Here is a 72089-nt window from a genome sequence, read left to right on the forward strand (position 1 = left end):
CTTTGGGGTTCACCCTCCCGTTCGGAACCCTCAACCTCCGGAGTGGATTAAAAATGACTTCAAAACAGTTATTCTGGGAACGACGACTTCTCTTTATTTTAGTGCTACGTCCTCCGATACACAATATATTCCAAGCACACACCTCCGCTCCGTGCTCATGTGGTCCCGAGGGACACTTTTTTTGCAATGGAGGCGCACAAAGCAAGAGACAGAAGAATCAAGGTTAAAATATAATTTATTTGCAAAATCCTAAAACCGTTTAAAATGAAGAAGTTAAAAAGATGGGCACCACAGACACCCGTTCACTGGGCTGAGGACTTTTTTTTCACTAGGCGAGGTGGAGGCTCCCAAATAAAATGTCAACTTATAATATAAATTCACCCCACTCACGTGATAAAAACACTCACACGGTGAACCTTTCACCCAAAGACACGCCACTCCAAACCGGGGAAGGCCTCCACCTTACACACAGGACTGACGCCTGGGTCCTCAGTGCTGGTGACAAAACAAAACAGGGTCAATAAAAAGTTGGAGACAATAATTGAATAGTTCGTCTAAAAACAAACTAATAACAACAGGTCCCAGCAGTTCGGTGACCCAGAACAAACCCTAAAAATACAAGATTAAAATAAAACACCAGTTGGCTACTCAGGCGGGGGTTAGCCGTTCACTCGGATGCTGCACAGTGCAGTGAGTGCCGCTCGTCTTGGCTTTGGGGTAGATGAGGGGAGTCCAGGCCCCAAAGTGTCCGATCGCCTCCCTGGCAAATTTCCGTCGGCGAGCACTCCAGACAAACCCTCCTTGAAGTCCAAACTGGATCCTTTTCCACGCAGGATCAATAAAAGGTTCTGATAAAATCAGTATAAAAGCTACTTATACAAACAGCGTATAAAAAAAACAGCAGCTGTTCCACTCTTGGGAGCGTTAGAAAGTCCCTGGTAAAACAGAGAAAAAAGGCCAAGTGCTGCACATCCTGCCAGTGACCGCCTAAGGCTTTTTAATAGTGCCCCAAGAGGCCACCGCTCGCAATTACTCTCCGAGCCACACCTGAGCCAATTGATCCTACCACACTCACACCCCCCCATCTCCACCTGCACACACTCCTCCCCTTCTCTCTCGTGGCATGCGCCCCGCTCAGCACACACAAACTCCGCAACAGTGAGAAGCAAGTTAGCTTTTCCCAGGGCTTTGTTCTCTTGTCCGTTGGCCATGACGAACTTGAGGTTGCTATTAGCACCTAACGTTTCACCTGCCTTTTTGATGTTGTTACACAGGCAGATGCTCATTAAAGAGTATGTGCAGCCTGTATCCAGCACAGCATCACCCCTGTGTTCTTGTATGTCCACTGGCACCACCAGGAGAGTTAGGGTACCCTGCACTGAAGCCATGTCTGCACCCTGTCCATGACGTGGCCCTTGGGGTGGCTTCCGAGATGTCCTTTTCGATGATCGGTCTGCTGGGTTAGCCCACTCAACACGGCTCCATTCCGAGCTCTTTGGGAAAATATACTCCGTAGGAAAATAATCCGAGCTGGGAAAGATAATCCGTATGAGTGATTGCTTGCTCCTCCGTGCTTCTGCGTCTGTGTCAGCTGTGCAGTCCTCCTTCTGCGCTCCCGCGTCTTCTTACAAAAAAAAAGGCGTGTCGCCCTGTCACCTGGCTGTCACCTGTCAGCGGGTACCGTTCAACCAATGGGGTGACGACTAATAAAACACATGATCTCAAAGTTTCATTGAAATAAAACTGTTGAATAAACATCATTTTTCAATCTTCATGTCATGTGCTGAAACTCTATAGTGTCAACCATTACAGATGTTTGTGTCTAAATACAGTGAAGGTCTGGGAGGATTTTATATTAAAACACACATAGCAGGAACATACTGTAGAGATTTACATAGTTCCATGACTGTTTTCAAACACAGTTTCAAACATCCAAATACAAAGAGATTCTTAGTTCGTAAAAACAGCTGATTTACATGACACTTTTTTTTCTTTTTAAATGTCTTGACTTTTTGACCTCAGATATTAGAACCTTTTTTAAATTTTTTTGCAGACCTTGGCCGGTTAAGAAATGGTTTTTAGTTTGGTCCTTTCATTAAAAAGTTATTTTCTTGTAAAAACCTCATTATGAAATTTCATAAAGCAATCAAATGGATTGTCCATAAAAACAACACAAGCAGATTTAATAAAGACAATTCCATGGGATTAGGTTTAAGGAAAATTAAGTGTTTATCTTAATAAAGGGTTTATTTTTCAGAGCTCAGTCTTCTTTTTCTCCTTGTTGAAGACTTTTCCATCAGTCTGCTGTTTCCACTTCACCTTCACTCCATTCACTCCATTCTCCTCCAGTTTCTTCTGAAGCTGAGCATAAATGTATTTTTCGGAAACTTTATTTGTTTCTACCAGTTGAAACTGTTGAAATTCCAGACTCACCTCTTCCAGCAACTTTGCTTTTACAGCAGCATCGTTCAGATCTTCAGAGTTTTCCGTCTTCAGTCTCAGCTTCACCACACGCTTGTGTATGATTACTGAATGAAAACAGAAGGTAAAGAATCATAATTAGAATAAAAATGTACATGAAGATGAGAGATGTTCACATTAGTGTAAAGGGAACATCAGTTAGAATAATATAATGCTGAACTCACCTTTAGAACCATGGCAGATAAATGGGTATTTGCGTTCACAAGGATAAAAACGCCACTCATTTCTGTATAGCCATGTATTGCCACATGTGGCACTGATTACACCAGGCTGAAGTAATAAATTTAATGGTGTTTGGACGATAGAGAAGTTGCTCCCATCAGACCAGGAAATGTTTGAATCTCTATAAACACCGATCCATAGGTTCTGATTTATAGGCACCACACCATAAATCGTCTGCCAGTCTGTGTCGTTCCTCACTGTGGCCAGGTCTGTGAAGTTCTGTCTGCAGTGTTTCTGAGCGCTGGACCAGTTCACACTTTCTTTCACAAAAATAAATTCAGGATTCTGCTGGGTTCCTGTGGATTAGAAAGATAATAGTAGGGATGTAACAGTTTATTTTAAGAACAATTTGATATATATCATCATTTGTGGTCACGATCCAATTCATGGTCTGTATTGGTTCATTTTGAATGATCCGATTCACTTACCTAAATAGATCCAGGACATTTTTAGCCAAAGATTCAACCAGTGTGACTCAGATAGAAATACCTGGTTACTGAAAAGTGCAGGTGAAGTTTTTTTTATATTTATTGGGTTTCTTCAAGATAATCAAGTGTAAATTAAATATATGCACAAACAAACAAGTAAACACGAATGAACGTCAAATCCATTCATATTTTAGTTTCCTAAAGTTCAGTTCACTGTTGTTTTTCCAAAGAATCCAAAGGGAAGATTATTAGAACTTTCTAGCACACTGTTTGGTCACATGTCTTCGCTGAATTCAAAGTGTTTCAACACATTGGACTGGAATGATGGACTGATCAGTTTTTGCTGACATCACATACGTGTTGTCCGCTGTGATGCACTTGGTCATTTTTACGTTCTAGTAAAATAAACCTCCCATATGTTTTTGTGAAAGTCTTACCATTGTTGCACACAAAATGTAATAATGAACTGCAGCTTGAGTCGGACCAATACTGATACTGGTAATTCTGGTTATTCCAGTATGCAGCCAAACAAATCTGATCACCACGAGAATGTGATGAATCTTGTGTAGTCCAGTAGTAGTAGTTGTTGCTGTTGCCTGTGAAGCTTCCATTGAATCCATCAGACCATCTCCAGCTGATTTCATTGTACAGACCGATCCAAAACTCATAACTGTAACCAAAAGATGAAATGGTGTTCATCAGTTGGTCCATTTCTTTAGAGTTTTCAATGGTGGCCAGATCTGTGTATTTCTGTCTGCAGTAGGTCTGAGCTTCAGTCCAGTTCAAAGGTTGATTAACAATGTGGTACTGACGGATGAGGAGGCAGGAGGAGAGGATGAAGACTTCTGTGAGAAAAAAAAACACATTTGTTTAAATTAAATTATTGTTATTAATTAAATTAACAACAATAGAATTTTCTTCCTACTTCATTAGAAATCAGACAGAAGGTGATGTTTTTAGTAAAGCGTGACACGGTTATCTCCTCACTAACAGTAAAAATCACACTGGATCATATTATTTTGGACTTGAGTCCTGGTGAGACAAACTCTCAAAATAAAAACTCTCAAATGAATGAAGTTTGTAGAACTGTCTTCATAATATTTTTAAAATCTGGAACATCCAGTCTCAAAGGGACCAAAGAAACAGATTGATACTTGTTTCCTGTCTTCTCTGACACTAAACCATCACAGCAGATGATTGAAATATTAAAGTTTCTTTCTGCTGGAAGATTTCTCCTGTTGGATGCAGTTTTTTTCCCAGATTCACCCCAATTCTCAGTGTAGAGATTAAAGTACATTTAAGCATTTCTCCACCTAAGCAATTATTGAAGTGCAGTTATAAAATAACAATCTTAATTGATCAGCTTTACATTTTTCTGACTTACCTGAGGAAACATAGACGAGCAGCAGGATCTTCTCCATCATGATGCTTCTGTTGACTGTAGAGGGAAACTCTGGGATGGAAACACCACGGCTGATGTTTGAGTCTGAACACAGTGAAGGTCTGGGAGGATTTTTATATAAAAACACACATAGCAGGAACATACTGTAGATATTTGCATAGTTCCATGAATGTTTTCAAACAAAGTTTCAAATATCCGAATACAAAGAGACTCTTAGTTTGCAAATACAGCTGATTTACATGACACGTTTTTTTCTGTTTAAATTTCCTGACTCTTTGACTGCAGATGTTAGAATCTATTTTTTTGCCGCTTTACCTTTATTGGTTAAGAAATGGTTTATAGGCAAGGCAAGGCAAGTTTATTTGTATGGCACAATTCGTACACAAAGTAATTCAAGGTGCTTCACAAAACAGAAAAATGCATTAAAATCAAAATACATCATAGAAATAATCAATGTAAAATTTATTTTAAAAGAGAAGAAAAAATTAGAAAATTGATTTAAAAATAAAGGAAGGAAAAGAAAGAAAAGTGCAGATAGGACCTTTCAGTCATATACACGGCTAAACAGAAATGTTTTAAGTCTAGATTTGAACATGAACACAGAAGAGGCCTACCTTACGACTTCAGGGAGGCTGTTCCAGATTTTAGCTGCAGAATATTGAAACGCTGATTCCCCTTGTTTAGTTCTGACTCTGGGCATAAACAGGAGGCCGGCCCCTGAGGTCCTCAGAGTACGAGACGGTTCATATGGCACTAACATGTCAGAGATGTACTTTGGTGCGTGGCCATGGAGAGACTTGTACACAAGCAGAGCTGCTTTGAAGTCTATTCTTTGAGGTACAGGGAGCCAGTGCAGAGACCTGAGCACAGGACTAATGTGATCATACTTCCTGGTTTTGGTCAGGACTCGAGCAGCAGCATTCTGGATGTACTGAAGCTATTTTACAGCTCGTTTGGACAGGCCGGTGAGCAGGCCGTTACAGTAGTCTAACCTGCTGGAGACAAATGCAAGAATAAGTATATCCAGGTCTGGCTTTGACATTATGTTTTTGATTTTGGCAATGTTTTTCAGATGGTAAAATGCCGCTGATGTTACCGACTTGATATGGCTGTTAAAGTTCAGGTCAGAGTCCATGATTACCCCTAGATTTCTGACTTGATTTGAGGGTCTAAGAGACAGAGAATGAAGGTAGCTGCTGACTCTCTCTATTTTTTTCTGTAGACCAAAAATAATAACTTAGGTCTTGTTTGAGTTTAGCTGGAGAAAGTTGTTCTGCATCCACGCGCCGATCTGTTGGAGGCAGTGGTTGAGTGAATCCACTGGCCCATATTCACCTGTTGTCAGTGACACATAGATCTGAGTATCATCTGCATAGTTGTGATAAGATATGTTATTACTGCGTATTAACTGCCCTAGTGGCAGCATGTAGAGGTTGAAGAGAAGGGGTCCCAGGATCGATCCCAAGGTCACACCACAGTTCAAGGCCATGTAGTCTGAGACACAACTCCCAATTTCAACAAAATATTTTCTGCCACCAGTCTTTTAGAAAAGACTTGAGCCAACTTAGGGCAGATCCAGAGATGCCGACCCAGTCTTGGAGTCTGTGCAAAAGGATCCCATGATCAACAGTATCAAAGGCAGCGCTCAGGTCTAGCAGGATTAAGACAGAGACTTTGCCATCACCGGTGTTCAGGCGGATGTCGTTGGTTACCTTGATAAGAGCAGTTTCTGTACTATGATGGGGTCTAAAGCCTGACTAGAAAACATCAAGTGAATTGTTTAATAAGAGAAAGTCAGTGAGCTGTTAGGACTTTTCCTAAAAATGGAAGATTAGAGATAGGTCTGTAATTATTCCGTACAGTGGGATCAAGACCGCTCTTCTTCAGGAGGGGTTTAATGACTGCAGTTTTTAAGGTCTCTGGAAATATTCCAGATTGAAGAGACATGTTAACTATTTGAGTAATTGATGGCAACACACTGTTCAGGACAGACTTTAGAAGTCTAGTGGGTAACACATCAAGGCAGCATGTAGACGAGCTCAGACGGGTGATGGTCTCTTGGACAGTTTGGTCAGTGACAGGTACAAAGTGAGTCAGCTTAGAGTGAGCAGGTGGCCGTTGGATAGTTATGTGTTGTGGAGTTGATGGCTTTTTTAATGCCCTGAACTTTGTCATTAAAAAACACAGTACAGTAAACCCCCCGTATTCGCGGGGGTTACGCCCCCCCGTGAATAACGAAAATCCGCGAATAATTGACGCTGTTTTAAAACTCCCAGAGCCAGAGCCTCTGCAGAGTCAGAACCTTTTTCTGCCGTTTGGGTTCATTTCCAGAAGCTGGAGAGGATGCAGGACTTTTATTGGCTTTTATTAACCTTGCCAGAATGGTTACAGCTCGAACAAAAATAGCGCAGCCTGCTCATACACTCAGCCGGAGGAGAACGTTCAGCCAACGCGCACCCAGGTAGGCCCCGCCCCCTCTAATCCACCAGTCACCAGCCTACCACTGATTGACATACGCTGTGGTCCAGCAACTGGCAGAAAGAGGAGGGCGCCGGCCGCCCGCAGCTCTGTCCAACTCGGGGTCGTTATACTTTACGGTAAATACAGAGTAAATCGTTTATCAAAATTCGCGGAATGAGGGCTGTTCTGCGTCTCACGCTTGTGACGTCACAACATCTGCGGCCACCCGCGAATGGGTGGGGCGCGAATATTACACCGCGAATGGGCGGGGGATTACTGTAAACTTATTACATATAGGTGTGCAAACCAGTTCTATTGGTAGCTGGGTTGGAAGGTTAATTAATCTGTTTACGGTTGTGAACAGGACACGAGAGTTGCTGCTGCAACTTCCAATGATTTCAGAGAAGTACCTTTCCCTTGTTCTGCATAAGATCTGGTTGTAAGCGTACAACTCCCCCTTATACATTCCATGATGAACCTGGAGTTTTGACTTGCGCCACTTTCGCTCAGCTCTGCGGCACTGTTGTTTCTGTGCCCTGACTAGATCATCGTTCCTCCAGGGAGCTTTCTGTCTATGTTTTATCAATTTAAACTTCATAGGGGCAATGGCATCCAGAACATTGAAGATGCTTGAAGTAACAGAATTAAGCATTTCATCAACATTGGCACCAGAGGCGTTTTCAAGGTTTATCATTTCTACAAACTGTGCCCTAGTGCTCTCATTTATTTGTCTCCTCTGGACAACTGCAGGGCCAGGCGGTGGTTTAGGAGCAACAGACAGGTCAAAGAATACACAGAAATGATCAGAGAGGGTGACATCAACCACACTGACATTGTAAATAGTAACCCCCCTTGTGATGAGCAGGTCCAGAGTGTGCCCTCTGCTGTGGGTGGGGCAACTCACATGCTGAATTAGACCAAAGGTTTCAAGGACAGCATTGAGCTCTTTTGCATTTCTGTCATTGACATTATCAACATGAACATTAAAATCACCTGTAATGACTAGACCATCAAAGTCTGTGCACACAACTGAGAGCATTTCAGTGAAATCATCAATAAAACTTTGGCTGTGCTGAGGAGGTTTGTACATAACTATGCAGAGTAAGGGAGGAGTTTGTTTTAACTCAATCTTAAAGGACACATACTCAAATGATGAAAACACACCAAATGATAGTCTGCGGGTTGCAATATTATCTCTAAACAGTGCAGAAACGCCTCCACCCTTTTCTCGTATTTCCGATTCATGTTTGTAGTTGGGGGGAGTTGATTCGACTAGAACTATGTTTCCTGTGTTTTTGTCAAGCCATGTTTCAGTTAAAAACATAAAATCAAGATTAAAAGAAGAGATAAGATTATTGATTAAAAATGATTTGTTGCATAAAGATCTGACATTGAGTGCAGCAAGTTTGAGATTAGTTTCCTTGGGACTGGTCAAAACCTTCTTGCAAGGGATGTGAACTAGATTTCTTTGATTGGACAGTCTAACTGCCCTTTTTTGCATTCTACGTGGTGCAACTACAGGTATAGCACCAGAAGGAAGCTGTTCATCACAGGGCCCCAGTTTGACATAACCTTTCCTAGGACACTGGGGGCCCGTTTCATCCTAGCTCCGGGGAATAGCACGTCTAGAGGCGCGCAGGAGAGGTTGGGTTGAGGGTAGTTTGGGTGATGGACCGGGAGGAGTGGGAGCTGGACGGGATTTGGGTGAACGACGGAGGGGGCGTGTTGGAGGGGGTTTGGATGAAGGCCGTGTTGGAGGGACTTTGGGTGAAGGATGAGGAGGGGGCGCTGGAGGGGTAGGAGAGCTCCTGTGTGGTGAGAGGCTCACAGGTGTTAGGGGGGCCATCTTAATTCCTGACTTGATGAGGCTATCAAAATGGCTAGGTAGGGCCATGGGTGAAAGTGGGGGGGACGAAAAGGAAAGTGAGTCTTCACTGGGAGTAGACGTAGCAGGGGGCGCCCACAGCTGGTCAGATGGTGGAATTTCTGGGGCCAAATCTGGTGGTTGTTGTTGTGGTTCTGCAGCTGGATCCTTAGCTGGCGGTAGTTGTTGTGGTGCTGGTGCAGGTGAGTCCTTAGATGGAGGTGGTTGCTGTAATGCTGGTGGAGCTGAGTCCTTAGGTGGAGGTGGTTGTGGTGCTGGTGCTGCCGGATCCAAGTCATTGACCGGTGTTGGTGGAGGTAGTTGTTGTTGCCGTTGTGCTGTGGTTCCTGGGACACTGGCTCGGTCCTTCCTTACTGCCTTTTCAGGGCCTTGGCCTCTATGCCCCAGAGCGTGGAGGAGGTTCTTCACTAACTCTCTTGCTCCACCTCTGTTTAGGTGTGGGCCTCTTCCCATGAAAAGGTCCTTTCGCTTCCAGAATGTATTGAAGTTCTCAATGTAATGCAATCCTCTGGAAGCACACTCTCTGGAGAGCCAATTGTTCAGCTGAAACAGACGGCTGAACTTGAGTGACACCCCATCGATGTTAGGAAGAGGTCCGCTGATGAATGCTTCAACCTCTACTTTGTCAATCTCTTCAAATAACTTGATGAAGTCTTTTTTCAAACGTTCAGATTGTTCTTTCTTTATATCAACAGCACCTACATGGATGATTATTCGTTTAACTCCTTGGTACAAGACTTTAGATAAGAGTCCTGTAATCACTGGAACAGTAGAACTTGGGCAACATAAAGTTTGCATTCTTCTGTGGCTGACTCCACTGATAGCGCCATCTCCAAGCAGCAGCGTATCTCTGACCTTGACGTTTGGCACAGATTTTCTTTCTGCCTGTGCTTTGTTTCCAACATTATGACTCCTTCTCTGTGGTCCAATTTCACTGTGTTCTTCAATATCACATTGTGTTAGGGGTAAAAATCTGTTTGTGAGCTTTATTTCGGATGTTCTGTCATCTTTACGCTTTGGCTTAACACAGAGTTCCTCCGCACAAAGTTTTGGAAAGGACACAACATCACTCAGGTCTATGTCACTGTTATTCTTCTCGTTTGTGGTAAGAGCAGGCTTCTTACCACCCGATGTTACTGGAAGGGTCTTGTGAAGTCCATTTTCAGTTTCCAAAGTAAATATCCGTGTTTGTAGCTCTTTTATTTCTTGTTGGTAGATCCGACAGCGTTCACAGTGGGAGTTTGTTTTTCTTCCTCTTCCGGACATGTCGCTGGCTTGTCAAAAATATTGATTTGTATAGGTAGAAATCACAAAAAAGGATGACCAGTCTGATATTCCAGGATGTGTGGAAGAAGTAAAATGATTAAAAATGATTAATTAAATGATTAAAAAGCAAATAAAGCAGGAAGCAGCAGGAGCAGGGAAAAAAGCGTCTTTATTATTATTTATCTTACCGCTTGGCCAGGTCACCCTTGCAAAAAAGATCCTCATCTCTCTGGGTTTTATAGCTGGTTAAATACTACACAACAAAAGATGGTCATAGAACAACAAAGTGCAAACATTCACCCTTTATTGCAGAGTAAAATTCAGTGAAAACATGGACAGATTAAAATATCAAAATTTAAGCAAATGCGGGGGATCTCTACTGATTTGAAATTGATTTAAACTGGAATGAATTTTCATAACATCCTTACAGACAATGAAGTCCCTTGAACAATACAGCAGTATTGATTTGAACTTTGTCTTCCTCCCCTCAGTCTCTCTTCTTCTGTATGGAATTATGTCGCCTGAATTAAGTTCTAAACAAACAGGAAAATGAAGATATAGGTCCACTCTCAAACGGTCTGAATTCCACAATGGATTGATGTCGTCCTGCAGTTCCAACATTTGTGGACCCAAAAGAGGACTGTCCAATACCGGGACATTGATCCCAGGATGAGGTTCAGCCATGGATCCACTCTCCTCCCATTCATTCTCTGGAACCAGCATACCCTGACAAAAAAAAAAAAAGATACTGTTTATGAACAGTGCTGTTTTTTTTAAAAGTTTTAGATTATTTAGGCACAATGACTGACTAATAATGACTTATATTGTTGCTGGCAGGCAGACCTCATATCTCCATAACTGTTTTTATTTTGCAAATAAGTGATCCTTAACAAAGTAGTGACATTAGTACATCTGATACAGGGCTCTAGACTAACTTTTTTCACTAGGAGCACTGTGGCCCCCAACTGAAAATTTAGGGACACAACCAGAAAATTTAGCGGCGCATACCGTTAATCAACATGCTAACCAAATCTACTCATCTCCACTGTATTACTAATAAATACTTTAATAATAGATGCAGAAATTACAATGTGCTGTTTCAAATTCAGTGCCACATTTTATTCTGCACATTTGAAGATGCAACAACAGGTAAACTGACAGCACCATCGCTGTCATGACAGTACAAATAGTAAAGAAAACAGATGGAAATTTGTCTTGGTGACACCAAATAAGTGCAGCCAAGATGGACAATAAGCGTGTTTGAGATCATCCAGGTGGATGAAACGCTGCGCAGATCACCTGGTGTGTGACATACATTTTTGTTTTTGCTCCAACATCAACTGTCAATCATCACAAAAATATCACGACAAAGGGGTGGGAGCAAGGGCCCAGCCTGAGCGAACGCAGCTGGAAACCTAGTACTGCACTGACTGAAAGCTGCCATACCGACTACAAAACAATGCATTATGGGACCTGATGGTTTTTGTAATTGAGTGATTAATTAAAATAATTAAAAATACCAATTGATTAAAAAAAGGCAACATACATTACAAAACATTAAAATCAATATAAAAGATATAATAACAGATCGTACTGAAGGTGACAGGCATATCAAAACTAAATTGAATGTTCTCTTTCAGTCTGCAGCTTCGTCTTCACACCCCCCGGCCTGGTTTCGCTAACGATTCAGGCGCGGCGCTGGTTCACCTCCAGCACGTCTATCGTTGGATATTCCCCACTTATTTCCAGTGTGTCTAAGGCTAATCTTGTTGTTGCTCGCACGTGTTTAATGTTAAAGCTCCTTTAGCTGTCACGCATGTAGGTGTGGGACATTTATTCTCCTCAGCTGACCCGACTCCCACGGGAGCGGTGTGCTGCCGTAACAGCCGTGCATGAGAAACGTTTGGTCGGGGGTGATGTGCCGCGCGCTTAACCGTAACCTCCGGGTCTGTGCGGCCCAGAGGAAAGTTCAGCACGGACTGCATGTATTTAGAAAATTACGAGCGAACAGATACGTTCTAAAAAGGAAAGTAAGGAACTCCTTAATGTGGTTCGGGGAGATGGCTGTCAGGTTTCAAGCTTTCAAGCCCTGTCATTGTTACGCCCCCAAGAGTAATTTACCCCACTGTGATTGGTTGGTCAGCTTTGCGCACAACAATGAAAAAGTGTCATTCATACAGACTGGCCGGCTGCATTGACATTAAACTTTCATTTGAAGGTGGTGGCTGCAAAATATCATCTTGGGGCCGCAATTAGCCCGCGGGCCGCGAGTTTGAGACTCTGGCACTGGTATACTAGTCGCAGGTCGGAAGAACGAATCAATGGTTCGCTACGTTAGCTCAGACGCACGCAAATATCAGGTTGTGATGATATTTGTCTCCGTTTCCTTCCCACAGATGTTTACGCAAGCTCGATTATCTCTACGCCCCTCCCCCTCTACGCATTTAGCCACTTACAGTGGCTTTCCCTATTCTTCTCACACGCATTGGCCGCCTCACAGACAGGCATCACGCGAGTGTGTGCTCACGTTTGAAGAGTATGTGTGTGAGTGTCTGCCTGCCTGCGTGCGCGCGCGCTCGCGTCTCATTGATTATTTCATTGATCATTGACGTGCCCCTTCCACGCTTAATGTATAAAAAATACGGAGGGTGGGGGAGGCAAATTTACTGGTAGCACATGAGCGACTGGATGTAAAATTCAGTCGCACACTCAAATTTTGGTCGCAAAATGCGAAAAATCCACTAAAGACATCCAAACTGGCCTGAATGCGTGGTAGGAAAATGTAATGGCAGCAGAATACGTGATGTTACTGATATCGAGATAGTCCTGGTCTTCAGGAGAGTGCAGGATGTTTTAATATTAACCAGTAACACTCATGAAGACATCACGCCAGAGGGGCTCAATCCTGTATTTGGAAAAAAGCAAAAAGAAATATTATATTATCAGATTTATTTTTAATACATCGTTCTGTCATGGCTACAGAACACTTTCGAACCCAGATGCTGGAACCAAGAAGAAACACAGCGGGAGACGAGCGTGGCAGGTAAGAGATTTAATCAGAGGATCAGTAGGCAGAGCGTGAGCAGGACTTGAGGGAGGTCCCAGACATGAGGCAGATGTTGGTGGCGTCACTGGTGGTTTCCTTTGTAGGAAGATGCTGGCGTCGGAAGTGGAGATCCGAAGAACCAAGGTAACGGCAGAGGCTCGAGGTGGGACCGCAGAAGAGGTCAGAATGGGGAATCCGGGCTGAGGCTGGTTCGGGCGACCACTCGTGGTAATGGATTCCTGAAGGTGAGACGAGAGAGAGAGTTTAGTCGCAGGCTTGATGTAGCAAGGCAAATTGGAGCTTGACATGAAGACCAACTATGCACCATCAGGGGCAACGGACTGGCGAAGACTGATGATCCTGAGTCTCCTTATGAAGGCAGATGAGGTGATGAGGTAAGTGGTCGCAGCTGAGAAGAATCAGCAGCCAAGCGGAGAGGAGAGGGGGAGGAGTCTGACAGAGGTATGTATATATTAAAGTTTCTAAAACTAGGTTCAACTCACCGTTGATTGTGTGTACACTTTTCCCGCAATGAAGCTGTTTGTGTCAGTTCTACGTACTGTGAGCATTAACTCGGCTATGCCCACATGTTCTCCTCCGTGATCTCCTCACCCTGACAATAACATGAAAGTCATGTCTCAAACACATAATTACAAATGCATCGCCAATACGGTACACGCAGTAATAACATATCTTATCACAACTATGCAGATGATACTCAGATCTATGTGTCAATGACAGCAGGTGAATATGGGCCGGTGGATTCACTCAGCCACTGCCTCCAACAGATCAGTGCGTGGATGCAGAACAACTTTCTCCAGCTAAACTCAAACAAGACCGAAGTTATTATTTTTAGCCCACAGAAACAAAGAGAAAGAGTCAGCAGCTACCTTCATTCTCTGTCTCTTAGACCCTCAAATCAAGTCAGAAATCTAGGGGTAATCATGGACTCTGACCTAGGGCTGTGACGATAACCGCATCACCGCACGTTTTTTTTTTTTTTTAAGTTTTGCATATGGCGCGTGAATGGAGCTATAATAAACACATTAAACACATTCATCTTTCCTGATAATTTACTTTCTCTGCTAGTCCTGTGTTCAGACTTTCCTTATTTCTTTCAGACTGTTTTCTCCTTCTCTCCCACTGCGCCTGTCACTCTCTCTCCTCGGAGCGCTCTCAGTGCCTCCGCGCGGCACGTGCCACGCGGCTCCCTTTACACACAGGAGCGCGCTTTCAGAAGCACACTGTTACGCCCCCTTTGTGTCTAGGGGTGCTAGGGGGGGCATAACATAAAAAGTAAAGGTTTTGGCTACTGAATTTAAGTGTAACAAAAAACACCAAACGAATGTCTCCATAAAATAACACAAATTTATTTACAAATAAACAATCCAACAATAACTAAAAGTGAAGCTAAAAGGCTTCAGGGTGAACCCAGGCCAAAACAACAAACAAAACCCCAACTAACTGCAACATGTAATCTTACCTGCAACAAAAGAAAAGGGAAATCAAAGACAGAACGCTAACCTCCCTAACCTAACAAAACCAGGTGAAAACATGTACTAAACAAAATGGCGGTTCACCCCTACAGCTTCACTTAAACAAAATCATAAACCAAAGGACTAAACAGAGTGGGCACAGACAAAACTACAAACTACAAAGAACTACAAAGTGCAACACAAACTAAAACAAGTGGAGAAGACATAAACAAAATGGAGAACAAAACAAAAATGGAGAAGAGGGCCAAGCAGCAGTGGAGGCTTTTGCTGCAAGGCACCCTTCTCACCGGCTGGAGGTCCAAGTGGTGCTTTTAAAGCTGCCTCCACCAGCTTGTCCAAATGGAGGCCACACCCTTGCCAGCACACCTGAAAATAATCACAGACATACAAACAAAGATCCACAAAAAAAACACAGAAGTCCCACTCTGATATAAAAATAACACAAAACACAGAGCAAACAGAACCAAACAAAACCAAATACGGCCACAGCCGTAACACACACAAACTCATTCTACAACAGAAGTTTTCAACGCGCGAGGAAATATGACAAATTTACTGCGTTCTAATTGTTAATTTACATTGTATTCATTTCCGTTTCAAGCTGCTTGCGTTCTTAAGGGCGCCCCGCCCGCCGGAGGATTTTGTGTGTGTAGGGAGGGGGGGGGGGGTTATTAGGGTTCACCTTCACTCTAAACATGAACGCGCACTGTTAGATTTCCATGAATATCACTTCATGTTTTGTTTGGGAACTATTTTTTGCAGCGTAACGTTACGTGTCTGTATAAACAAAGGCGGAGCCTCCTGCCCCGTGTTCTTCATGGCTACCGGAAAAATGACAATGTGTCTGCGGTCTGTTTATTACTGGGCAATATTTAATATTCTGAGAAGATGTGTGTACCAAAGAGCACAGGTGAAGGCTCGCGTGCAGCTAGAGAACGGTCCGCTGCAGAGGGATGAACACGCACCCCCAACACACATGTGCGCACCTTCCTCCTACATGCAGCGCTGACCCACACAGTCACAGTCAATCCACAACACCTATATGGGCTTTATATATAGTTGGTTCATTAGTTCAGTGGCGCCACCAGGGGGTGGCCAGGGGTGGCCACGGCCACCCCTCTCCGACACCTGGCCACCCCAGTGGCCACCCCAGTAGCCACTATAAGCTGTGGTAGCATCAGCTGTGCGTTTCATCCCAAATGCACAGCCAGCAAGCGGGCAAGTCGCTCTGATCACCTAAACCGGCCCTCACCCCCTCCCCTCCCTGCTGCCTTTGAGTGCGCAGACAAGAGGAGCCGCTGGATGCAGAATGAATAAGACGCATGGTTCACTTCCGCGTTCGAACCCTCAGATCCTCTTGGCAGTGGCGCCTCCAGAAATTTTTCATGGGGGTGGCCAGTGGGGGGCCACATTTAATCTTGGGGTGGCACACAAAAACCATGAGCTATATTTTTAAAAATCATTCTACCAAACGTAGTAAAACAACCTTTAGAAAACCAACAGAAAGATAAATGCCTACTGATATTTTGTAGAACATGAACTTATAGTAGATACTACTAGTATAATAACTAATAGATACTAGTAGATACCATTAGTACATACTACTACTGATATATATTTATTTATTTTTTTGTTTATATTTAATGCTTAGGTGTGTCTGCTTCGGGTGTTCGGCTCTTGACTGAGAGATATCTATAATAAACAAAAAATTAAATCTGTTGTTCTGAAATAATAATAAAAATATCCTTCTAATTATTAATTATATCTGTTGACATTTCTATTCAGACTAATAATCATGAAACATTTTTATTATTAGGGTAACATAACTCTAACTTCACCAGTTGGTCCAGGAACAGGTGGAGCCCCTGCTTATGCTGAGTTCTGCCTTGCTTCTCTGACCAATGATGCTGACTGTCCCTCCTCTGATGCTGTCTCATCTTTGTCTTCCTCATTCTCTTCTGTCATTTATGCTGCTCTGTCTCATCTTCCTCCTTCTCACTACTCCTCTGTTGCTCCCCTACCATCTCTTTCACTCCTTCTGCTGCACTTTTATTCTTAAAATAAGAATATATGTTGAATTTCTCTTCATTCTCTGAAAATGGACAGACACAAGCATCAACTAATGTCTATAGGTAACTCTGTGGAAACAAAAACACATCAAAATGTTGCGGTAACACAACAACCAGTGCTTAAATAGTGCCATGAAAATGAGTGGCTTGTGACAGGGACATCCTTTTTTTACTTATTAATAAAAAGTAATGACACATCCACCACCGCTGATGATGTGGCGTATTTGCACCAAGTATTTGCACACTGGGTTTACATGTTTTGCAGACCGCATGTTTTTTACACCTTTGCAGCTGTATTTATTTAATATTTAATATATATTTCTTTATTTAATAAGAATCTAATTTTTGATAATAATTTTTCACAATAATTTTAGTGATATTTTTAATTATTTAATATAAATGTCATTTGTGATGTCCTTTATTGATGTTATATTATATAGATTATTTCTGAATGTCGTGTTGCTGCCACAGATAAATGAAATTTCCCCATTGTGGGATTAATAAAGTCATCTATCTATCTATCTATCTATCTATCTATCTATCTATCTATCTATCTATCTATCTATCTATCTATCTATCTATCTATCTATCTATCTATCTATCTATCTATCTCTCTATCTATCTATCTATCTATCTATCTATCTATCTATCTATCTATCTCTAAAGTACAGTAAACAGATTGTTAAAGACCCACGGAAAATATTTAACAGGAAAAGAAACGTAGCATTTTGGGATGTGTGATTGTGTGTGCGTGCGTGCGTTCACGCGCGCACGCGTGTGTGTGCGTGCTGAAACCGGTGCTCGCGCAATGCAGGAAGAGAGGGGGGAGAGCGCGTGAGGGTGTGGAGCGCGTACACGCACGGTCAGTCGCCGTTTTTGACTTAAAGAAAAAGTAATAAAGAAAGTTCATCTTTAGTGACTGAGACTGGTTCTTTTGTCTGACCGGCCAAGAGGCAGTGGCGCCACCAGGGGGTGGCCAGGGGTGGCCACGGCCACCCCTCTCCGACACCTGGCCACCCCAGTGGCCACCCCAGTAGCCACTATAAGCTGTGGTAGCATCAGCTGTGCGTTTCATCCCAAATGCACAGCCAGCAAGCGGGCAAGTCGCTCTGATCACCTAAACCGGCCCTCACCCCCTCCCCTCCCTGCTGCCTTTGAGTGCGCAGACATCTACAGAGGAGCCGCTGGATGCAGAATGAATAAGACGCGTGGTTCACTTCCGCGTTCGAACCCTCAGATCCTCTTGGCCGGTCAGACAAAAGAACCAGTCTCAGTCACTAAAGATGAACTTTCTTTATTACTTTTTCTTTAAGTCAAAAACGGCGACTGACCGTGCGTGTACGCGCTCCACACCCTCACGCGCTCTCCCCCCTCTCTTCCTGCATTGCGCGAGCACCGGTTTCAGCACGCACACACACGCGTGCGCGCGTGAACGCACGCACGCACACACAATCACACATCCCAAAATGCTACGTTTCTTTTCCTGTTAAATATTTTCCGTGGGTCTTTAACAATCTGTTTACTGTACTTTAGAGATAGATAGATAGATAGATAGATAGATAGATTATGGAGTTAATTCAGTCTCAATAATCAGAAATGCACACAACCGGTTTTACAAATGCACACGCTCCGATTCACAAATGTCATTTAATGCAAACGTGAAAAATAAATTCGGAAATACACACCCTGTGTTTCACAAACACACAGATTGTGTTTCACACATGCACACTAAATGTTTTACAAATGCACAATAAGTGTTTCTCACAAATGTGCACACTGTTTTTCACAAAAACATTTTAGAAATTCACAATAAATGTATCAGAAATACACAGTAAGTGCTTCACAAACATGATTTTTAGTTACACATGTGATGTGAACTCACAGATCATTCGAACTGCAGACTGTGCATTCAAAATCCCGTTCTCGTTTGTGAATCTCCCCGTGTGTGTGAGAGATTTTTCTACGGTGAATATTGAGACTCATCTGACGGAGCGGGTCGACTAATGTCACCATTGGCTAGTGAATCTGTCAATCAAACTCATCGGCAAAGCAGGCGGGTTCGCTTTTAGCCAATCGTATGGCCCCTTACACTTTCTCTACGCTTTCTGCAGGTGGCAAAAGCCCCGCCCATATTTGATTCTGTACCAGTCGGTCGTTAGCGTGTTAGCCTTAGCATGGCTTGTCGGTTTATTGCCTTCGGTTGTCAAAAATTACTGGCTTGCGCAACTTTTCAGTGGACCTGGAAGCAAGGCAACAGTGGTTGAATGCAGTTGACATTGAATCCATCGAACTCTGTACTGGTCATGAGATTTAAAATGAATGTTTCACTCGGGATTGTTTGTACGTTATTCTCTTAGCTTTCATGCTAGCGTTATTTCAACACTCAGACACGGTTTTGATCATATGAAGGTGGAGGAGAAAAATCTTCCACAGTAGGTTCTGTGGAGAAACTGGCATCACTTTGCTCCGTACCACGCAGTGGGACTACATTACCTCAAGTTCATCTCACTGTCAATCACAGATACCCAACACACATCCCCTGCTCAGCCCGAAGTCACTTTGCTTGACCTTAATTTAATTTTTTTAATAACTCAAATGTCATTGATTTTATATTGTAACCATATACATATACACCTCTTGGCCAGGTCACCCTTGCAAAAAAGATCCTCATCTCTCTGTGTTTTATAGCTGGTTAAATACTACACAACAAAAGATGGTCATAGAACAACAAAGTGCAAACATTCACCCTTTATTGCAGAGTAAAATTCAGTGAAAACATGGACAGATTAAAACATCAAAATTTAAGCAAATGTGGGATCTCTACTGATTTGAATTTTATTTAAACTGGAACTAATTTTCATAACATCCTTACATACAATGAAGTCCCTTGAACAATACAGCAGTATTGATTTGAACTCTGTCTTGCTCCCCTCAGTCTCTCTTCTTCTGTATGTAATTATGTCGCCTAAATTAAGTTCTAAACAAACGGGACAGTAAAGATGTAATTCCACTCCCAAACGGTCTGAATTCCACAATGGGTTGATGTCTTGCAGTTCCAACATTTGTGGACCCAAAAGAGGACTGTCCAATACCAGGACATTGATCCCAGGATGAGGTTCAGCCATGGATCCACTCTCCTCCCATTCAATCTCTGGAACCAGCATACCCTGACAAAAAAAAAAAAAAGATACTGTTTATGAACAGCACTGTTTTTTTTGTGTTTTAGATTATGTAGGAACAGTGACCGACTAATAATAACTTATATTGTTGCTTGCAGGCAGACCTCATATCTCCATAACTGTTTATAATTTGCAAATAAGTGAACCATAACAAAGTAGTGACATTAGTACATCTGATGGCTCATAAGGCCATGCATTGTGATGCATTTTGAACTTGCAGATGTGCTATTCTTCCTACAAACAAACAATTTAGGGAAATTGTTTGCACCACACAACAATAATCCTTTTCATTCATTTTCGATGAAAATTCACTGTAGTCATTATGATTTCATGATACTCTTCTTGATACTTTCCACTTTAGTCAAACTGCACACAAATCAGTTGTCCAGTACAGTGAGATTAAATAAAGCATTTACCCGGGGATCAGAAACAGGGTTCTGGGTCAAGCCCAACTGCCACAGCTGATTTGGTGTCATGCTTTGCTCCGTCCTGATTGGATGGCTGTCCCACGCGTCACTAAAGACATCCAAACTGGCCTGAATGCGTGGTAGAAAAATGTAATGGCAGCAGAATACGTGATGTGACTGCTATTGAGCAAGTCTTGGTCCTCAGGAGAGTGCAGGATGTTGTAATACAAACCAGTAACACTCATGAAGACATCACACCAGAGGAGCTCAATCCTGTATTTGGAAAAAAGCAAAAAGAAATATTATATTGTCAGATTTATTTTTAATACATCATTCACTTTTATGTATCAGGGCTCCAGACTAACTTTTTTCACTAGGAGCACAGTGGCCCCTAACTGAAAGTTTTAGCGGCACGACCAGAAAATTTAGGGGCGCATACCGTAAATCAACATTCTAACCAAATCTACTAATTTCCACTGTATTACAAATAAATACTTTAATGATAGATGCAGAAATTATAATGTGCTGTTTCTAATTCAGTGTCATATTTTATTCTGCACTTTTGAAGATGCAACATGAAGGTAAACTGACAGCAGGATCGCTGTCATGACAGTACAACTAAGTAAAAATAGTAAAAAAAATACCATACATTTAGAATAAAAAAAGTTTTTAGTAACAAGTGATTACCGTAGTAACCTTTTGTAATTTCACAGTTTCAAACAATACTTAAATGTATGTAAATATTAGAGGATGGAAATTCATGTTGGTGACACCAAATAGGTTCAGCCAAGATGCACAATAAGCGTGTTTGAGATCACCCAGATGGACGCAACGCTGCACAGATCACCTGGTGTGTGACGTATATTTTTGTTTTTGCTCCAACATCACCTGTCAATCAAAACAAAAATATCACGAGAAAAGGGGTGAGAGCAAGACACCAATCAGAGCGAACGCAGCTGGAAATTTAGTATTGAACTGACTAAAAGCTGCCCTACAGACTACAAAACAATGCATTATGGGACATGCGTCCTGATGGGTTTTTTGTAGTTCACTGATCACGGATGTTTACGCGCGCTCGATTATCTCTAGGCCCCGCCCCTCCACATATTTTAGCCACTTGCAGTGACTTTCCCTATTCTTCTCACACGCATTGGCCGCCTCAGGCATCACTCAATGAAACGCGAGTGTGTGCTCGCGTGTGCTCCAGTCTCATGAGTATTCGCGCGAGTGTGTGTGTCTGCCTGCGTGCGTGTGCGCTCGCGTCTCATTGATGATTTCATCTCTCATTTCATCGATCATTGACGTGCTCTTTTCATGTTTAATGTATAAAAAATACGGAGGGTGGAGGAGGCAAATTTACTGGTAGCACATGTGCGACTGGGTGTAAAATTCAGTCGCACACTCTCAAATTTTGGTCGCAAAATGCGACCAAATGGACGCAGTCTGGAGCTCTGTGTATATATTAAAGCTTCTAAAACTAGGTTCAACTCACCGTTGATTGTGTGTACACTTTTCCCACAATGAAGCCGTTTGTGTCAGTTGTACGTACTGTGAGCATTAACTCGGCTATGCCCACATTTTCTCCTCCGTGATCTCGTCTCACCCTGACAATAACATGAAAATCATGTCTCAAACACATAATTACAAATGCATCGCCAATACGGTACACATCAGTTTAAAATGTAATGTTCTTATGTATGATGCCAATAAGTAGAATTTCTAGGTTAAAAAAATTGCAGGAGTGGGTTACATGTATCACTGGGGAAAAAAATGAGGTGAGAGAGACTGTTAAGGGGGGGTAAAATGTTATTCATGAGGGGAAAGAGTTTTAGAGTTGCCTTTGTTTATGGAGAGGAGTCTAAAAAAAGTTATTTTATTTTTGTACAAATAACCAAGTACTTATACTGCCTGATATGTGAATAAAATATTTCTTTATGAATAACATGAATACCTCAGAGGAAAGCCATAAACGTTCACAGCGTCACTGAAGAAGGCCAAGTGGGTGTCTGCACAGTTGTTGTCTGCTATCTTCAGGTACAGGATACATGGAATACAAGTACAAATACTTTCAACTGACAGATGTTTACAGGGGCAAAAATGCTAAATTCCCAATTGACAGGTAAAACAGTAATACAATAGGATGATAAAATATGAAATAGAATAGAATAGAAGGGTATTTAATAATCCCTGAGGAATTTTTTTTAAAATGGCCATCTTAAAAAAACACATAAACACACATGCATTACAAATAGAAATATCACAAAATAAAAAGATTGATAAAAAAAGGTAAATAATTGGAAAATCAGTGGGTAAAATTAAAAGAAATTACTTGTAAGATGCCCTGCCAGAGAGTTGTATTGCCTGATGTCAGGAGGAACAAAAGATTGTCACGCTGTCACGCTTCAGTAATTCCTAGAGAATAAATAAAAACACAACAAACATGGATTAGATAATTTAGCTGTCTGATCTTAAATTACATAATTTTCAAATATATGAAAGGGGAATTTTTTAAAACACTCTTGCTATGATTACTTGAGCTTGTAGTAAAGAACACCTTTAAAAAAATCAGAGACAAGACACTGATCACAGGAAGCCTGTGTGTAATACTTACAGTAACTTCTACTCTAATCACTGTTGACAGCTGATTTCTCCCATCCACCCTTTCTGTGACTACTTATCGACTACAAAACAGCCTAAAAACATAATGTTTGGGATTCTTGTCATTACGTCATTGGAAGTAAAGATACGGGGATTTTAGTGGCTGTCACTCTGACTCAATCTCACAGGGCTTTTCAGCACAATACGGGTTCTAACGTTAGAAACCTAATGAGGCTTCTTTCATTCAACAGTGGATTCACGTCTGTTATATTTAAAAAATGCCGTTTTCATGAATGTCATATGAATTAACTTTGTTGCACAGTCCACCCCGTCTTAAAGTCTGGGTTGTGAAAATGCTGTGTCTAACTTTAACCCGGATCGCGTTTACATAAAGGCAGCACACGGAACAACTAGCTAGTTAGCATAGCATAGCATCAGTGTTTAAACAAATCCCCGTCTCCAAATCAATACTTTTTATTAAACTTTCTTTGCTGCTGTAAATCCGGCATGCTTTTCCCCTTAGTTCTATCTGAATCATGTTAAGAACCTACAGATCATTGGCTATAGACGCTAGCTTGAACCGACACCGGCTTGAACTTCACTCACACTCACAGGCAGACACAACTTGCACAGGCTAAGCAAAACAAAGCTAAGCTAATTTGCGGTGGGGGTACTCTGCAAACGACTCGGCTGCAGTGTTCATAAAGCATTCACACATGTCACTTGGCAAAGGAGAACGCTTCAACTTAGTATTCAATAACATTACAGGACGTACAACGAGGGAATGATCAAATAAATGCATTACTTACGGGCTGAGACTGATCCCGTTCAGAAGACCTCTCCGCCATGTTTGCCGCCCGCGTCCTTTCAACTGCTGTGTTGAACAGCTCCCTCCCTCGTCACTTTGAAAGTGAGGAGTGTAAGGGGCCATTCGATTGGCTAAAAGCAAACCCGCCTGCTTTGCCGATGAGTTTGATTGACAGATTCACTAGCCAATGGTGAGATTAGTCGACCCGCTCCGTCAGATGAGTCTCAATATTCACCGTAGAAAAATCTCTCACACACACGGGGAGATTCACAAACGAGAACGGGATTTTGAATGCACAGTCTGCAATTCGAATGATCTGTGAGTTCACATCACATGTGTACCTAAAAATCATGTTTGTGAAGCACCTACTGTGCATTTCTGATACATTTATTGTGAATTTCTAAAATGTTTTTGTGAAAAACAGTGTGCACATTTGTGAGAAACACTTATTGTGCATTTGTAAAACATTTAGTGTGCATGTGTGAAACACAATCTGTGTGTTTGTGAAACACAGGGTGTGTATTTCCGAATTTATTTTTCACGTTTGCATAAAATGACATTTGTGAATCAGAGCGTGTGTATTTGTGAAATATGTTGTGTGCATTTCTGATTATTGAGACTGAATTGACTCCATACATAGATAGATAGATAGATAGATAGATAGATAGATAGATAGATAGATAGATAGATAGATAGATAGATAGATAGATAGATAGATAGATAGATAGATAGATAGATAGATAGATAGATAGATAGATAGATAGATAGATGACTTTATTAATCCCACAATGGGGAAATTTCATTTATCTGTGGCAGCAACACGACATTCAGAAATAATCTATATAATATAACATCAATAAAGGACATCACAAATGACATTTATATTAAATAATTAAAAATATCACTAAAATTATTGTGAAAAATTATTATCAAAAATTAGATTCTTATTAAATAAAGAAATATATATTAAATATTAAATAAATACAGCTGCAAAGGTGTAAAAAACATGCGGTCTGCAAAACATGTAAACCCAGTGTGCAAATACTTGGTGCAAATACGCCACATCATCAGCGGTGGTGGATGTGTCATTACTTTTTATTAATAAGTAAAAAAAGGATGTCCCTGTCACAAGCCACTCATTTTCATGGCACTATTTAAGCACTGGTTGTTGTGTTACCGCAACATTTTGATGTGTTTTTGTTTCCACAGAGTTACCTATAGACATTAGTTGATGCTTGTGTCTGTCCATTTTCAGAGAATGAAGAGAAATTCAACATATATTCTTATTTTAAGAATAAAAGTGCAGCAGAAGGAGTGAAAGAGATGGTAGGGGAGCAACAGAGGAGTAGTGAGAAGGAGGAAGATGAGACAGAGCAGCATAAATGACAGAAGAGAATGAGGAAGACAAAGATGAGACAGCATCAGAGGAGGGACAGTCAGCATCATTGGTCAGAGAAGCAAGGCAGAACTCAGCATAAGCAGGGGCTCCACCTGTTCCTGGACCAACTGGTGAAGTTAGAGTTATGTTACCCTAATAATAAAAATGTTTCATGATTATTAGTCTGAATAGAAATGTCAACAGATATAATTAATAATTAGAAGGATATTTTTATTATTATTTCAGAACAACAGATTTAATTTTTTGTTTATTATAGATATCTCTCAGTCAAGAGCCGAACACCCCAAGCAGACACACCTAAGCATTAAATATAAACAAAAAAATAAATAAATATATATCAGTAGTAGTATGTACTAATGGTATCTACTAGTATCTATTAGTTATTATACTAGTAGTATCTACTATAAGTTCATGTTCTACAAAATATCAGTAGGCATTTATCTTTCTGTTGGTTTTCTAAAGGTTGTTTTACTACGTTTGGTAGAATGATTTTTAAAAATATAGCTCATGGTTTTTGTGTGCCACCCCAAGATTAAATGTGGCCCCCCACTGGCCACCCCCATGAAAAATTTCTGGAGGCGCCACTGCATTAGTTAGGTAGTAGTTACTGTTATTTATAATAAAGAATACTACGTTGTAATTGTATTTATTTCTGATGCGGCCGCCGGGGGATTTTTTTTTGGCGGGGGGGGGGGGGGGGGGGGGGGGGGGCTGCGGTTAACCGCGACACCGCACCCCCTGGTGTGACACCGTCACAGCTCTACTCTGACCTAAACTTTAACAAGCCATATCAAGTCAGTAACATCAGCGGCATTTTACCATCTGAAAAACATTGCCAAAATCAAAAACATAGTGTCAAAGCCAGACCTGGAGATACTTATTCATGCATTTGTCTCCAGAAGGTTAGAATACTGTAACGTAAAATAAATTGCAGGAATGGGTTACATGTATCATTGGGGAAAAAATTGAGGCAAGAGAGACTGTTAAGGGGATGTAAAATGTTATTCATGAGGGGAAAGAGTTTTATAGTTGCCTTTGTTTTCAGAGCGTTCACGTTCACAGCGTCACTGAAGAAGGCCAAGTGGGTGTCTGCACAGCTGTTGTCTGCTATCTTCAGGTACAAGATCTATGGAATACAAGTACAAATACTTTCAACTGACAGATATTGACAGGGGCAAAAATGCTAAATTCCCAATTCACAGGTAAAACAGTAATACAATAGGATGATAAAATATGAAATAGAATAGAAAGGTATTTAATGATCCCTGAGGAAATCTTTTAAAATGGCCATCTTAAAAACACACACATGCATTACAAATAGAAATATCACAAATTAAAAAGATTGATAAAAAAGGTAAATAATTGAAAAATCAGTGGGTAAAATTAATTAAAATAAAATACTTCTAAGACGCCCTGCCAGAGAGTTGTATTGCCTGATGGCACGAGAAACAAAAGATTGCTTCATTCTTTCTGTGGAGCAGCGCTGGGACAGCAGTCTGTTGCTGAATGTGCAGGCCTTCCACATCAACAGGTTGTCTCTCCTCCACATCAACAGGTTGCCTCTACTCCACATCAACAGGTTGTCTCTGTTCCACATCAACAGGTTTCCTCTCCTCCACATCAACAGGTTTCCTCTCCTCCACATCAACAGGTTTCCTCTCCTCCACATCAACAGGTTGTCTCTCCTCCACATCAACAGGTTGTCTCTCCTCCACATCAACAGGTTGTCTCTCCTCCACATCAACAGGTTGTCTCTCCTCCACATCAACAGGTTGTCTCTCCTCCACATCAACAGGTTGTCTCTCCTCCACATCAACAGGTTGTCTCTCCTCCACATCAACAGGTTGTCTCTCCTCCACATCAACAGGTTTCCTCTCCTCCACATCAACAGGTTTCCTCTCCTCCACATCAACAGGTTTCCTCTCCTCCACATCAACAGGTTGTCTCTCCTCCACATCAACAGGTTGTCTCTCCTCCACATCAACAGGTTGTCTCTCCTCCACATCAACAGGTTGTCTCTCCTCCACATCAACAGGTTTCCTCTCCTCCACATCAACAGGTTTCCTCTCCTCCACATCAACAGGTTTCCTCTCCTCCACATCAACAGGTTGTCTCTCCTCCACATCAACAGGTTGTCTCTCCTCCACATCAACAGGTTGTCTCTCCTCCACATCAACAGGTTGTCTCTCCTCCACATCAACAGGTTGTCTCTCCTCCACATCAACAGGTTTCCTCTCCTCCACATCAACAGGTTGTCTCTCCTCCACATCAACAGGTTGTCTCTCCTCCACATCAACAGGTTTCCTATCCTCCACATCAACTGGTTGCCTCTCCTCCACATCAACTGGTTGCCTCTCCTCCACATCAACAGGTTGTCTCTCCTCCACATCAACAGGTTGTCTCTCCTCCACATCAACAGGTTGCCTCTCCTCCACATCAACAGGTTGCCTCTCCTCCACATCAACAGGTTTCCTCTGACACAATCTCACAGGGCTTTTCAGCACAATACGGGTTCTAACGTTAGAAACTTAATGACGATTCTTTCATTCAACAGTGAATTCACGTCTGTTATATTTAAAAATGCAGTTTTCATGAATGTCATATGAATTAACTTTGTTGCACATATCCACCCCGTCTTAAAGTCTGGGTTGTGAAAATACTGTGTCTAACTTTAACCCAGATCCATTTACAAAGGCAGCACACGGAACAGCTAACTAGCTGGATGGCATTGCATCAGTGTTTAACAACATCGCCGTCTCCAAATCAATACTTTTTATTAAACTTTATTTGCTGCTGTTAATCTGGCATGTTTTTCCCCTTAGTTCCATCTGAATCATGTTAAGAACCTACAGATTGGCTATAGACGCTAGCTTGAATCGACACCGGCGATCTAATTTTTATTTTGCGGATCTTTTATTTTCATAGATTGAAGCATCAGATTGAAATTCACCAAAGATGAACACATGTATTGTCTGTATAAAAGGTTAACCAATGAGTTCACTAGACACAGTCAGAGCTCCTTTAAGTAAGAGATTTTCTTGCTACTATAAAAGGCTTGTGTCAAATATTTGAGTATGTTTTTTTTATGTTTGACATTCAAATGTTCAGTAAAGGACTTTCGGGAAACAGATGTTAGAAAAACAGTCTAGATTTGCATTTCTCTGGTGGTTCCTCTGAGTAACTTAAAATAACATGCACATGGGTTTTTATAGGTGGATGATTTGCATAACCTTTTTGACAAGAAAACTTAACAAAAATTTGCACAAACAGTATTTACTAGAATGATAAACGGACCGACAATAAGGAGATGAACATGATCTGAAACCACAAAGGTCCAACCATGAAGCTGCTTTAGAATCACTTCCTTTGTCTCCACTCTTCTCCCTCATGAGTGCTTGTCAGGGCAGTGTTATGCAGCTACTACTTACATTTTGGTCATTTTTCGGTTTTCCTGCATGCGTGATACATATCGTTTATAAGTGTTTCTTGCATTTGTCATTCGTTGATGTCAGATGTCCGTCAAGGGCTTTGGCCTACGGGTCTTTACGTAAATTCAGTTTTGAAGTGTTTAAACTTGTTGGTCGGTTGAGAACTACACAGCTTATAAGTATTTTACATAGTATATACGCAATTATTACACAAATCTTATGCAATTATGTGTAATCTTTGCTAGATGCATATGCAAATTTGTGACTTTCCATGGCCATTCCACTTATGTCTAATGGACTTTTCATGCATGTACCACCAATGTATAACTATTACATCACATATATGGCACACATATCATGTTAACATCATTGTTGGAGCCATTTGGCTGAATTTCGGTTATCTATTAGATTTAATGCATGCATGTGCCTGTCATTCTTTGACCATGCAGCTGTTCCGGCTTCCTATTGGTTAGGTGCATTTTGGGAGCCGCCGTGTCTTTTATGGACATTGGCTTTTGGATTTGAACTTGGGAAGCACGGCAGCACATTAATCTTAGACCGCGCTTAAACTGTGTTTAGAACATGTTATTTTTACAGTAAGGAAGTATTCATGTTTTTTGAGTATTTTCGTGGTTTGTACTTAATATTGCTATCGTTCAGGAAAATAAATGCCATAAAAAAGGAAGAACAACGACCCTTTTTTCTGAAGCACGCGTAAAGACTGTTCCTGCTCCCCAAGATATCCGAATGTAACTGCAACGGCAGTTACAATCATCTAATTGACACATAAATCACTAATGAATTGCATATAAACAGCGAAATAATCACACACGGTTCATGCACGATTCGTGTATTTTGGGGTTTTCACGTTGATTTATGTGGGTTTTTTTGTGGTTTATTCGTACTTCTATTGTGGTTATAATGTGGTTCATACGTAATACATCTGGGAAAATTTCGCATCATGACCACTACTTTTCTCACTTTTTCCCCGTATATTCGCATATGACCAATTTTCATCCATGCAATATGTCTGAAATATACGTTGTGGTTGTTTGACACAGCCTAGGAGTGATATCCCCCCGGAAATGTCTTACTTGACGGCTTGATTGTTTTCCAGATGCTTCAAGAAGGTAATCGCATTTAGCTGTAGCTGCTGGTGGGATCCTTTTTAAGAAATGTGGGGTTTTATTCAAGCTGTAGTTTTGATACCCCTTTAGTTGGATCTACTGTCCTCAAAAGTTCCAGAAGATGTTCTCACAAAAAACAGAAAAACTACATTGATTCTTCAAAAAAGACAGTATGGGCTTATGAGAAACGGGTGTCATTTAGTCTCTGCCATTCATATTCCATAGGCTTTAAAGCTACAAATTGTAAACTAAAAAACAAAGGGATTGATTTGTTTAGTTTATGTAAAAACTTTGGTGTTTAACCTTTTGTTTTGACAATGAGCAGAAATTCTGAGGACTTTGAACTGCAATGAAAGAGCAACAGGAAAGCGTTGGAGGTGCACCGCACCCTATAAGGAGCAATAGTGAGCCAGGTGAGGGGGAGGTTCTTTGGAAGTGAAGCCACAATGTCAAGGCCCATACTGCTCAAAGTCAAAACCTCATTGTGAGATTACAACAAAGGATGGGGAACTGCCCCACATGAGGGTAGAGTTCAGTATCTGCCCCGCAGATAAGCCGTTACCAGAAGTGAAGCTACACTGCACTGAACGGAAACAAACACCAATGTGCAACTTCGGATGCACAATCAGCAAAAACAGGGTGGAGGATCCCGGATTTTAGAATGAAGACTAAGATCTGCTTGCGACCACAGATTTCTGTAGATCTGAAGAGCTCTGCGTTTCTGTACAGGAGAAACGGCATGGAGGAGATTGGTTGTCAAGGTCTCCAGCCAATCAGGACACAGAACAGGGTGTTTAAAAGCAGCAGCAGAATCGCTTTAACCCTTGTTCTATCCTAGGCACTTTAACGTTGGGAGTTGGGTCAACTAGACCCACTAGACAGTGCTATGAACCTTTTTTCTTCACTGATTTGTGATCTTCACTGGTGTCCATGGATTACATGAAATCTTTCCACCTTTATCCACCTTTGTCATGGTAGGGAGAAACATGGGTCTCTGATATTGTGGATCCGGCCCACTGGCTGTAGTTTGCCCACCCCTGGCCTAGATAAACATGAAATATGATTTTTTAAAGACATTTAGGTTGTTGGATTTTAGGTTAAAAACTTCATAATCATAATTTAAAAAAATCACTGGGAATGTTTTTATGTAAAAAAAATTGTCATAGAGGGTCTAAGAGGAACTAAGCATGAAGAGCAAACTCCAGCTGAGCTTTAAACCACATTGGCTGGAGTGTGCCCAACCAAACACCATTTTACAGTGGTCTAATGAGGTTTCTTTATCTTTACTACAAAAAACTATTAAACTATTAAAAAAATCCCTTTTATTGTAGATGCCAAGGTTATTTTTAATAAATCTGAAATTAAGAATTAAGATCAAACTTTGATGAACCCGCCCGTCCTGCTTTGGGTTTCAAATTTGTCATTGAGAATTTTACATGCCAGTTAAGAAATGTCCAAATCTGTGTATGTGTATGTGTGTGTGTGTTTGTGTGTGGGTGTGTCCATGGATACAAGCAAAGAAAGCCCACACAGCTCTCTGACTCACATTCAGTTTGGTTAGCACTTCTCTGCTCAACAGCAGACGTCTGTGAAAGTGGAAACAGTGGAAAAGCTGGCTTTAATCGCATTTATTTATGGACACATTGCATTGAAAGAAACTGGAATGGACTAACTCTGTCGGAAGATGTTTTGGATATATAAAGTGTAGAAAGGACCCCTCACAGTTTGTGCATTTGTGTTTGTGGGTAGTATTTTTTTGCTTCCCTCATAATCATTTCTATTTGCTCTGTTTTTTGTGGAGCTTTAAACATTTCCACCTTAGGTTTTGGGAAACACAGCAATGCCTCCCTCTGTGGAAGCAAACAACTTTGAGGAAATGGAATTGCAAAAACATGGCGCTGATTTGCATATTTCCAGAATTATCTTTAAAAACATATTATCACCTGCACTTTCTGAAACCTCCATATAGCCTTTGCAAGATCATGAATGAAATACCCTGTTAATTGAACTGATCTACTTGTTGCTAGTTTTTCTGTTAATGTCAATAAGTTGTTTATTTTTCTTGTTATAAAATGTTCCTCTCAGCAACAGTTTCCAAAAGTCAGTGTAAAGGTGCAACTCACACGTCAGAAGCATCGAGTTTCAATGTTAAGAGAAAGTACAGATGCGATCTGAGGTCCTGCAGCACTATTTGAGCACCGGGCGTAGCAGTCCGCAGCAGCGCAATTTCAGTGTTGTGGTCCAATTTGGGCATCAGAAGTGACAAAAAATACAAAAAATCTCAACTTTGGCGGAATCTGGGACTCAGATTTGGGTACGAGGCATTCTCCGTGTCTTGATCAGCAGCTAAAATACAAATCCAGTATGGCTGATCAATGCGAGGGCTCTTGTCTAGTCTTGTCCTAAACTTCCATCCATGCTCTCAACCCACTGTGGCTGCAAGGTTACAGCAGACTGTCCCGGCTACTGTTGGGCAAACGCGGGGAGTCAGATCAAGGTGTCAATCACAGTTTTGGACAGACGTCAAGCAGCAAATTTGATTCACCTCAAAAGAGAGGTGAATGACGTGTATTTGACACGCAAGTCATATCGGCTTAATCCTTACAGGCATCTTTACACTTCAATAAGATTTCAATTCTGATTTAAGAAAGCAAAACATTTTTAATAAATTAAACTCCATGATACTTTTTTCAAACTTCAAAGATCAAAGATGGTTACCCCTTACAGGGTGTCCCCTGTCGACCACGGTCGTATTACTACTCACTCGTCTTCTGTCACCTCCACAGCCGTTCTGGCAGCACCATCAGAGGAGCCCATGCAACTGGAGTGTGGTCGGTTATCTCCCACTGAGCGCAGATGGCGGATGTGTGCCTTTACTGTGGTCGGCTGGGTCATTTCTGTAAGGATTGCCCAAAAGCCTACACTCGTCTTTAAGAGTGGGCACACTGACAAGCGGGGGTCAAGCGCCCACTAGTGTTACATCCACTTCCTGTATTTTGGAGGGTCACGTTTTTTCTGGGGGAAAGGGGTTTTCTGTTCAGGCATTATTAGATTCTTGGTCCGAACAGAACCTTATGGATGCTGAGCTGGCCAAACAGATCGGTCTCGGGACCAGGTCCCTTTCCCGTCCTTTAAAAGTCATTTCCCTTAATGTTGAGTCAGTCGCTACTGTTAACCAGATTACAGAACCCGTTCACCTCAGTCTGGAAATCATCACGAGCACACAGAGTTCTATCTTCTCGAGTCCTCCCATAATCCTGTGGTTTTAGGTTTTCCTTGACTTCTCTTCCATGACCCCCATATAGATTGGCCTACCAACCGTTTTGTGAGTTGGAGTGATAACTTTCTGTCTGCGTTCAGCTCGGTATCCAGGGGTTGACTCCGCCGATCCGGTAGGGTAGCTGCCCTCACCTGACCTCTCCAGTGTTCCGTCTGAATACCACGATCTATGAGACGTGTTTTCTAAGTCCTGAGCTCTTTCCTTACCCCCACACAGGCCTTACGACTGGGCTGTTGAACTGCTTCCTGGATCTGCTCTTCCCCGGAGTCATCTCTATAGTCTGTCTAAACCTGAGAGAGGGGCCATGGAGCGGTACATCACTGATTCTCTCCGGGCGGGTCTCATAAGACCCTTCTCATCGCCTGTTGGAGCAGGCTTCTTTTTCGTGGGCAAGAAGGACGGGACACTGCGTCCTTGTATTGACTTTCGAGGGTTGAACGCCATAACGGTTAAAGACCGGTATCCCCTGGCTCTTATGAACTCTCCATTCGAGTCTCTGCAGGTGGCGCGGGTCTTCACCAAGTTGGACCTGCGTAATGCTTACCATTTGGTGCGTATAAAGGAAGGCGATGAGTGGAAGACCGCCTTCACCACTCCCCTGGGACATTATGAATATCTAGTAATGCCTTTTGGACTTTCTAATGCCCCGGCGGTGTTCCAGAGACTTATCAATGACGTACTCCGGGATTACATAAACCCTTCTGTGTTTGTTTACCTTGATGACATTCTTGTTTTTTCCAGGAGCCTCAGTGAACATAGGCGGCATGTTCGTCTGGTCCTTCAACGGCTCCTGGAGAACAAGTTGTTTGTCAAGGCTGAAAAATGTGAGTTCCACTCCCCCAGCGTGTCATTTTTGGGCTTCGTGATTGCTGAGGGGGAGGTTCGTCCTGAACCCGCCAAGATCAGCGCTGTGGTCAATTGGCCTACTCCAGAGTCCCGAAAGCAGTTACAGAGGTTCTTGGGATTTGCCAATTACTTACGTCGTTTCATCCGTCATTATAGTTCGGTTGCGGCTCCGCTTACAGGTTTGACCTCTACCTCATCCCTGTTTTGTTGGACTGAAGCCGCCAAAGCCGCTTTCTGTAAACTTAAACACCTGTTCACTACGGCACCGGTGCTCATTCAGCCGGATCCCTCCATCCAGTTTATTGTGGAGGTCGACGCCTCGGACGTCGGGGTTGGTGCGGTCTTGTCCCAGCTACAAAGTAAGGACAACAAACTGCATCCCTGTGCCTTTTTTTCCCGCAGGCTTACTCCTGCGGAGATGGGGTACGACGTCGGGGATAAGGAACTTTTGGCCATCAAACTGGCGCTGGAGGAGTGGAGACACTGGTTAGAGGGAGCGGGTCAGCCTTTTGTGGTCTGGACGGATCATTAGAACTTATCTTATATCCGGACTGCTAAACGGCTGAACCCAAGACAGCCACGGTGGTCACTTTTCTTTGCTCGTTTTGATTTTGTGGTGCCCTACCGACCTGGCTCCAAGAACGTGAAACCTGATGCCCTTTCCCGACAGTTGGAGCCCTTCGTGGAGGACCAGATCCCTCAGACGATAATACCCGCCGCCTGTGTTCTGGGTGCTCTCACCTGGCGGTTGGAGAAGGATATTAAGGACGCCCAGAACCGCGAGCCAGACCCTGGAGGGGCCCTACTAACAGACTTTATGTCCCTAGGGCCATGAGGAGCCAGGCCCTCCAGTGGGCCCACGCTACTCGGCTCACCTGTCATCCCGGAGTGCACAGGACTATCACCTTCCTGCGTCGCAGTTTCTGGTGGCCCGGTTTGGCTAAGGATGCCAGGGAATGTGTTTCGGCCTGTATGACCTGCGCCCAAAATAAGGTCAGTACTCAACCACCACCTGGGTTGTTACACCCTTTACCTGTCCCGAGTCGTCCTTGGTCACATGTAGCGTTGGACTTCGTTACGGGACTGCCTCCGTCCACTGGCAAGACGCTGGTTATGACTGTGGTGGACCGTTTCTCTGAGGCGGCTCACTTCGTGCCTCTGATGAAATTGCCATCGGCCTCTGAAACAGCTAGGCTCATTATCGTGCATGTTTTCATACTACATGGAATACCAGTGGACGGTTTTGGTGGGTGTTTTCTCACTTCCGGTTTTGGGCTTTTATTTTTTTACTTCCGTTCAGTGCTCTATTGTCTCACTAGATAACTTCGACTACCACGTCCTGCACGTCCTAGTCACTAGGTAACTACACCGGTCATCACCGGCATCCATCTGCTCACCTGTTTGCCATTTACATTTGTGTATTTAAACCCTTGTCTGTTTGTTACTTGTCACCGGATCGTCCTGTAAGTTTGCTTCAGACATTTCGAGTTACTTGTGATTAAACCTTGTTTGTTTCTGAAGCTTTTTCGCCGTCCTGCATTTGTGTCCCATTTTCAACCCTTGACAGAAATGAGAAATGAAATTGACTTTGTCCGTTCTTTTTCTACAAGCAGAAACTCTTTCTTTTGATGATGCAGCCGTGTTACTTTTTTGATGGGTGTAAAATCTTCGTCCGGCATCAATTAAATCTCAGACTCCGTCTCACTGAAGTACAACGCTCTCTTTTTTTTTCTCCACGCGTTTCCATGGTGACTCCGGCAATCGGCGATCCATTGAGAATATCTTTATGTACTTGATGTGCTTGTGCACTAACCCAGGGTTACCAAGTGGAGCGTAATTACGCTAACTCATATCCGGTCTTTTGGACCTGAGATACCCAGAGTAAGCAAGTTCAGGCGGATTTCAGCCAGGATGGTTCAGGCTTAAAGTCAGGCTAGTTTAAACATGCTTCCTGGAATACCCCCTCGTTCTCAACAGAGAACAACAGATGTGATGCTGAGCAGCGATATAGACACACATTTTGATCCAGTTGTTAACCACAAGCAGACTTTTCCCAGATGCAATTTTCCTCTAATAAATGTGACTGACAGGTACGCTGAGTAAATGATGATTGTAAACGTAACATTTGATTGAATGCATGAAGTTAAGAAAGTTAAGAAGCCCATAAAATCCACAACTGTATTTTTGTTTCTGTTATTGAAAAATGTATTCATATTAAGTTTTTAATGAATATACTCAAACAATTTTGTTTATTTTCATATCCATTATTACAATCCTCACGTCAGCATTCAGTTTTTTCATAGACAAACATTTCTAAACCACAGCTTTGAAAATCAAACATCACATTGGTTAATAAAGCTTTAAAACCTAAAAAGGTTAACATGGAAGAGCTCTTAAATGAAGCAAGTCTAACATTCATTTATTCATTTTCTTGACCGTTTTTCCCTTTCGGGGTCACGGGGCTGCCGGAGCCTATCCCGGTCTTGTGGGCGAAGGCAGGGGACAACCTGGACAGGTCGCCAGTCTGTCGCAGGGTAGAATGTCCACAAACACACACCCATTCACTCTCACACCTAGGGACAATTTAGAGTTGCCAATTAACCTATGAAGCAGGTTTTTGGACAAGTCTAACATGAACGTTTTAAACTGCAGTTTTGCTTAAAGGAACCTTAAGTTGTTTGGAGTTGTATAAGTGTTTGATGCGTTCAAAGATTCTCCTGTAGCTTTCTTTCCTGCTCCGTCTGAGAGCCGTCTGTCAGCTGTCTCTTTTTCCGTTATTTACATTGTGCTGCGGTTTATATCGTTTTGTTGCGGGTAATGCCATTGCGTTGTTTCTTTTGTATGTAGTGTGAGCCCTGTCAATCACCGTACAAAACTCCTCAAAAACAATGTAAAAAGCATAAAACCATCCAACAGGCCAGATCACAAAAAACAAACGAGAAGAAGAATAAAACCTCACTGTAATCCAACATGGTGGCAACCTCCACACTGCAGAAACCTCTGAAGCAGTGCAAAGGAACTGGAGCTGGAGGAAGAAAAGCAGCAGTGAATGAGGTGGTTAACAAGTGAGGCTGATGAGGTTTGATCACAGGGAGCAGGGAAAAGAAAAAGTCTAATCAGCAGGTTTAGAACAGGACAACTGCTTTGGCCTGGATTGACCCCAGCAGCCCTGTGGCCCCGAGAGAAAGAGCATACCTCAGCAAATGGATGGAAGGACACCTTGCAGTGCAGACCGTCCACTGGCCATTAAGGGTCTTTGGATTTTATCGCTGTGAGCAGAACCAGCCAGGATCTCCTACTGTTGAGTGTCATGGAACAGCAGTGTAAGTCCAGCTGACATTTTACACCTTTTTGATTATCTCAGCCAACTTTTTAACATTTTGGTTGATATTTAAAAATGTTACTGTTATGTGCTAGAACTGTTATTATGTTGGCGACCACAAGGGGGCGCCCGTGGGCTTCCAAGGAGCTGTTCAGCAAGACGAACAAGTGTGTGTTGAAACTGTGGAACAGAATAAAAACGAACTGAGCTTCTAAGTCCGCCTGATGACTGATTTGTGCAGCACCAAAGGCCACAAACACAACATATTTTGGCGACGAGGTGTGACTCCAGTGTCTGCTATGTGGCGGATACGCCGAGTGCTGGTGACTGACGGACGTCCACTCTGTGAGCTAACGGCTATTGAGCTAGCTGCGAGTGGGGCCGCTGCACGTGTCTTCGACATCTAAGACCTGTCGTCTAGGAAGACAGACGCATCATGGCAAGAATGATTGGACACATGGACCCATTTGAAGAGTCCGGGGAGCAATGGATGACATTTATTGAGAGGTTTGAACATTTTGTTCTCGCAAACGGCATTGAGGACAAGAAAGTCCCGGTGTTGCTAAGTGTGATGGGTCCGAAGACGTAGGGATTACTGCGCAGCTTGAGTGCTCCAGTGAAGCCTGGTGAAATGACTTATAAAGACATTACAGATGTGTTGCAGAACCATTTCGCTCCAAAACCACTGGTCATCGTAGAGAGGTTCAGGTTCCACATGCGAAATCAAGAGGAAGGAGAAACGGCATCGCAGTACGTGGCTGTTTTAAAGAGACTTTCCGGACATTGTGAGTTTGGCGCATGTCTGGAAGATGCACTGCAGAACAGATTTGTGTGCGGTCTGAAAGGGGAGACTGTGCAGAAGCGCCTGCTGATTGAAGAAAACCTCACTTTCCAGAAGGCAGTCAACTTGGCGGTGGCAGCTGAGACGGTGGCACGGGATGCACAGCAGCTGAGCGGGTCATTGAAAGTGAATGCTGTAATTTCCCAGAAACCCACCGTGAAGTGCAAAAGATGTGGTTAAACAAACCATACAGAGGATGACTGTTGGTACAAGGATCGTGACTGTCACCAGTGTGGAAATAAGGGTCACATTAGTAGGATGTGTAAGAGTAAAGGGTTTTCAGAAGTTGCAAAGAAACAAAAAGAGAATAAACAAGTCTTTAAAAGTAAATCAACCAAGAACAAAGTTCGAAATAAGAAGAGGGTGTATCGAGTTGATGCAAATGAGGATGAAAGCGAAGAAGTTTAAAGTCACATTGATGAAGAATTGGCACTAAACTCTGTCACTAGTGATAAGAAATACAGTCAGATCACAGTGTTGCCTACAGTAAATGGGCAAGAAATGGAAATGGAGCTGGACACAGGGGCTGCAGTGTCTTTGATCCCTGTGAGACTGTATGAAACCAAACTGAAACAAGTGCCACTACAGTCCACTGATGTAATCCTGAAAACTTACACGGGAGAGCCGCTTACACCGGAGGGTGTCATTAAAGTGAAAGTAAGGCTAAATAATCAGTCAGCAACCCTGCCGTTGTATGTTGTGAAGGTTGATGCTCCACGACTTTTGGGTAGAGAGTGGCTCAGAGCCATTAAACTGAACTGGAAAGACTTAAAGTCAGTGTTGATGGTAGAGCAAGGTGAGAAAGACAGCTTACAAAGTGTAATAAAGAGACATGCTGTGGTTTTCTCTACCAATTTGGGCATGTTAAAGGGAATTAAAGTGAGAGTGATGCTAAAGGATGATTGTGTGCCCGAATTTCATCCCCCACGTAAGGTGCCGTATGCTCTTCGACCAAAGGTGGAACTGAACTTAAACGCGTGGTTAGTCTGGGTGTCATTTCCACTGTCGATCACAGTAAATGGGCCACGCCCGTGGTTCCAGTCAGCAAGAAGGATGGCACTGTGAGGCTGTGCGGGGACTTAAAGTAACCATCAACCCAGTTCTCTGCGTAGACAAATACCCAATTCCACGCATTGAGGATTTGTTTGCATCCTTGGCTGGAGGCCAACGTTTCAGCAAATTGGACTTGTCAAATGCATACCTGCAGATGGAAGTTGAGGAGGAGTCAAAGAAGTTGCTAACCATCTCAACTGAAAAAGGGTTGTTCTGTTTCAATCATTTGCCATTTGGAATCGCTTCTGCACCCGCGTTATTTCAGAAAGCGATGGATCAGGTGCTCTTGGGGTTACCATTTACCCACTGTTACTTGGATGACATTTTGGTCAGTGGACCAGATGAAGCGACTCATCTGCGAGCATTGGATGCAGTGTTGAGAAGATTGGGAGAGTATGGTTTGCATGTTAAGCAGGACAAGTGTTTGTTTTTCCAGGACTCGGTGGAGTACCTGGGCCACATTATTGATGCTGCAGGGCTCCACAAATCACCTGAAAAAGTGCGTGCTATTGTGGAGGCGCCATCACCCAGCAATGTGGGGCATCTTCGTTCTTTCTTGGGAATGATAAATTATTATGGAAGTTTCATTCCGGACCTTGCCACAGTTCTAAAACCTTTGAATGCCTTCAGAAGGGTCAAAAATGGACTTGGTCAAAAGCTTGTGAGTCGGCATTTGGTAAAACAAAGGCATTGTTGGTTCACAGGATGTGTTAACACACTACAATGCTGAACTGCCGCTTTGTTTAGCTTGTGATGCTTCCCCTTATGGGGTGGGGGCAGTACTCTCACATGTGATGCCGAATGGTGAGGAAAAACCTATGGCTTTTGCTTCCATAACTCTGAGCAAGGCAGAGCAAAATCATGCACAGCTTGAGAGAGAGGCTCTGGGGATAGTTTTTGGGGTCCGTAAGTTCCATTATTATCTGTATGGTAACAAGTTCACTCTGCTTACAGACCACCGGCCTCTGACTTCTATTCTGAGCCCTCTAAAAAGTATTCCATCAATGGCTGCTGCTAGAATGCAACGTTGGGCTTTGTTGTTGTTGGCTCATGAGTACACCATCGAGTCCCCCAAAGGAGAGGCTCATGCTAACGCAGATAGCCTCTCACGGTTGCCACTCCCTCATTCTGAGGAAACAAAGACAGACACGGTGCAGGTGTTCTATGCGTCGCAGTTAGAAACTTTGCCAATTAGCAGCGCTGAGATCAGATGGGAGACTTTGTCTGACCCTGTTCTGTCAAGAGTGATGGAGATGGTTACGACAGGATGTTTTCTGGCTGCTAAAGCTGCTGAGGAGTTAGCACCTTTTCTGCTGTGCAGAGATGAGCTCACAATACAACAGGGATGCCTGATGTGGGGTAGTTGGGTTGTAGTACCGCACAAGTTTCGTCCGTGTGTGTTACAGGAGCTGCATTCCGCTCATCCCGGTGTGGTAAAAATGAAAAGCTTAGCACGGAGTTATGTGTGGTGGCCTAACATTTACGCCCAGATCGAGTCTCAAGTGAAATCATGTCATTCCTGTCAGTAGCTACGAAGAGAACCACGCTTAGCCCCTCTCCATCCTTGGGTTTGGCCGTCAAGCCCGTGGGAAAGGATTCATGTGGACTTTGCTGGACCATTTGAAGGGCACATGTATCTGGTTGTGGTGGATGCTCATTCCAAATGGCCAGAAGTGCAAATAATGGACAGCACAACTGCCGGAAAAACCATTCAAGTTCTCAAGTTCTGAGGAGTCTTTTTAGCCGCCATGGCATTCCCCAAATCCTGGTCAGTGACAATGGACCATAGTTTTGTTCGGAGGAGTTCGACAAGTTTATGAGGTCCAACTCCATCAAGCATATTCGCTCAGCACCTTATCACCCTGCCACCAATGGCTTGGCAGAGCGTTTTGTTCAGACATTTAAACATGCATTAAAATCGCTGAGAGGGATGGGTTTGGTTCAATAGAGATTGGACACCTTTCTGTTGACTTATCGCAACACTCCCCATGCCACAACTAAGGAGGCTCCTGCAATGCTGTTTCTAAAGCGTAGGTTGCACTCTTGGCTGGATCTCAGTAAGCCAAATGTGAGAGGAGCGGTGCGAGTGTCTCAAGATTCTCAACTATTACATTGTCAAGGTCACTCCTGAGAGGGACAGTTTGGTGTGGGTGACCCAGTTTTAGCTTGTGACTACCGCAGGGGGGAGGAAAAGTGGACAGGTGGGGTAGTTCAGGAGCAAACCGGGCCTGTGTTGTACCAAGTGAAGGTTGGAGAAACAGGATTGTGGAGGCGTCACGCTGATCAGATGCTGTCGCGTTCAGAACCAGTGAATCAGGATAGGCAAGACTCTGCTGTGAAATCATCATTTAGTCAGCTGGAGTTACCCTCAAGTCACACTGTGGGTAATCCCGATCTCATGGTAGCAACTGATCAAGGACAGGATAAAAATCTAGGATCTACAAAGACGGGGCTGGTTGATGCACCTGAGTTACCTCAGGCAGAAGGCACTCCTTTAAAAGAGCATGTAAAACGTTATCCACTGAGAAAAACTAAACCACCTGCAAGATATTGTGTCTAGCGGTTTTACGGTTAAGAAAGAAAAAGGAAAAGTGTTGCAGTTATGTTTATTGTTGAAGAAAAGTTTAAGCTACTCTTTTACTACATGCTCTAAGTGGGGAGATGTTATGTGCTAGAACTGTTATAATGTTGGCGACCACAAGGGGGCGGCGTGAGCTTCCAAAGAGCTGTTCAGCAAGACAAACAAGTGTGTGTTGAAAACTGTGGAACAGAATAAAAACGAACTGAGCTTCCAAGTCCGCCTGATGACTGATTTGTGCAGCACCAAAGGCCACAAACACAACAGTAATATTTAGATTTTTATTTACAGATCCAACATTTATATTTAACGTCTATGTTTCCTTTCATCAGGGTAAAAAAAATACGGCAAATATTCGTGAAGCTGGGTAATCTGACAAAACTGTCAGCTATTTTTTTTATTTGCGGATCTTTGATTTTCATAGATTTAAGCATCAGATTGAAATTCACCAAAGATGAACACATGTATTGTCCTTCTAGAAGGTTAACCAATGAGTTCACGAAACAAAGTCAAAGTCAGCAGCAGTTTGGTTTTCTTGCTTCTATAAAAGGTTTGTGTCAAGCATTTGTGTTTGTGCTATAAATATGTTTGACATTCAACTATTCAGCAAAGGAATTTCGGGGAAACAAACGTTAGAAAAACACAGTCTAGATTTGCATTTCTCTGGTGGTTCCTCGAAGTAACTTAAAATAACATGCAAATGGGTTTTTATAGGTGGATGATTTGCATAACCTTTTTGACAAGAAAACTTTTAAAAAAATTTACACATACAGTATTTACTAGAATGATAATCGGACCGACAATAAGGAGATGAACATGATCTGAAACCACAAAAGGTCCAACCATGAAGCTGCATTAGAATCACTTCCTTTGTCTCCACTCTTCTCCCTCATGAGTGCATGTCAGGGCCGTGTTATGCATCTACTACTTACATTTTGGTCATTTTTCGGTTTTCCTGCATGCGTGATACATATCATTCATAAGTGTTTCTTGCATTTGTCATTCGTCGATGTGCACAGATGTCTGTCAAGGGCTTTGGCAGACGGGTCTTTACGTTAATTCAGCTTTGGAGTTTTTTTAATTTGTTGTTCGGTTGAGAACTGTACACAGTTTATAAGTATTTTACATAGTTTATACGCAATAATTACACAAATCTTATGCAATTATGTGTAATTTTTGCTAGATGCATATGCAAATTTGTGACTTTCCATGGCCATTCCACTTATGTCTAACTGACCTTTCATGCATGTTCCACCAATGTATAACTATTACATCACATATATGGCACACAAATCATGTTAACATTATATAATTGACACATAAATCACTAATGAATTGCATATAAACGGCGCAATAATTGCGCACGGTTCATGAACGATTCGTGTATTTTGTGGTTTTCAGAGATTGATTGACAAGGCCTCCAGCCAATCAGGACACAGAACAGGGTGTTTAAAAGAAGCAGCATGATCGCTTTAAAAGAAAGTGCAAAACCATGAAAGATAAAGTGCAACGTAGAAAGGGAAGACTGTCTTCTGTCCTATTTGACAGAGATTTTTAGAGGGTTTCAGGTTGGATTATAGACTGGAAAATGGGGGAAGAAAAAGTTGTGTCTTGATTGTGTGGCCAGATAAAAAAAATAAAAACATAAGTCTCTGACATTGTTCAGCGGGCCGGATCCGGGCCGTGGGCCATAGTTTGCCCACCACTGGCCGAGATAAACATGAAATATGACTTTTTAAGACATTTAGGTTTTGGGATTTTGGTTAAAACCTTCACAATCATGATTTTAAAAATCACTGGGAACAAAAAACTACAACAAAAAACTATGAAAATATGAATAATCCCTTTTATAGTAGATACAACGGTTCTTTTTAATAAATGCGAGAGAAACGTTATGTTGCTAATATGCAAACAATCTCGTAATGAATACTCAGACACAAGCTATTGTGATTTGGTAGATTCCTGTCTCTCTGTCGCCCTCTTCAGTTTTTTTTCTGTTCTCTGTTTTTTGCCTGCTGGAGTCTGTTTTTTTCCACAGGTGTGCAGGTTCACTGACTCTGAAATCTTTTGCCAGTCCTTAGCTGTCTGCTAACTTCTGCTGGTATTTAGCCCACATATCTGGTAGAAAATGAACTCTGGCCCTGAGATTTTGACATCAACATTTCTCATCTTCTTTTCATTTGACTCCTGGATTATCCCTGAGTTTTCTGACAGAAGTGACAACGTACAACACCTGTTCCAGATTCATGATAATTAAACTCTTTGTAAGTTCATTAATTTTCTGAACCTGTTTTTGTCTCTGTCCACATGTGAGGAACCAGTTAAACTATGACGCATAAGAAATTACTAACCATACTTAGTAGGACTACAACATATGAGTTTAAAAAAAAAATCAAATTGCCAACAGAAAGACAAAACAGGAAGATGAATACTGAATTTAAAAAAAGAAACAGAGGTCAATAAAATATGATGCTGTTTATTTTCAGAGTAAACTTTGATGAGACTAAATTATAGACATATTCTGTTAGATTCTCAAAACCTATTCCAACATGTAAAATTCCCATTTTAAACTTGTCAGTTTCATAATACATTTTAAAAATGCAAAAGACAAGTTTTGAGGAGAACGTGGGAAATCTATTGAAATGGTTTAATTTCCTGATTTTGAGAAAGATGTGTGAGAAGCACGTGGAAGACATGTGAGATGTGTAAACATCTTCAACCACAACCCTGTCAAAATAAGAATGTTCTGTGGCTCTGCCCCTCATTATACATTCATTCATCTCCTAATCCGTTTATTCCCTTTCAGGGTCACAGGGCTGCTGGAGCCTATCCCGGCCACTATACAATGGGGCAAAAATGCTTTTTTTTCCCGTTGTGTCTCTCATAGTTGAGTATATCTATGATGAAAATGACAGGCCCCTCTCATTTTGTTAAGTAGGAGAACTTTAACTATTGGGGTGACTAAATATTTTATTTTTGCCCCACTGTAGTTGCTGAACTTGGGAGAACAGCTGAGTCAGCAAGATGTTTGTTAGCTGTTCGGTTCACTCTTCCTGCTGTTTTATGAACTGTATAAAAATGTACAACCTCATAAGTAAGCAAGTGAAGTTTACAAAATAGAAAATCACTAAGTGTTTAAAGAAAAAGCTGATAGCCAGGATAAAACATTAAATTAAATAGACATAAAAAACAGAATGCCTTGACAACATAAAACCTGCATTAAAAAGGGCCTCAGATGTACTTTGAAAGCCTGAGCTGAGTCAGTGGAACACTGGGACAGAAGCAGAGCGATCCAGTTTGGGATCTATCACTTATGGTGATTGATCTCCTCTAACTTCAAAATCTGAGTGACTAAAAATTTTAACTAAATGATCTAAAAGCACAAGAAGGAATGTGAAATGTAAAACACGTTAAAGCGGTTACTTCTAATGTAAATGGAGGTAAATCAATCTTCAAAATATTAAAACTCTAGTGTTCACGTGTCGCTATGCAAGTTTCGATGATGTTTAAATGTCAGTTTTTAAGCTTTACATACAAAACATTCAGTCTGCATCGTTCTTCAAAGTGGCCAGGTCTGTGAAGTTCTGTCTGCAGTATCTCTGAGCGCTGGACCAATTCATTCTTTCATTCACAAAAACGGCTCCCGGGGGGTGCCGCATGCGCCCCGACCCGTCCCGGCTCCCAAGGCCACCGCCTGACCCACCAGAGCTCGGCTCCACGCCTGACCCGCCAGGGCCCGACTGCCGGCCCGACCCGCCAGAGCCCGACTGCCGGCCCGACCCGCCAGAGCCCGACTGCCGGCCCGACCCGCCAGAGCCCGACTGCCGGCCCAACCCGCCAGCTGACTCCGTGCCTGACTCCGTGCCTGACGACTCCGTGCCTGACGACTCCGTGCCTGACGACTCCGTGCCTGACGACTCTACGCCTGACGACTCTACGCCTGACGACTCTACGCCTGACGACTCTACGCCTGACGACTCCACGCCTGACGACTCCACGCCTGACGACTCCACGCCGGACCTGCCTCGCCGGACCGCTCGGCCCCCCCGGCCGTCCTCCGGACCTGCCTCGCCGGACTGCTCGGCCCCCCGGCCGTCCTCCGGACTTGCCTCGCCGGACCGCTCGGCCCCCCGGCCGTCCTCCGGACCTGCCTCGCCGGACCGCTCGGCCCCCGGCCGTCCTCCGGACTCTTTGGACCTTTATGCCCGTCAAGGTTTGTCCTCCGGGGCTCCCCCCCTCAGTTGACTTTTGGAGCCTCAGAGCGGTTCCTTGAGGGGGGGGTACTGTCATGGTTTGAGTTTGCTTTGTCTTGGTTTTTGTTTTAGTTCTGGTTCTGTCTTGTTTGGTTCTGTTTCCTGTTTTATTTTGGAAGGTTTCCTGTCTCGTCACGTTTTTGAGTTTTACTTCCTTTGGTCCCCATCTGCCCTGATCGTGTTCACCTGTGTCTTGTCTGCCCTGCTTGTATATAAGTCTTGTCTCTGCCTTCCTCTTGTGCTGGTCCATTAACTTCTGGTCGTGTGTTTTACGTCATTCCTGTCTAGCGTCCTCGTTTCATGTTCCTCGCCACGCCACAGTGAGTTTTTGTTGTTTTTGTCATCCTGCTCTGCAGCGCTTTTTGTTTGTTGGACATTAAACCCTCTAGTCCTGAACCCGTTGGCCTCCCGTCTCTGTGTCTGGGTCCTACCGGCTCTCGAGCCTCCCCCTCACATGACAAAAGAGATGTAAATGCAATGAGCTTAAATATTAACCAATGAAACACATTTTCCTGTGAATTTCACCGCTGTAGCAAAAAAAACTCATATTTGTTTCACAGTTTAAGTCTCACCATGTGGTATCGTTTTTATCACCCACATAGTGCCTTGTGCCATTCACGTCAATGCTGTAAAGATATACAAGGTACCAGTTTGCGGTCATACAGATTTGATCACTACGGGAATGGAAAGGATCTTCAGGACTCCAGTAGGTGTATCCTGTGAAGCTTCCAGTGAACCCATCAGACCATGTCCAGTTGATTTCACTGTACAGACCGATCCAGAAGTCCGAATTGTAACCAGCAGATACAACGGTGCTCATGACTCGCTCCATTTCTTCAGAGTTTTCCATGGTGACCAGATCTGTGTATTTCTGTCTGCAGTAGGTCTTAGCTTCAGTCCAGTTCAACAATTCATTAACAAAGTGGTACTGACGGACAAGGAGGTAGGAGGAGAGGATGAAGACCTCTGTGGGAAAAACAAAACATCTTTAGTTTGATGACCAACAATGGAACATCCTTCAACATTCTTAAAGGAACATAAATAACTTGTGGGATGGCTGTGGTTCAGGCGTAGAGTGGTTGACATAACGCCACAGTTCTGGTCAAGCCCTATCCGCCCATGTGATTAAAATGTCGGGCACAACCTTCGGCACAGATTTTATGAGCCCCCAAAACACAGTAAACAAATGAAGCAACAAACTGTTACGGCTGTGGACGTATTTGATTTTGTTTGGTTGTTTTGGTTCTGTGTTTTCTGAATTGGATTTGTATTGTGTTTTTGTGCATCTTTGTGTCTGCTAGTTTGTAATTATTTTCAGGTGTGATGGAAAGGGTGTGGGCTCCCATTGGACAAGCTGGTGGAGGCAGCCTTTAAAACCACCACTGGGACCTCCAGCCAGTGAGACGGGAGTTTGACTTCAACCAGTCTCCATTGTAGCTTGGTCCTCTTATCCATTTTTTTTTTCTAACTTGTCCTGTCCAACAGCTGGGCAGGCAGATGAGAACTGAGGGCCTCTTGTGTTGGACATATTTTACTTTAACAAGAGGGGTTATTAATCTTCTGACAAACCAAAGGTATGTCTGAATAAACCCCTTTTGTAATTGAGGCCAAACTTTATTAATTTCAATCATGTTTTTAAAATCTTTGGTGTTGGACCGTACAGAAAAGGAAAGAAGGGAAGAAGCGAGAGGGATGTTAGAGAGGGGGGGGGGGGGGTAGGAGGGTGATAATAGGAGGGGGGGATAAGACCATGAAGCAGCATAAAGCAACAAGTTTACTGGTTGTTTATCATTACGGTAAGGTTCAAATGTAGTTCAAAAAGGGCGGGGCCTGTCCAGACACACTCAAATGTTATCAACACACCTGCTAGCTGCAAAAATGTCCACATGTCAACATGTACACAAAATAGTGTTCACACATGCATACTTATGCCTTTAAACCCACTACTGTGATATATTTCATTCTATCATGCAAACTATTAGTGCAAAGGTGAGCTAACACCTGTGCTCAGGTGAGTGTTTATGTTCTTCTAAAATGGATGGTAAAATGTGAAATGAAGGAGGGAGAGTGCCCAGCCACCCCCACACCAAGACCCCCGCCGCAGAAGCAGCGGCAGCCAACGCCACACGGCAGCAGGCAGGGAACAACCACCCCCAGGGCGACCAAATCCGCCACCCAAGCCAGGGCCAACAGGACCGCCACGAGGCCCGCAGAGCCAGACAGCAGGGAGGCACGGGGGGAAAACAGAGCGCCGCCCCAGCCCAACAAGGAGAACAGCCCCCCCCCCGCCGCGCCGGGAGAGCCCAACGCAGTGCCCCACCCGAAAAGGGCGCCCACAGCCCCAGACGAGCACCCCATCACCACCCAGGAGTTCTGGGCATCCCCCAACCCCAGGTACAAGCCAGGACCCCCAAGGGAGACCCGCTCCGCCCTCCAGGCAGCCACCCACCCGGCCCATGGTTGGTCCAGGGAGGAGCAAGGCAGGGGCCAGCCGCCCCCGCCCAGGAGCGGAGCACCCTGGGGAAAAAAGGGGGCCCACAAGGGGTGTTGTAAACATGGCCCGACCAGGCTCGGCCACAGTTGGAAATTTGGCGGGGCCCAGCGCTCAGGGGCAAGGACCAGAACCCACCCCCCAGGGACACCTCCGGCTCAGGTGTAATGTGACCCCCCCCCCCCGCGGAGAGAGCACCGCCAGGCCCAGGAAACCTGCACCCAGGGGACACGGCCGCCGTTGCCAAGGGCCCCGTACCCCCCATCAGGGAAGGGGTTGGGGACAGATGGTCCTAGGTCCCACCTTCCTTGCTAAATGTGTGTGCGTGTATGTGTGTTTGTGAGGGTGTTTGTGTGCATGTGTGTGTGTTTATGTTGGAATGTATATCTTGAGGGGGGAGGGGTGTGTGTACTAAGGGGGGTGCAGTTAAAATTGGCGGGTAGGGCACTGAGGGGACATCTCCTGATTACTCAGTGATGTCCCCTCACCCTCCCCACCAAGGGGCCCTAAATGTCTAAGGTGTGGTTAAAATTGGCGGGTAGGGTGCTAGGAGGACATCTGCTGCTTGCTGGCAGTGATGTCCAAGCACCCCCCCCTACCAAGGGCCCTACATGTTTAAGGTGCAAATAAAACCGAAAGAGGGGGGGGGGGGGGCGGGGGGGGGGGGCACTCCATACGGCAACCAATGCGCACAAAGCACACAAAGTGACGGTGAAGCCGTGATTGAAACTTTAAGCCAGACTGATAGATCGGCACATGCCTGCTGCCAGAGAGACTGGACAGGTGTGCATAACCACAGTGCATGCTTGTAACTGTCGGGTAGATTACTATCACAGTGCTCGCAAATGTCTGAGTTACTGAGACCCATCTTGAACATCCTCTGTCCAGTGTAGTAAATTCTGTGAAGAGTTTTGAAATGGATTAGCTGCAGATTTGGACTTTTTGTAAGTTTAAAGGTGTTTAGACAAAGTTCTGACCAGAAACTTTCATCTGTGCAGATGCTCAAATCTGCATCCCATTTTGTTGTCGGAAGTGAAATATTATTATCTAAATTACATAAAAGTTTGTATATTTTGGAGAGAGTTTTATTCATTGAGAAATTAATCAGAGTGGTAACTGCTTCTGGTAGCTTTAAATCAATGTCTTTGTATTTAAACTTTGTAGTAATAATTGATTTAAGTTGCTGATATTCCAAGTAGTTATTTATTCCATGTTTGTCTTGTATTTCCTGGGGAGTTATGAATCTTCTATCAATAATTATGTGCTCTAGTTGTTTTATGCCCCCTGCTTGCCAAGCTGGGAAGTGTATCATTTTTTTGTCTATAAGGATGTCTGGGTTGTTCCAGATGGGTGTCATTTTGCACGGTTGAATTGATGATTTTGATATTTTGAGAAATTCCCACCAGGCTGTTAAAGTGGTGTTTATATTAATACTTTGAAAACAATCCTGTTTTTTAACTGTCTGGCTAATAAATGGTAGATCTGACAGCTGTTCCAAGTCTAACCATGAGTTGGTTTCTGGATTATTTTTTAACCATTTTAAGATGTATTGTAATCTATTTGCAAGAAAGTATTTGTGGAAGTTAGGTAATTCTAATCCTCCACAGTTTTTTGCAGATTTTAAAGTTTTTAAACTAATTCTTGCAGTTTTGTTGTTCCATAGAAAGCTTGATATGGATGAGTCTAATGTTTTGATCCATTTTAATGGCGGTTGTGTGGGAATCATTGAGAAGAGATAATTAACTTTGGGTAAGGTTTTCATTTTAACCGTGGCTACCTTGCCCATAAGTGACAGAGGCATTTTTGTTTTGGATTTCACCACTTGTTTAGTTTGTGTTACACTTTTTTTTGTGGTTCGTAGTTCTTCGTAGTTTGTGGTTTTGTCCATCGCCACTCTGTTTAGGATTGTAGTTAAGTTTAAGTGGTGAACTGCTATTTTCTTTAGTACATGTTTTCTCCTGTTTTTATTAGTCTAGGGAGGTTAGTGTTTTGTCATTGATTTCCCTTTTCTTTCATTTACAGGTAAGATGACATGTTTCAGTTAGTTTGGGTTTGTTTGTTATTTTGGTCTTGGTTCACCCTGACGCCTTTTTGCTTCACTTTTAGTTATTGTTGATTGTTTTATTTATTTGTTAATAAAATGTGTTACCTTTGGTATGGAGACATTCGTTTGGTGTTTTGTGTTGCAGTCAACTTAGTAGCCACAACGTTACTTTTTTAGTTATGCCCCTCGACTAGACACAGAAGGGGGCGTAACAAAACTAAAGTTCTATGTATTTTTTTTTCAGTTAAATCCTCAGTAACTAAAGGACTACGGGCTGTTTATGATGTTCACTGATGCAAAAAAGAATGTTTTTTGGTTCCAGGTAATAAACAAAGTATTTTTAGACGATAATATGCAGTTGAACAGATGATGACTGTTATTGTCTGATTGCAGTTTCAGTACTGAAGCAATCTCCATTATCAGAATCAGAAATACTTCATTGATCCCACACGTGGGAAATATGTCACCATAGCAACTGACAGCAGAGGGAAAAAAAAGACTGATAGACTTTTTTTAGAAGAATGATATAAAAAAAACAAGAACAAAAGAAAATTTAGCATAAATGCAAACATCAAGGTCGTATAATTTAAAAAGGTATTTACAGAACAGTGGAGGTAAAAAGATGAGCAAAAGACATAAGGAAAATAGAAAAAAAACTAAATAAATAGATATTAAAAATGTGCAAAGGTTATCTTTTGCATTGTGAGTTGTTGTACAGGGTTATTGCATTGGGTATGAATGATTTTTGGTACCGGGCAGTTTTGGAGCGAAGCTGTCTGAGCCTCCTAGAGAAGGAGCTCCGCTGTTTGTCCAGAACAGGGTGGAGAGGATGCTCAGGTTTGTCCATGATTGAAAGGAGTCTGTTCAGTATTGGGAATTATAGTCCCAATATTTCACACAAACTACTTTTCAAGTTTGCTGTCAAATATTTTAAAGAACATTAGGACCTTTGTCAATCTGCAAGGGGATAAATTGGAATAATCAATTCTAATTAAGAATTCAACTCATACTCTGCACTACTTGTGACCAAATTAAGAAGAAAAACTTTCAAATCAGTTTCACAATTTTCAGAGAGACTGATATTTATTTGTCAAAATATTTTACTATTACATAATGACTGAATTTCTTTTGCTTCTAAATCTTGAACTGCAAAATTTCAGTTTGTGATTTTGCCTCCATTTTTTGATGTAAAAAAGTAACATCATGATATTATGATCATGATATGACGTTTTAAAATGATAAAAAAATCTACAAGTTTGTAAGGATTGAATTTTGGTAATTAATTTCATCTTAATTACCAAAATTAGAAAATGTATATTTTTAAATCTGCATGATCTGATCCATATCTTTCTTTTACTCATTGATTCATTTACCTTTGTTGCAGTTGTTGCTGTTTTTTTTCAATTTGTACAATTAAAAAAAAAAAAAAAGTTGACTACATATTTTATTTTTAGTATTGTGATTATTATTGTTAGTAGTAGTAGTATTAATATTTAATATTTATTTATTTATTTAACATGAATCTCATTTTCGATAATTTCAATAATAATTGTAATTATAATTTTTTAATAATTTCATATTCTTAATAATTTAATATGAATCTAATTTTTATGTCCTTTTTTGATGTTATATTATATAGATTATTTCTGATGTTATATTATATAGATTATTTCTGAATGTCGTTTTTTGCTACCACAGATATATGAAATTTCCCCATTGTGGGATTAATAAAGTCATCATCATCATCATAATAATAAAAGATTTCTTGACTGATAAATGCAACAGGACAAAAAAATAGTCACTTCAAGATGAACCCTGCTAATTTGATGCTAACATAGAAAGTAAACCCACATGTCTTGGAGTTGGACGTTAAGAGAAGCCCTGACTCCAGAAAACCAAGACGAGCAGCAGGATCCTCTCCACCATGAAGTTTCTCTGTGGACCTTAGAGAGAGACTGTCTCTGTGGTGGTAACACAAAAACTGCTGTTTCTGTCCAGACACAGTGGATGTTTGTTGGACCATTGAAACTAACTTTGTAACAATATGGATATGGAAATGACCATTTAAATTAGTTTTTTAATGTTCCCATTCAAAAGTCTCAAAAGGATACAGAGATACATTTTCTAAGTCATTTGCATGAAATGCTTTGAAATAGAAATGTATATCCATATATCAATTCTAAAATGTTCTCTGCAATCTGATAGTGAAGTTCCCAACATTATGGGTTAATGCTTTTCCATCATCCTGGGTTTTAACTGTTTCTCCAGAACCTTTGTAACTTGTCAGGAAGTGCTGGTGGAGGACCCAAAACACAGTAGACCAGGCATGGTGGAAAAAAATAAAGTAAAATATTTAATGAACAAGCTAAAACATGACAAAAACATGCGAGCAACTAAAGCAGAAAAGAGCAGATGACCTGAAAACTAGACACTTAAATAGGCTGAGGGCAATTAAAAGAATTAAAGAAAGCTGTGGCTCATAAACCTGAAACTGGTGTGACTGAGAAAGGAAACCAAAAACACAACATTAACCTAAACCACAGAATCCTTACATCAATAGTAGGTTTGTATCACTGCAATGGACCTGTACATGATAACACATCCTATATTAAGGCTCATGGAAGGGTTCATATGAGCATATTTCTGTGTTGTTAGTTTCTGAAAGGTTAATTCGATAAATTTTATGTTTTTGAATATGAACTTGGTAGAAATACAACCTTAGCCTTTGCTGCAGTACTGACATGGATTTTTTAGTCTGGTTTTCTTCAAATGAGAATTTCCAAACAATCTGCTTGTTTTTGTAAATGTTGATCATTTAAAGCTGCATGTTGACTCATCAAGTTCTGGACTGCAACAATAGCTGATCTGTGAAGCTGTTAGATGGAAATATTCAGTCAAATCATTGAGAGTGACTGAGTTTTGAATTTGCATTGATCTTATGATATACTGCTTTTATATGGAGCCTTTCCAAACACCTGCTGTGTTTTAAAAACAGATGATTTGTTTCTTGAGTTCCAGATATTTAGACAAACAAAGCAGATGCCTTTATTTCATAAATATAGACAGACATGCACTGCCTGTTGGAGTTCCACAGAGGCAGCAGGACAATAAAAGACAGTTTAAGTCGTCTTAATCCAAGCTAGCAGCACGTGGCAGACAGACGGAGCTTTTAGACATTTTTGTTCTGCTCATTCTCATTTTCTGAAAAGGTGCTGTTTTTTTCATGCAATTTGTTTTGTATCTGTCTTTGAAATTCTAAAGAAAATACGTCTATATAATTGCTATATATAGAGGTAGCTAAAAAGGCAAATGACTTGGAAGAACAGTGTGTTTTGTTTCTACCTCAAATTTACATTCAACTATTTAAGTTGCACAATACACCATGCATTAAAAATTTGCTCTTTTTTTATTGTACTAAATCCAAAAACATCATGCACTATCGAGTGCGTATTATAACTTGAGGTATCATCATTTGCAATAATCATAGCTGTGACAATCCAACACAAAAAACTGGTATCTGGTTTAATGAATTTTTACATTTTTTTGATTGTAAATTTCTGTTTATATGTTTACAACAAATGTGTCCTACCTCTATGGTATATCATACATATGTGCATGTTTAGCAATAAAATATGTAGCTCAGACCCTTTCATATTAACATTTTTATCAACAACATAGCATCAAATAACTAATTACCATCTTTGTTCACTGTCTTCTTATTCTGAAGCAGTAAGAAGTCTGGACAGCTGATTTTCATTGAGACAATTGCTTCTTAAACACTATCCTATTTTGTGAGATGGTTGAATTCAGTGCTTCGGGAAGCTTTGGTTTCTTCATCGCTAACTAGAAGCACTTCTACCATGCACAGCTTCACCATTTAGTTGTGGTTATAAGCTACTACACACTATTTATAAGTATTTAAAAAAACAAAGTTATGGCCAAATCACTACAGTCTTTCCTTAGGTCATTTATAACTGTTGCTGAAAATTTAGTCAAAAGCTGTTATTCACTTTTTGAGTGAGTGATTTTGCAAACAATTAAAACAACATACTAACAAATCCTAATGAACACATGAATTTCTTTGCAAAAGTAGATATTGTATGTCACATTTATATTTGTAATTAACAAGTTACATGTAAAAATAATGTAGTTAAATATATGAAATTAATATAAATTTGGCATTAAAACTATAAAAAATATCTGAAATCATATATATATATATATATATTTTTTTATACAACATTTGTTTTCTTTTTCTATTCTATCTTTTTGTTATCGCTATTTGTCAATTTTTTGCTGCTAGCATTTTATGTATCATTGTGAGGAACACATAACTATGTTCAGTCCACATAAAGGTTGTCAGGCTCGACACGTGGATGCAGAAGCAGGAACACAGAGGTAAGTTGAATCAAAGGTTCTTTTCTTTAATCTCGAAGCAGCGACTCAAAGCACAAGGAATGCAAAACGATCCCGCGACAGGCACTGGGTAGGAAGAACTTAAATACACAGCAATGATGAAAAACAGGTGCGTGAACAGGTGCAATTCATAAACAGAAGTAAAGGTGGAGGCAACACAAACAGGAGGAACCGGAAGTAACCAAAATAAAGGCCCAAAGAAACCGGAAACTCCACAACCGATCTAGAAAGCGAAACAAACTAAACCGCCCTGGCCCCTGAACCTCAGAAAAAAGGTAACCTGAATTTTACATAGTTGACTGAAGTCATTAGGCATGTCATTTGGAAGATACAATAACATTGTGTATGTTTGTATCTGAAGCTTTTGAATGAAAATAAAAGATAACCCATTTACCTCCAGGTGAGTCTTTCTTGATATCTCTTTTTTTCTTCTTTGCTGGAACATCCGTTAGAAATAAAGGAAAGGATAAAAGATATTGTTGATGTCAAATAATATTATGTAAACATTTAAGGCAGCAGTTTGTCCAGTGTGATATAAATAAACAAAAAGACTGCACTTTTGATACTATTCCAACACATCCTATCTTAATATTTTGTGGTTTTAACCTGTATTTCAGAAGAATATTTTACCACATTATTAAAATGTTGTGAATTTGCATACAGATTGAAGGTTGGATGGCAGGTGATGTTAAAGGCTGGATGGATGATGAAGGTGATGGTTTGACGGCTGGTGAGACTGAAAGCTGGATGACTGGACCGGTGGGCATTTACTGGTTCGTCCAACCTTAATGGGGAAAATCAATTAAATAATCTAAATGCAGTTGTCTTGTTATGCATATCATTTTTATATCTAAAAATATATTTTCTAAATTTAAACATATCACAATTTTAAAACTTTTTTTTACTTTTTTAGATCAGATATACATTTATTCCAACACTGGATAGATTTAATGTATTACAATTGCCTGTATAGAAATAAAACAACACTATAAAAACTAAAGTTAATCAAATAAAAACTGAAAGAAAAAGCAACACAATACTGCTAAAAAAAGATATCACTTTATACTGTAAGTTTTTTAGATTAGTCAAAATTTATTCATTTATTTTTTCTACCTCTAGAAATAATGACAAATTTGAATGCAAAAATCCTAGAAACAAACTGAGCTGAAATTATAAACATTTTCAGACAGAAATACTAACCATTGATCATAATCTCATATAGGACTTTTATTCGTCCAGACACTTTCCAGCCTGATCTGTTGATTGGCAACTGGGGATGAATGACATGTGTATTCCACGCAGATGTCTTTTTCCAAGTCTGGCAATAAACACAACAGCTTTGTGTCCCAAAGTATTCATAGTTTTGTTGTGGATCCTCGTGGCATCTTGACCTGTGAATATATATAAAACATATATAGAAAATATGTTTTGAAAAAAACAAAAAAAAACACTGACATTCAGTTTTATGTTGTCTAAATTTGATCGACTAGTCAAACAAACTTACATTTCTGTTCTGGAGTCAAACCACTGGATTTGCATTAATTCCAGCATAAAAAAACATATAAGCAAATAAACTTAATGACATGCTTTTTCTATCTAAGGTTTTTGGGGCACAGCAGAAATTCCATTAATTAACCTATAAATGTAATCTTCTGGGTGTTTGCTTTTAATACCATAAACGTACGGATGACCTAATTTTAGCTTTCTTACTTCATATTTTATTTGAAATATTCAGTTCATGCATTGTAGAATACACTCCTTCAAATCAAATTTGATATGACAACAGAAAACATAAAGTCATTGTTAAACTGAAATTGCTTTACTCGTTACTGTCAAGTTATTTATAGCAAAATCAGAAATAGAAATTATCTTCAGATATACATTGACTTTATTTTCCATGTTCCACAATTGGTCAAAATGAAAGATGTTCTATTTAATATAATGATTTACTTAAAAAATTACAACATAACATATAGGTGTTTAGATAAATTGTAGTGTCCACTTTGAAATTCACAACTAGTTGTAAATTTAAACAACCAGGCACAGGTTTGTGGTACTAGGTTAGGTGGGTTTGTTATTGACAATAATAATGTATACTATGTTTCTCACAACTTTGTACTACAAAGATCCCAAAAGTACACAGCATACATAAACACTAACAGAAACCGCATTTATAGTGGGGTACATGGTGGCAGTAGTGTCAATCAGCAATGGGCACGTTACTTTGTAGTAATTAATCAGTTATTGACTCAAATGGTGCTAAATGTTCCAGCATTTCAAAAACATTACTACTCTGAATTTGTCACGGTGCCTGGCGGTCTCCTCCCCCCTCCAGCTCTGCCCTAATGTTCCTGATTGCCACCAGCTGCCATCACTCTCCTGATCATCTTCTGTGGATTCAAAAGGAGATCAACGCCACTACTCGACGCCAGTTTGTTACCCCTTATGGTGACTGTTCTGGTTCTAGCCTCGTTACAGCTTTGTTCCAAGTCTCTGGCTCTAACTAATTCTTTACTCCCTGTCTCAGGATCCTACCGCTCACGAGTGACGGCAGCACGGACCTTCCATTCTACGCCTCAGGAGCACGGAAACTCTCGGCAGCCGCTAACCGCTTCAAGACCCTCCAGCCACGCCACAGCCACGTCTAACCTGGACACTCCTCAAACCAGCCATCTTCACATCTGGAGCAAACAATAAATCCATTCTCATCCTCCACTTACCTGTCTTCCTTCTGGGTTGCAGCATCTGGGTTCCTCATCCTTGTGAAATCATGACAGAATTAAAAAAAAGAATTTCTAATTACATTCTTCTCTTTATGTTAAAAGTAGTTGTCGTGTCTTATCCTACGTCTTTGTTTAGGTTCATACCAACAAAGAACTCCTGGCGATAAAAGAGGTCGTTTTATTAGCTTATATCCGACCCGCGTGCTGCCAGAACCCGGGCCAGATATAAGCTAATGTCACTCAACAGTATGACTCCGCCTCCTTTCTACAACAATCTAGAGATATTTTAATATTATACAATAAAATTATAAATTATAAAAGTACGGTAATACACTGTCATTAATGTTAGCCATCACAAAAAATACTGTTCACGGGGGAAACATTAGTTCTGCTTGACTGGTGTTCTGTGTGAAATATTATATTAGCTGGGGTCTTAAGAGGTTAAAGCTTGTATGACCAGAAACAATATATTATCAGTATTTATTTGAAAGTTCAAACACTGGTTGAGATTTCCTGATGTATGTTCATTTCTTACCGTTTGTAATCTTGCATCTGCTTCTTGGCAAGCCAGTCCTTTAACTCACAGTCAATGTCGCCCCTCCGCCTCTTCAGAGCAAGCGCACAAGAACAAAGCATAGGCCCCTTTTTTATACTTTCATTTGATATTGAATTAAACATTTGCTGTTAAAACGTTGACAGCCTGTCACATAAAAAAATTCTACTTTATGAATTTCATACATGGTTTACCTATTGACATCTGAATTCATTTCTACCTGTGGGGAGAAAAAAACATTTATGTATATTGGAATTGTGGTTTGTTGCATGTGTGCATCAATGGACGTCAAGGGGTTAAACGTTTTTGTTATGACCAAAAGTTTATTTGAGTGTTTATGTGAGAGATGAGGTCTTAAGATCAATTTGAATTGCCATTAACTCCCCCAAAAATAATGTAGGTATGTACAGCTCTTGGTACTTAGCTTCAGGTTGGACCCAAGGGGATCACACATATGTGTGATCCGTTGTTATCCAAGAAAAACAGTAACATTGATACTCTGAGTCTGTGACTTGAACACTGAAAGTACTTGTCACCAGCATGGATAATCAAATTGATGTTTTGATACCTTGTGCAATAAATAAATCATTTTTATAATCCAAAACACAAGAGTATCAAGTACCAAGATGTTTAGTCATCAAGATGATTAGTTGGCCGTGTATCGTAACTGCTCCTACACCCTGGCTCTGGATCCTGTCTCCGGCTCAACTTTCATCCCCGACTGTCCCCCCAACTACACCTGGATGAAGCTCGTCTGCTGGACTTTAAATATGTAGTTGTAGAGTTAGATAAGTTAATTCTTCACTATGAGTTCTGGTAATCGCCTGTCCGTCCTGGCGGAGGATCCCACCTTCCTGTGGACACCCCAGGGGTTTCTTCATTTTTTCCTGAATCTGTTTTCCCTTACCGCGGGGGGGGGGGGGGGGGGGGGGGCTAAGGGCAGGAATGCCAGTTTAGTTGAGTCCGTTTGTTAGTTCAATTTAGTATTTTCCTCTTGAATTCTATGTATTCATGATACTTTTGATTGATCTGATACGAAGCCAATCGAGACGACTGTTGTTGTGAATTTAGGTTATACAAAAATTGAATTGAATAGAATGAACATGCCGCGTTCCTCTAGAACTGTCCTAGTCTAGCATGGTTGCCATTGCTAAATCTGGACAAGCTAGTGATGAAGGAAGGACTTGTTGGCTGCAATCCGGAGAAAGCAGAAGTGGTATGGAACTGGATGAAAAAAAAACAAAAATGAACAGGTTCCCTAAAAAAAGAACGTCCAGCAGCTCTCAACAGGGATATGCAAATCCTTACTTAAATTTGCTTGAAACGCTACTAGTTTTAACTAGACTTGAATGTACCGTTAATCAAAATTTAACGTTTCGTATCCTATACAAATATTATGGTCAAAGTCATGTGAAATAATTCTGTAAAAAATGTATTACACACATTACTCAACAATGTATTATATATATATTTACATATATATATATATATATATATATATATATATATATATATATATATATATATATATATATATATATATATATATATATATGTGTGTGTGTGTGTGTGTGTGTGTGTATTATAGCCATTGCAGAATTGTGGACAAACGTAGGTATAAACGTTACTTTTTTATGATTCGGAGCCCGGGAAAAAAAATGTTTCACAGAGCAAAAAAGCAAACTACACACTGCATTTTTAGGAATGCCTCCTGAAAGTATAATGGTATATTTCTTGCTAGAAATGTTGTCAAAATAAAGATTAGTCCTCAAAATTTCTTGTTTTGTGGGATGTTCCACCAAAAAATGCACGAGCATCCGCCATATTTTTTGTTCACGGCAGGCAAAACATCACGAGTCACTTGATCCTGAGAAGGCTAATAAAAAATGAATATGAAAATGAAATGTATTTATCTCACAATGCATGGGCCGTGTTTGTGAAACAGCTAAGTTTGTCCATGTGTGTCCATGTGGACAAACGTAGCAACTACACATTTTAGGATGAGACTGGGTTGTGTTTGTGCCACTCTGCCTTCCTTACTGAGCGTTATATTTGGATCTGATCTTTTGTCTCCTGACTCCAACTCCTTTTACCTGCCGCCTATACTTTATGTTTTCACTTTTCCTCTTTTTTACATTTTGCTGTCTGTTTGTTTTTCATTGTAAAGCTACTTACTTTATCAACAAATGTTACAGAGAAAAACAGTAATGTATGTGGTAATGTGTTCTGATGATAATACATGACTACATATCCGTTATTACTATTTACTGAAATCCTGACTGTATGTTTTCTGAAGATAATCATTAATAAGCACTTGATTTTGTAACTTGAAAAGAATCTATCTGGTCAGAACCGGATCACAAAAACTATCATAGTGACATCCTTTTTTTAAACACGGAAGTACTGACTGTTGTAAACATGATCATGAGGGACAAATTGAGATTTGTGTTTGGTGCCCGGCCGCAATAATATGACACCAAGATGAACATTTATAGGAACACATCCGTGAAAAAAAAAGGTTTGACTTTTCACATTAAGTTTTATCTCACGTCTTTCTCTGTAGGTGACAAAAAAGCGCTAGTAAACAGTAAAAAACCAATAGAAGACTCTCCCTCCCATCTGTTGCGGGTCCATTGTGAACACCACTGGCTGAACGCTGAACTTCTAAGAATATAAAAAAGATGTATAAAAGATGCTACATGCACATTGCGTAGCGTTGCCACACATGTAATTAAATATATTTAAACAGGATTGCCCTTTTGCCAGGATTTGGTGTGGACACAAAATGCAGGATGCAGGATTTCCAAACGAAAAGTTCAAATTTAATTAACAAATTTGCTCTGTAGACAAGGATGCCAGTAGCTTGTGAAAAGCACAAAACAATCTGGTAACAAGTGCAGGGGAGACGCAGAATATAAAGATGAGGACAGAATAAACAATTACAACAGGTATGCACATGAGGGAGGGCAGGTGAACACACTGTGGGAAAAGTAACACCGGAGGGAAGGTCAAGACATCTGCAATGAGTGGACATGTGAGAAACAGGAAGTAACAAAATAACTCTTGTGCTATTCTAGGCACTTTAACATTGGGAGTTGGGTCATCTAGACCCACTAGACAGTGCTCTGAACCTTTTTTCTTCAATGATTTGTGATCTTCACTGGTGTCCATGGATTACATGAAATCTTTCCACCTTTATGCACCTTTGTCATGGTAGGAATAACACGTTAATGTAAGGGTGGGGTCATAGGATAGCACAAGGGATAAAAGCAGAACAAAAACCACCCTGGTCCCAATACCTCACACCTTTTACTGAAAACAGAATGAGCAAAGTCAATAATGACTTTCCGTATGTTCAGCCTGGTGGATTTGGTCCTGTCTACATGTTTTTCTTGGGAGTTTATGTTTGAATGCAACTTTGAATGACCAGCAGTGGACTGGGAACTACATTAGCATGAGAGCCTTTGACTACAAATATGGCTACCAGGAGACTTCCTGTCGCCCAGGTGAAAAACTGATTACGATGGAAAATGGAAGTGAATAAGGAGACACAGAGGTTGACAGCCGTAAGACACGTACTGTTGTGGGGGAAGAGTCTAACCGCGTCGGTGGTTCTGCCATCCGGTGAGACCTACATATGCATGGCAAAACCCACCATCTATGGACAGAAGCGGTAAGACGCGCATGTTCTGCAACGTCCTGCACTCTACTTGGATTGCTTTTATATGGAGGGTGGAGGACGCCAAGGAGAGGCGGTGACTGTGTTAAAACGAGCTAATGTAAAAAGACTATGGTGTATCAGGTGAAGGACTGGAGAAGGTCTTGTGGGGATTTTCCAACACTGCTAAAAACATGAGACATTTATTTTTTTTCCATTAGTTTTGTAATACTTTGATAAATTGTACAGCACACGTGTCAAACTCAAGGCCTGCGGCCAAATGCGGCCCGCCATGTCATTTTATTTTGCCCGCGAGTGCATTAAAGTTTTTAATTTCTCCAAATGAAAAATAAAATTGGTGTGTAGTTATTCATATCTAGGGGGAATCAGACTTGAAATATCGGATTGTGCAAGTATACATTAGGACTTAAACACTTTCAATATAACCTAACCTGACAGAATCAAATTTAAAAGGATTTATGCTAGAGTAAGCTGGAAATGTGTTTTCCATGTAACTGTAACTGTCACTTTAAAAAGTTATAATAAGTAATAATGAGTTATTTAACATGTGCATTAAGGAGTAGTTACACATATTTTCATTACATTTAGTCACATGTATAAATTGTATTTGGCCCTTTGAGGACAGCTTTATGCTGATGGGGCCCTCAGTGAAAATGAGATTGACACCCCTGTTGTAGAGTGTCACAGTTGTATCTACAGAAGGAGAAAAAAAGGATTTTATGGCCATGAGATGGAAAGAATTGAGAGACTGCATTGAACTGTGGCTTTGTTTGAGTGGTGAGTCCAAGACACTTGTTGAAATATATCAACACTGCATCACAATGGAATGAATGTTCCTGAAGATGCCAACGTGCCATAGAAGATTTATCCACAAAAAGCGTTTTGATTCATTTGAGAAACATAAAAGACAACATCCAGGTGTTCATGGAGCATAAAGAAGCAAGCCTGTGTTAAGCACCTCAGGACCAACAACTGAAACTCCCAGAAAGTTTACCTGTCGTTTCCTGTGGTCTGGTTCTACCTGTCCTGTGCATCATAGCAAGAAAGTGTAGACATACATCAGTGTGTCAGGCAAACACACTAAGGCTCCTCTTTCACTGACACAGAGATAACCAGCAGGTATGAAGAAAATAACCGGTCTCTGTCTCTTATAAAAATTTAACAAAACAAAACTGAAGTGTTTTGTTTAAAGATGTGATGATTTTGAATCAAACTCTAAGGTTACATTCTGCATGTTTTCATGTAGGGTCATGTATTGTTTTTGTTAAATTCCACTTGGTGACAAGAGTTGAAAAATAATAACTATAGCTTTCTACAGTATTAAATACATACATATACAACATCTTGTTAAGTTCCTTCTTTAAATATCTGCTGCTCAATGCTGTTGGATGAAGGAAGACTTTGAGATTATTTTGCACATTAAAGCTAAAGACTGCAGCCATAGAAGTCGGATATTACAATGCCTATTTTGTCAGTCCACCTGGTTCTTCAATAAGCTCACTGCAACAGTTACTACCACAGAAGAAGAAATGTAAGCCATTGTATTATGTGGTCAATGTAATAATTTGCACAGACTGCACTTAAAGAACACAGAAAAGGTGTTTTTCATCAAATGTCATGACACTAATTCTTAATCTTTCTAAAATGTCGTCATACATGTCATATTTTTATTTTATTTATTTTTAAATCGTCAATGCTTGTTTTTATATTTTGTTGTGTTTTAATGTAAAGCACTTTGTGTTATATTTATATATGAAAAGTGCTTTATGAATAAAGTTTGATTTGATTTGATTTGATTTGATAAATGCCCATTTTTGAGAGTTGCGGATTTTGTTACGTAAAGCAACTAAAAACTAGCACCATTAAATTATATATTTTTTATTAGATTTTGTATTTATAGCTAGTGACAAAAACATGAAGGATATCTTGAGAACATTTAACCTAAAGCTCAGAAGAGTAAAATATTAAAAAAAAAAATGTAGTTCCCAGACATGAGAACGAAAATCATTTTCTAGGCACTTTTCCTTGGTTCACCTTAAGGCCTAACTGTTCTCAGCAGCCTTTTCAAGACATGTGGCTCTATTCCTTCTCTCTCTCTCTCTCTCTCTCAATCTTAAATAACTGTAAATTTTACATGTAAGCAGAACAGCTTTAGGCAAGGCAAGGCAAGTTTGCTTCACAAAACAGAAGAATGCATTAAAATCACAATACATCATAGAAATAATCAACATAAAATTTACTTTAAAAGAAAAGAAAAAAAAAAAAAAATTGAAAACTGATTTAAAAATAAAGGAAGGAAAGGAAAGAAAAGTGCAGATAGGACCTTTCAGTCATATACACGGCTAAACAGAAATGTTTTAAGTCTAGATTTGAACATGAACACAGAAGAGGCCTGTCTTACGAATTCAGGGAGGCTGTTCCAGATTTTAGCTGCAGAATATTGAAACGCTGATTCCCCTTGTTTACTTCTGACTCTGGGAATCAACAGGAGGCCGGCCCCTGAGGTCCTCAGAGTACGAGATGGTTCATATGGCACTAACATGTCAGAGATGTACTTTGGTGCTCGGCCATGGAGAGACTTGTACACAAGCAGAGCTGCTTTGAAGTCTATTCTTTGAGGTACAGGGAGCCAGTGCAAAGACCTGAGCACAGGACTAATGTGATCATACTTCCTGGTTCTGGTCAGGACTCGAGCAGCAGCATTCTGGATGTACTGAAGCTGTTTTACAGCTCGTTTGGAGAGGCCGGTGAGCAGGCCGTTACAGTAGTCTAACCTGCTGGAGACAAATGCATGAATAAGTATCTCCAGGTCTGGCTTTGACACTATGTTTTTGATTTTGGCAATGTTTTTCAGGTGGTAAAATGCCGCTGATGTTACTGACTTGATATGGCTGTTAAAGTTCAGGTCAGAGTCCATGATTACCCCTAGATTTCTGACTTGATTTGAGGGTTTAAGAGACAGAGAATGAAGGTAGCTGCTGAGACTTTCTCTTTGTTTCTGTGGGCCAAAAATAATAACTTCGGTCTTGTTTGAGTTTAGCTGGAGAAAGTTGTTCTGCATCCACGCACTGATCTGTTGGAGGCAGTGGCTGAGTGAATCCACCGGCCCATATTCACCTGTTGTCAGTGACACATAGATCTGAGTATCATCTGCATAGTTGTGATAAGATATGTTATTACTGCGTATTAACTGCCCTAGTGGCAGCATGTAGAGGTTGAACAGAAGGGGTCCCAGGATCGATCCCTGGGGCACACCACAAGTCAAGGCCATGTAGTCTGAGACACAACTCCCAATTTCAACAAAATATTTCCTGTCTTCTAGATAAGACTTGAGCCAACTTAGGGCAGATCCAGAGATGCCAACCCAGTCTTGGAGTCTGTGCAAAAGGATCCCATGATCAACAGTATCAAAGGCAGCACTCAGGTCTAGCAGGATTAAGACAGAGACTTTGCCATCATCAGTGTTCAGGCGGATGTCGTTGGTTACCTTGATAAGAGCAGTTTCTGTGCTATGATGGGGTCTAAAACCTGACTGGAAAACATCAAATGAATTGTTTAATAAGAGAAAATCAGTGAGCTGTTGGTAGACAACTTTTTCAAGGACTTTTCCTAAAAATGGCAGATTAGAGATAGGTCTGTAATTATTCAGTACAGTGGGATCAAGACCGTTTTTCTTCAGGAGAGGTTTAATGACTGCAGTTTTTAAGGTCTCTGGAAATATTCCAGATTGAAGAGACATGTTAACTATTTGAGTAATTGATGGCAACACACTGTTCAGGACAGACTTTAGAAATCTAGTGGGTAACACATCAAGGCAGCATGTAGACGAGCTCAGACGGGTGATGGTCTCTTGGACAGTTTGGTCAGTGACAGGTACAAAGTGAGTCAGCTTAGAGTGAGTAGGTGGCCGTTCGATAGTTATATGTGTTGTGGAGTTGATGGCTTTTTTAATGCCCTGAACCTTGTCATTAAAAAATACAGCAAACTCATTACATTTAGGTGTGCAAACCAGTTCTATTGGTAGCTGGGTTGGAGGGTTAGTTAATCTGTTTACTGTTGTGAACAGGACACGAGAGTTGTTGCTGCAACTTCCAATGATTTCAGAGAAGTACCTTTCTCTTGTTCTGCATAAGATCTGGTTGTAAGCGTACAACTCCCCCTTATACATTCCATAATGAACCTGGAGTTTTGACTTGCGCCACTTTCGCTCAGCTCTGCGGCACTGTTGTTTCTGTGCCCTGACTAGATCATCGTTTCTCCAGGGAGCTTTCTGTCTATGTTTTCTCAATTTAACCTTCATAGGGGCAATGGCATCCAGAACATTCAAGATGCTAGAAGTTACTTTACGTCTGCATGTATTGGGCGGCAGTGGCTCAGGCGGTTGAGCAGGTCGTCCAATGATTGAGGGGTCAGCGGTTCGATCCCCGCTCCCCCCAGCCAACTGTCGTTGTGTCCTTGGGCAAGGCACTTCACCCTCCCTGCCTCCAGTGTGGCTCCACTGGTGTGTGAATGTGAATGAATGTCCCACTGACAGTCAGAGGGGCTGTAGGTGTGAACTGGCAGCCATGCTCTGTCAGTCTGCCCCAGGGCAGCTGTGGCTACATCAGTAGCTTACCATCACCAAGTATGAATGAATAATGAACACACTGTAAGCACTTTGCGCGTCCGGAAAAGCGCAGATAAATCCAATTTATTATTATTACATTATTTTAAGTTAAAATTGTTTAAACCTGCAAAAGAACATGAAACTTTTGACTCAAAACTTAATGAAGAAATTCTTTAACTTTTTCAAAAATATCATCAAATTCACAAATATTGTATTAGTTTTAGGAAAAGTGAAGTGTTTATTTTAATAAATGGTTTATTTTTCAGAGCTCAGTCTTCTTTTTCTCCTCCTTGTTGAAGACTTTTCCATCAGTCTGCTGTTTCCACTTCACCTTCACTCCATTCACTCCGTTCTCCTCCAGTTTCTTCTGAAGCTGAACATAAATGTATTTTTTAGAAACATTATTTGTTTCTACCAGAGTTGAAACTGTTGAAATTCCAGACTCACCTCTTCCAGCAACTTTGCTTTAACAGCAGCATCGTTCAGATCTGCAGAGTTTTCCGTCTTCAGTCTCAGCTTCACCACACGCTTGTATTTGATTACTGAATGAAAACAGAAGGTAAAGAATCCTAAATTAGAATGAAAATGTACATGAAGATGAAAGATGTACACATTAGTGTAAAAGGAATCTCAGTTAGAATACTGTAATGCTGAACTCACCTTTAGGACCATGGCAGATAAATGGGTATTTGGTTTCACAAGGATAAAAATACCAGTAAATTCTGTTTAGCCCATTTTGAAAACCACATCTGGCACTGATTACGCCAGGCTGAATATAAAAATTTAATGAAGCTGGGTAGAAAGACAAAAGGCTCCCATCAGACCAGGAAATATTTGAATCTCTGTAAACACCGATCCAAAGGTCCTGATTAACAGGCATCACACTGGAAATCGCTGTCCAGTCTGTGCTGGTCTTCACTGTGGCCAGGTCTGTGAAGTTCTGTCTGCAGGATCTCTGAGCGCTGGACCAGTTCACACTTTCATTCACAAAAACATATTGAGGATTCTGATGGGTTCCTGTGGATTACAGAGATAATAGTAGGGGTGTAATGCTTTTTTTTAACAACAATTTTATTCATGTCACGTGTGTTGTCCACTGTGATTGTGGTCATTTTTACATTATGGTAAAATAAACCTATGTTTTTTGTGAAAGTCTTACCATTGTTGCACACAAAAGGATATAATGAACTGCAGCTTGAGTCGTACAAAAAGCGATTCTGGTTATTCCAGTATACACGCATACAGATCTGATGACTACGATAATGAAATGAATCTTGTGAAGTCCCGTAGCTGTAGGTGTTGCCTGTGTAGCTTCCAATGAACCCATCAGACCATCTATAGTTGATTTCATTGTACAGACCGATCCATAAGTTATCTTTGTAACCAGCAGATGAAATGGTGTTTATGAGTTGGTTCATTTCATCAGAGTTTTCAACGGTGGCCAGATCTGTGTATTTCTCTCTGCAGTAGGTCTGAGCTTCAGTCCAGTCCAAAGGTTGATTAACAATGTGGTACTGACGGATGAGGAGGCAGGAGGAGAGGATGAAGACTTCTGTGAAAAAAACACATTTGTTTAAATATCAACAGTAGAATTTTCTTCCTACTTCATTAGAATCAGACAGAAGGGGATGTTTTTAGTAAAGAGCGAAACGGTTATTTCCTCAGTAACAGTAAAATCATACTGGATCATATTATTGTGGACTTGATTCCTGGAGATACAATCTCTCAAAATCAAAACTCTCAAATGAATGAATTTTGTTGTCTTCATAATATTTTTAAAATCTGGAACATCCAGTCTCAGAGAGACCAAAGAAACAGATTGATGCTTGTTTCCTGTCTTCTCTGATACTAAACCATAACAATAGATGATGGAGAAATTAAGTCTGTTTCTGCTGGAAGATTTTTTCTGTTGGACGCAGTTTTTTTTTCCACATTCACCCAAATTAATTTTTAGAGATTAAAGTTCATTTAAGCATTCCTCCATCTAAGCCAAATTTTGAAGTGCAGTTATATAATGATAACAATCTTAATTGATTAGCCTAACATTTTTCCGACTTACCTGAGAAAACCAAGACAAGCAGCAGGATCTTCTCCATCATGATGCTTTTCTGGACTTTAGAGGGAAACTCTGGGATGGAAACACCACGGCTGATGTTTGTGTCTGAACACAGTGAAGGTCTGGGAGGATTTTATATTAAAACACACACAGCAGGAACATACTGTAGAGATTTACATAGTTCCATGAATTTTTTCAAACAAAGTTTCAAATAACCAAATACAAAGAGACTCTTAGTTTGCAAATACAGCTGATTTACATAACACGTTTTTTCTTTTTACATTTCCTGACTCTTTGACTGCAGATGTTTCATTTTTTTTTCTGCACCTCTACCTTGGCTGGTTAGAAATGGTTTTTAGTATTGTTCATCTATTAAAAATGTATTTTCTTGTAAAAACTTTATTCTGAAATCTCATGAAGAAATCAAATGGATTGTCTATAAAAACAACAAAACTTTTGGCCAGAAAATGCTGCCATGAACATCTCATTAGAGACCGTTCCTAGAGCTGTTTCAGTAGAATTGCTTTTCTTGGAGAGGGGTTTTTATTTGCTTTAGACACATAGGGATCACTGATGCAGACAAGCACCACATTTTTTACTTGTTTGTAAAATCCGGAGGGCCCTTGAAGGCAGCAGCTCATGCTGCTGGATTGTGAGACTGGTTTTAAGGAACAGCAAAAACGTGAAGAGAACAGGCTCTGAAGCGAGGACATGGCAGGGTGCTTCCTCCTTCCTGAGAAGAGCCAGACAGCTCATCGGAAGGAGCGCAGTAGGAGAAGCAACCAGATGACCAAGTGTCGGTATAGGTTCAAGAACCGTGCGGCCTACAACTGTCATGGTTTGGGTTTCTTTGTATCGGTTTTTGCTTTCCATTTTGGTTTCTGTCATGTTGGAGTTCTGTTTCCTGTTTTATTTTGAAAGGTTCCTGTTTTGTCATGCTTTTGAGTTTTACTTCCCTGGTCCCAATCTCTTCTGATCGTTGTCACCTGTATCAAAGCACTAGTGACAAAGGACTCGAACAGTTTTGGAGGCCGAATGGTTATGGTACCTACACTGGGACCGACAGCCAAGGATTGCTGCTGGAGGGGCAGGCGCCAAACAGTGGAAGGAGCAGCAAAGAAGCTAAAATAAAACAGGGTTTTGTATTCATTCATGTCAGTGTAGTGACCAACGTGTTTAAAATGTCTGCAGCAGAAAAAATGTCTGAGCTCCAACTCCATCCAGCAGGAAGTTAAACTTTTAAGATTTTTATCTGAACTACTGTTTTATTTTCATCAATAACTGTTGAAATATGAAGAGAAAATTGCATTTTTTTTTCATGAGTATTTTATTTTTTTTCACTTTGGACAAAAGCACACGAGTTCCTAAGAATAGGACACTGTGAAAATTAACATAGACGTTAAAAACGTTCCGCTAAATACATTGAGTCTCCTTTGGTGAGCCGTCATTCTTTTGCTTATTACTGCTGTTAATCTATTCCAAAACACCTGTGCAGCATAAAATAATATCATATGTGATAAATATTTTATTGTTTTTTTTTAACAAACAGATCTTAAAGAAAATTACACTTGTTACTAATAATTTGCTCCGCAGGATTCACAGATCACCCACGGACCTGTTGATTTGGTGTAAAGTCAGCAAATAAACTTTACAGTTTATTTTACAGTTTGAGGAGATCTTCAGCCATAATTTCAAAATCTGACTAAATAAAAATTAATTAATGCTATAAAATAAAAATAAAAAAGAAAGTATGAATTAGTAAAAATTTAATTTTCTTCATCCAAAAAGAGTATAAAGAGCTGGTTCGGCTTCCGAGCCTCGGTAGCAGACACCATGTTAGATAAATATGGCGATATGATTGGTTAGAATCTGGACCAATCAGCAGCAGTTTGATGGCAGCTTTGTCACGTCAAACTTACCCTGTGTCCGAATTACCGCCCTAACCCCTAACTACTAAAACCCTATATAGTGCGGCACTATATAGTTCTCTATAGTTCTCTGAATTTTAATAGCAATTCGGACACCCGTGCTCACTACTTTTCTCTTTCGGGTGTTTTCATATGGCGCTTGGCACGAAAACAAAGTGGCGCATTACCGCCACCACCTGGTCTGGAGGCAAACTACTATTTAACCTATTTTCCAAAGTAAAAGCAAAAATATATATAAACATTTTACGAAGACTATTTATGAATCTGCTGTGTTCTGATGATGTAAAATTGGACTGATTTATAAATAATAAAATTACAAACACATTGGTGTGGATTTAATGTATTTGTTCAGAAATAAAGCGGCAAGTTTAGAAGTCCACGGCAATGTTTATATTTATTTTCGCGCCGCTAAACCCTTTACTGTCTCGTGCGAGGAGGCATTTCTTTCTGTTCCACTTTCTGAAAATGGCGAATATCAATCTAGCCGTTTTCATGTTGGCAATAATTCGATTGTTTTTTGTAAGATCAGTCCAAAAACGAGCTTATCTGCTACATAAGGTGGCACGGAGGAGAACCAGGCGTCTCACATCGGCAAGGAGAAGCAGACGTCTCATATTCACAAGAGTTCCTCTGGCAGCCCTAGCCAGACATGAACAACTGGTGAGTTAAACTTTAGCATTTGGGGGTATACCATCTACAGAGAAAGTTATGTTTTTTTTCCAGAGTCAAACCATATTAGCCTTCAACACAAAGTATTCTATAGCAGTTTATTTAGAAAAAAGATTTACAGCACACTTGTTTTATACAAAAATTAATATGAAAACCCAAAAACCCAGCCAAAAAACTTGAGATTTTCCAGCATTCAAAAACATTTTATAAACAAAATTTAAGATATCAGAATAAATAGAAACATTCAAAAACTGAGATTTAATTTAAAAAATTAAATAATGTTCTATTTTACAGGGTCTTCCGTGTATCTACTGCCTTCCCAACATAAAGGTGCCCGTCCTGGCCAACTACGCTGATGGTCAGTCTGACACAAGACAGGATTTCCGGTTGACCCGCAGGACCATCAATCATCTGGTGGAGCAGCTTCGGGTTCCTCACAATCAGGGGTGGGCACAGGAGACTGAGGTCCTGGTGTTCCTTTTCTGGCTGGGCTGTGGCACATCTTACCGTGTGGTAGCCAGGGCCTTTGATATGCCACGGTCCACTGTAAGTGACATTGTCCACAGGACGGCAGATCGCATCCTCCAGCTGATGCGCAGGGTCATCCGGCTTCCCAGTAGGGCTGAACTGCCATTAGTCGCCTCTGGATTTGAGCAGCTCGCTGGGTCTGCTGCTTTCCAAAAGGTCGTGGGGAGCATTGATGGCTGCCACATAAGAATCAAGGCTCCAAAAGAAGATCCAGCTTCTTATTTTAACAGGAAGCTTTTTTATTCAATTCAGATGCAGGCTGTTTGCGACTCGAATGCCAAATTTTTAGACATCTTTGTTGGTTATCCTGGATCGGTCCATGATTCACGGGTTCTGCGCAACAGCCCAATTTACACCAATAAAACATACCCACCTGAAGGATACATCCTTTTAGGTGATGGTGGGTATCCCTGCATTGCGCAACCCATCACGCTGCTGACACCCTACAGGGAACCCCTAAGAAATGCAGTTGAGGCCCGATACAACCGGCACCACGCCAAGGCACGCTCTGTGGTGGAAAGA

At 41.2% G+C, this 72089-nt stretch overlaps 2 protein-coding genes and 1 long non-coding RNA gene across 4 annotated transcripts; all 3 read right to left on the reverse strand.

Annotated features, from left to right (window-relative positions):
* Nucleotides 1-10354: 10354 nt before the first annotated feature.
* LOC144987046 (uncharacterized) lies at nucleotides 10355-24286 on the reverse strand. Of its 2 annotated transcripts, XR_013650909.1 has the most exons (6): nucleotides 23749-24286; nucleotides 22671-22753; nucleotides 22293-22369; nucleotides 21834-21945; nucleotides 20351-20614; nucleotides 10356-10870 (listed from the first exon to the last, which is right to left on the reverse strand). It is a non-coding gene; the product is annotated as an uncharacterized LOC144987046 (long non-coding RNA). The 2 variants fall into 2 exon arrangements; XR_013650911.1 differs by lacking the exon at nucleotides 21834-21945 and having other exon boundaries at nucleotides 10355-10870; nucleotides 23749-24284.
* A 1638-nt stretch (nucleotides 24287-25924) lies between these two features.
* Nucleotides 25925-33252, reverse strand: LOC144987315 (uncharacterized). Its single transcript, XM_078936655.1, has 3 exons — nucleotides 33205-33252; nucleotides 26548-27620; nucleotides 25925-26272 (listed from the first exon to the last, which is right to left on the reverse strand). The coding sequence occupies exons 1-2, from the start codon at nucleotides 33250-33252 to the stop codon at nucleotides 26709-26711; spliced, it is 960 nt and encodes a 319-aa protein (XP_078792781.1). The 3' UTR covers nucleotides 25925-26272; nucleotides 26548-26708.
* A 32875-nt stretch (nucleotides 33253-66127) lies between these two features.
* Nucleotides 66128-68645, reverse strand: LOC105356466 (putative C-type lectin domain family 20 member A). Its single transcript, XM_011487713.4, has 5 exons — nucleotides 68446-68645; nucleotides 67546-67938; nucleotides 67047-67403; nucleotides 66834-66928; nucleotides 66128-66759 (listed from the first exon to the last, which is right to left on the reverse strand). The coding sequence occupies exons 1-5, from the start codon at nucleotides 68483-68485 to the stop codon at nucleotides 66649-66651; spliced, it is 996 nt and encodes a 331-aa protein (XP_011486015.1). The 5' UTR covers nucleotides 68486-68645; the 3' UTR covers nucleotides 66128-66648.
* Nucleotides 68646-72089: the final 3444 nt, after the last annotated feature.

Source organism: Oryzias latipes, chromosome 18 (assembly GCF_053564925.1).
Source record: "Oryzias latipes strain Hd-rR chromosome 18, Olatipes_Hd-rR_3.1".
NCBI lineage: Eukaryota > Metazoa > Chordata > Actinopteri > Beloniformes > Adrianichthyidae > Oryzias > Oryzias latipes.

What these genes read in the sequence shown, in the direction of transcription:
- LOC105356466 (XM_011487713.4), bottom strand. Translation starts at nt 68,485, where the DNA reads ATGATGGAGAAGATCCTGCTGCTTGTCTTGGTTTTCTCAG. An exon ending in TCCTTTTGTGTGCAACAATG is followed by an intron (nt 67,404 to 67,545) that starts GTAAGACTTTCA and finishes TGTAATCCACAG; the next exon opens with GAACCCATCAGAATCCTCAA. An exon ending in TATCTGCCATGGTCCTAAAG is followed by an intron (nt 66,929 to 67,046) that starts GTGAGTTCAGCA and finishes GTTTTCATTCAG; the next exon opens with TAATCAAATACAAGCGTGTG.
- LOC144987315 (XM_078936655.1), bottom strand. Translation starts at nt 33,252, where the DNA reads ATGACTCCGGGGAAGAGCAGATCCAGGAAGCAGTTCAACAGCCCAGTC. An exon ending in AGCAGTTCAACAGCCCAGTC is followed by an intron (nt 27,621 to 33,204) that starts GTAAGGCCTGTG and finishes AGATTGTGTCAG; the next exon opens with AGGAAACCTGTTGATGTGGA.